We start from the raw sequence: 72089 nt of genomic DNA, 5'->3' as shown, positions 1-72089 counted from the left end.
CTTCACTTTGATGTTCTGCCTGGTAGAAGATTGCCTTCATTGAGTGCCTGCTCCAAAAAGTGTTTTCGGCTTGTCCGCTCCCCGAGTGTGGTGAGTTATCAATTTCTACTTGCAGACCCTAAACTACTTATTCATTATAACTAGGAAAAACACACACAGTTTGCAATAAAACAAATATAAACTTTATGTAAAACTGTATACAATTATTGTAAATGCAAATCACACAATATCACTTTACTCTGGGGAACCTGTGTGGATTCCAGCTCCTGGCAGTCTCTCAATGCCACAGTCCCACACTCAACTCCTGGTGGATAATGTAGAATAAATCCAGTCAGTTCAATGTCTCTTCCCCTTATGTCCCTGGGTAGCGCTACCTGCCCCAAGGTCAGTGGTGGAGCAGGGGGTGCAACTGGTCCAGGGCCCGCACCCCCTCAGTGTGCCCTCCCCGCAATAGCCGATTTCAGGGCAGATAATCTGGTACAGAGGGGGGCAGGGCCTGGCTGCACGCCCTGCACCAAGGCCCGCCCCCCTCCAGTTACGTTACCGCCCAAGGTACTTTTCCCTTTGGAGTTAGAAGTCGCTCCCATGTGGCAGGTAAACAAGCAAGACCTGTCCTCACCCTGGAGAATCACACAGTGGCCAAAGTGTATACAGGCAGTAGATAGAAACTGGAGATAGTTTCTCAAAGTAGAGCAAAACCCAGCCTTTCCTTTTCCTTCTACCTGGAAAATCCTTTCAAGCAACACTGTCACATTCCACAGATCTGGATCTCTCTGGCTGCTGCAGCAGGAATCCCTTTATAAGTTCTGTCAGAAACCACATTTGGCTCCAAAGTCAGGCACTCCCCCCTCTCCCAAGTATGCACTGGGGCCCACAGCCAATCGGATGGCTCTCCAGCCTGTAACTGTGCCGGATGATGTCACAGAAAGAAAAACAGGGGAAGGATTTTTCTGATCCCCTACATATTCAAAGGAAATGGAAATGGAGTCACTTAAAAATGAAAATAACTTACATTTCCAATTCACCATCTCTCTATATTCACACTAAAGTAAATATGAAAATCCTTGGTATGTCATTTTAAATTATGAAGGACCTATACTGGGGTTGGTTCCACAAGGCTAGCATGATCTTAATAGCATGTAAAGTTGATTTAATGCTGGTATTTAAAAGGGGAATAGAATGACTAAATGAAATCATCGACCATAAGTCATACAGCAGTAGAAGAACTCCGTTTTTGAGGAAACATATTCAGAAATACATTTTAGAGAGTAAATCAAATATAGGGAGTCAGCATGGTTTTATGACAGATCACTCATGTCAAATAAAGTTTTCTGTGAAAAGGAAAATAGTGCACTGCAGCAAGTCAAGGCTACAGAAATGCTATAAACATTTGTTTTCCCAGATCTTTTAATGTTCTCTTGTATATCACCCATGCATGAAACAATGACATAAAATGACAACCGTTCAGAGAAGAACTGATATATGTTTATGCTCTAAATGACAATGATAAAAAATTTGAGAATTAGGACACGTATCACTTAATCGTTTATAAGTTTCTAGGGCTCATTTACAAATGTAACATTGTATCATTTATAGGGATGTCACATACCAATTTAAACTAATATAATTTCTTCTAACTCAATGCGAAATACACTGAAACCCAATTTCAATCAAATACTGCAAAAATAATTTTAAAAAAAACTAAAATAATGTGTTGAACCAAAGTTTTAATGGACCTAACAGTAATTAAGTAAAATGATTTATCTGTTGCATAAGTTTTTACAACCACATAGATAACTGAAAAGCTGCCAATATACTGTATCTAAATATTTCACGTTGACTTGTTCTTAGAGGACTATGACATGAAATATGACAGGGTGTCACTATAAATAACAAGCCAAAGGCCTTGTGTTGCCAGAGAAATTAGTAAATTACTTTCCAGAAGTTTTTCTTTCTTTTTTTCCTTTTGCTGCAGTCGTTGAAACACCCAAGTGGTTAAACTCTGATAAAAGTTTTCCAATCCAAGCAAGTAAACTACTGCAAAACGAGCATCACATCATCGTTGTCAGCTCCTAAAACAGCACAGTTTTATTAACTCATTAACAATAAATTGTGTGTCACGGCAATACAGATCAGATGGGCTCTTTAGAGTCAGACACTACATCACTGCTTTATTGTAGAGATAGCTTTCACCAAAACATAAGTGCTTTTTCCACCTTGCCTGACCCCATATGAAACATGTCTCATGGATACCATGAGGTATTCAATTTAAAGATTCAGTTCTACTTAGTAAGATTTAAGAGAGATGCTGATAACAGTTCCCTATTTAACAACTTCACTACAACTTTCTATAGATCCTTTTCTCCACTGCTCAAGATAAGCAATGCTTCACTTTCAGCAGTCCAAGATCAAACTGTAATAGGTTTCTCTTGCTACAAAGTATTGGGAATATCAGACATTCCAAAGCTGCTGTGGAGTTTGTGGACGAGCATTAAAACATTAATGGGGCAAATCACATTATACAGACATTTTCCCAAAATAGAAATTGATTAAAACTTTTTCAGAAAATGATTCAATATGTTCTATAATGGATTTCATGGGTTATCAGATCAAGAAAAAAATGAAATAGTTAGTAAAGTGGTTAGTAAAATTGAAATAGATTCTTTAATAATTAATCACCAAGTATCAAGAATTTAATAATCTGTTGGCAGAGACCAAATTACATCAAATTATAGGAATTTCCATTTCTGTTTTTCTTTAGTTCTAATTAGTAATACAAGAAGATGGGACAAGAACCATACATTATTATTATAAGGTAATATAGTATCTTGTTTTACAGTTGACATTCTATATCCAAGATAAATAAAACATGGTATCATATTTATCCATCAGTGTTTTGCTCAACTTGTCAGATAAAACCTCTATAGCACAATTATCTAGGTGTAAATTGGTTTAGGTGATGCAGGTATCCGTTATCCAGAAACTCATTATCTAGAAAGCCTTGAATTATGGAAAGGCTGTCTCCGATACACTCCATTTTATCCAAATAATTTCCATTTTTAAAAATGATTTCCTTTTTCTCTGTAGTAATAAAACAGTAGCTTGTACTTGATCCCAACTAAGATATAATTTATCCTTAATGGAGGCAAAACCAGTCTATTGGGTTTATTTAATGTTTACATTATATTTTAGTAGAATTAAGGTATGAAGATCCAAATTAAAGGGATACTGTCATGGGAAAAAAATTTTTTTTCAAAATGAATCAGTTAATAGTGCTGCTCCAGCAGAATTCTGCACTGAAATCCATTTCTCAAAAGAGCAAACAGATGTTTTTATATTAAATTTTGAAATCTGACATGGGGCTAGACATATTGTCAATTTCCCAGCTGCCCCAAGTCATGTAACTTGTGCTCTGATAAACTTCAATCACTCTTTACTGCTGTACTTCAAGTTAGAGTGATATCACCCCCCTCCCTTTTCCCCCCAGCAGCCAAACAAAAGAACAATGGGAAGGTAACCAGATAGCAGCTCCCTAACACAAGATAACAGCTGCCTGGTAGATCTAAGAACAACACTCAATAGTAAAAACCCATGTCTCACTGAGACACATTCAGTTACATTGAGAAGGAAAAACAGCAGCCTGCCAGAAAGCATCAAGTGATTCTAAATCTACATTATGACATAGCAGGTAACATCCAGGGAATGCCTTACAGTATCGGAGTTAAATTTGGGGAATATAAGAAGCTGTAAAGTAACAAAAGATGACACCCTTAAATGGTGCCCTTGTTATTGCAGAGATCCCAGCAACTGAATCATTACTTTGACACTCCATAACCTGTACAATAAATGTTTCTTTTATTTATAACAGCTATAGGAAAGTTGAAAATGACTGTAAGTTTCAATGAATGTTGCATCTGCAAATTATGATATACATAACTAAATATGTTGCAATACCTGCCAATATTGTGCTTTTATTCTGCTTTCTCACTCAGGAAACCTAGTTTTGTTTTTGAGACCCCTAGGGCTCCCTGTGCCTTAAGTCACAATATTATATTATAAGCTCTACTAAACAGAGACTCACTGCAGATGAAAACTACATGTACAAGGAGATTTTAAGTATGTCATGCTCTAAGTACTGTAAATACACTGTATTTAAAAAAATAACAAGAATGTCAAATAAGTTTGCGTACCAAATGAAAGATGAAATGTTATTCTTGGATCTAGCTTTTCAACCTTAAACAGTAGCTGAGTGTCGCAGTCCTTTTAGGTAACATGAAAGACCCACCTAACAATAAAGCATTTACTTTACCTGCGTTATGATGATAAATTATTATAGAATGACTGCTTGACAATCTAAGATATAATAATAATTGCACTCTTTTTATCCAATTTTTTATTTGAAAGTTGTTTTTGGTCGTGGCATTTTAACCACTTGAAAGTCATCTTTTCAATTATTTTGCCTGCACTTTGGAGTTTATCGATTATCTGTCCAAGCAGCAACATAATTATGTTATCTATCTTGGAACTGTAATTTGTTTTTAATGTATGTGGGAACAGCATCATTTGTTTCCACCTTCATAATTCATCTTTAAACCTTGCCATGAAGGAACATGTTTTCGTGAACTGCAATTACATCACTCACTGGTTACATTAAGAGGGGAAAGAAATTAAGTCTGTCAAGCCCTGAGGAAGACTCTTTATTCTAATTGTTTATAGCAGTAGATTGCATGATATCTAGACACTTTATTACATTGGGTTTTCCTGGTAGCTGCTGTCCTGTTTCCTGATTGCTTCAGTGTAAGAAAGGCCTCTAACTAGTTTCAAATACAGAGAAGCTTTTCATGTCATTGCACTTTTTGTCCAGTGAAATTTTTCCTGCAGCATTATAAAAAATTACACTTGCACCAAATATATGGAGACTTTCACTTGCTTCATCTGAAATTTTAAATGGATTCCAAGTAATAAATGAGTTTGTTGCACAAAATGTTAGACCACAGAGATTATCCGGATGCCTATTATTTGCAGAATGACCTTGATAAATGAGGTTAGTAGCGCAGTAGCGCCTACAAACAAATAATGTACTAATGAATAAACATAGCAAGGACTGTAATGGCAGATACAAAATATTGGCATGCATAATACTTCAAGTGATTTATTTTTATAAGAAAAATTTTGTGAGTGACTAGAATTAATATAAATTTGCTAATCTATGTATAATGTGTCCATGTATTGTGGAACTATTTTTATGCGGAAAACTACATATTTAGCTGGATAAGAATTATTATTGCTTCTGTCACATTCGGCACCCTAAATAAAGAACCAATGCTAGGCTTCCTGCTTCTGCCTTTAACAGCCGCCTTTCACCTTGGAGGAGCCCTCGGCTAATTGGATGCTTGCAGATCTTACTAAGAGAGGAGCAGAGCTAAAGGTTCTGGACGAGCAAAGGGGCACAATCGTTCTGGAATGGAAGACAACTCAACTTGGAAGACAGGCCAGATAACACAGCATGGAACAGGCAGGCCGGGCCAGCACAAGCAGAATTAAGATAAGTCAGAAAGGCCGGGTCAGTGCAGGCAGAGTTATACGGAATGGTCAAACAGGCTAGGATCAGGATTGGAGAGCATAGAATAGGCAGGCAAGGTTCAGCTTGGAGAGGTCAGAATAATCAGGCAGTCAATAGTCAGATTGGAGAGTACAGAATAAACAGGCAGGCAAGGGTCTGGATACAGAGTTCAGAATAGTCAGGCAAGGCAAGGGTCAAACCAGTAGATCAGTAGGATACACGTAGAAATAGGCACTAGGAACTAGCTAATAAAACCTAACAACGGGCAATGAGTTCTATTTAAAGGCCCCTGTAAATACTTTGAATTTCACGCCATTGCTCAATGACGTCATCACGTCGGCGCATAAACCCAGAAGCGCATGGCCATGAAGAAGAAAGAAGAAGAAACAGGCGCAGAGGAGGAAGGATGCATGCAGCGGTTATCCCAGCCAGCCACTAGACCACCAGGGAGAGCCACTGGACCACCAGGGTAAACTATCGTCATTACAGTTTCAGAGGAAAAATAATTCTTAACACATAAGCGGTTTTCTTAAAATAAAGTCACACTCTAGTTATGTCAAGGTTTACAACCAGATTCCATACTGCTGATTGGATTTTAATCAACACCCAACTGCCACACGTCTTTTCATTTCTGGCACCTTCTTCTTATGATGCCACAGATTCATTAAAGGCTGTTGCTGCATTTAGACAGTAATATATTTACTTTTAGGAAGAGGCAAAGCATATTCTGCCTGCAAATTTAAAACTTCAGCTAACAGCAGATGCCAAAGAGAGAATAAGTGACAGAGATCTTTTACGAAATGAGATGTGTTCCAAGCAATCAGAAAGCTGTCAGGAAATCTGCAGTGTTTAAGTAGCCGTCCTAGCACAGTTGGCCACCCGACTTGGCAGCAGGAACCTTGGCACAAAGGAGCTGCAGTTTTCACTTTCTTTGTTTATGTGTCATCATAAAAACATCAATTCAATACCAAATTGATTTTAGTCTAAATGCTAAGCTCCCTGTAAGAAGTTTCTCTGACCTGTGTGATTTTTTTCCCTACAGTAGTGATATACTCCATATTGATTCTGCTTTACAGGCTTGACTATTAATGCAATGTTGCCAGCAAGCTTATGTGGCGTATGCACCTCCATACTGATAGTATCATATTAAATCTTTCTTCTTCACATAGATTAATACACAATAGTTTATAGGGATATTACAAATATTATTATCCTTATTAGCTACCTGTTAACAAGCAATAAATTATCATACTGCGAACCAGAATAGTTCTTCTCAATACATCTTTCTCTTGTGGTTCAAGAACATAATAGGGCTCATTTACAAATGCTGATGAACCATTTTATTGAGCCACTACCATCTCAACGTCTGTGGGGGGTCATTAGGATACATCGGGCCAGATTCAGTTCCAGTTTTTTCCCATAGACTTCAATATAGTTTTCACATGCTAAACAGAGAGATGTTTTTCTGAATTGAATTGCATCTCAAATTGAATCTTGTTCATGAGTTTTCACGTGATAAACTTTTTTCTCACTGAAAGATTAACATTGGATTTAAAAGTACAAAACCCCAATCCCTGTCCTTCACAGATCAGAGGCTAACACCAAAATGGAACACAAATAATCTAAACAAGGAACTTTGAATGCGTTTGAATGATAGTTGAAGTAATTCATTTTTCAGATGTCCACTAATAAGTCTCCATTCAATCAAGCATTAATCGAGTTGGGGTCATTTATAAATGTTGTGCAGTTGCATATGGCTGTTTTGTGCACATTTTTTGTCCCAAAATGCTTAATTATTGCATTGCTTTTCCAATCATTGCTTTTCTTGCACATTGCACACAAATATTCAAATGAAAGGCTTGCAAATAAAATGGGTGTTTGCCTGAGCATTGTTCTTGTGCATGTTGAAAGTAATTTTGCAACTGTATATAAACATTGTTGTACAGCATTGTGGAATATATTGGCGCTTTACAGTATACAGTATGTACAGTATATATGTATTTTTTTATTGTGACAGAAAGGCTGATTGCATAGGTATTCACTAAACCCAATTTTGGCTGCCTTTACAGCTACTATTTTCTGGGTCCTTTTGTCCATGTTGTTCAGGTTAATTTAGTTTTAATTCAGGTTTCAACACTACAAACTCTAGGAAGGTCCACAGGTGTATACTTACACAAGAAACTGTATATACTGTGCACGCTAACACATTTATAAATATAATATTATTACTCATCCTAAAGCAGAATGTAGAATGTTCCATTCCACAGTTAGAAGAAAGCAACTCATCTTGTATACGTCGGGCTATAGGTATTAACAGAGAGGTACAGTATGGCTCCAGGAAGAGGAACTCGATTAAAATCATATTGATTACCAACTGGCACAACATGCAGAAAGAGATGAAGAGCCTTTAGCAACTCTAGACCTGTGTTTTCCAACTGGGTACATGAGCAGATGAAACACCATTAAAAAACTTCAGTGGCCTGCAGGGAGTGACACAAAACTTGTTTATAATTCACAAATAAATAAATAATATTAGACTTTACCTGAAATGTGCATAGACCTGAAAGTATAACTCTTTGGGGCACATTTACCTAGGGTCGAATATTAACCCTCGATATTCGGCCGTCAAAGTGAAATCCTTCGACTTTGAATATCGAAGTCGAAGGATTTACAACTATTCCTACGATCGAACGATCGAAGGAATAATCGTTCGATCGAACGATTAAATCCTTCAAATCAAACGATTGAAAATTGTTAGGCTAACATTGGCCTCCTATGAGTAAGTGCCCCAATAGGCACGGAACGCGTTAGGTATCATGTCCTAATAAATTTTCTACTTTTTACATTTGTTTTTGCATTTTTTGGAGATCCTCACATTCCGTTTGGACACAGTAATTTTAACATTGGCCTCGGTAGGTTTTGGGTGGCGAACTAGGGGGTCGAAGAATTTTTTAAAGAGACAGTACTTCGACTATCGAATGGTCGAATAGTCGAATGATTTTTAGTTTGAATCGTTCGATTCGAAGTCGAAGGTCGTAGTCGAAGTAGCCCATTCGATGGTCGAAGTAGCCATATTCAACCATTCGAAATTCAAACTATTTTTCCTATATTCCTTCATTCGAGCTAAGTAAATGGGCCCCTATGTGTGCAAGACAAAATTAGTTGTGGATAAAACTTATGCTGACTGTATTAAAGAGATAAAACAACACGTTTTTGAAGATCTGACTGAAAGATTTTGGACCCTCTGAGACATCTTGCTCATGTTAAAGAAAAAAGAGAGAAGTGGTTTTAGGGCATAGTGCAGCATGATTCAAATTGCCTCATTACACTGAGATCGGCACAAAACAAACATTGACTTGATTTTTCAGCCAATCATTGCCACTGGCTGTATAACAGAATATTCTATCACCCTCACAGTGACATAAAGGATATCGTTTCTCTCTATTTACGGATAGAAGCTTAACAGCATGGCTCTTGTTAGATTAGTTAAATTAGCACTATGCAGTATTTCATTTGCAGATAGAAAATGTAACATTTCTCAAAGAGAATTACTTATATAAGCACATATAACTGAAAACAGCAAAGGAAATCACCATACCTACAGTGTATGCCTACAGTTCTCTACCTCTTGGCAATCATTTAAGGAGTTATTTATCAAAATGCAAATTTTTCTGATGTTTTAATAAAAAAAAGTCAGACCAAACTAGAATCCACGATTTACCCTTTTTTTAATCATTAAATCAAAATATTTCAGATTTGATGCTTGAAACGTTTGAATTTCTCATGTACAAAACCCAGCGCACATCTTCATATGCAAATAGGACCTCTACCATTGACTTCGACAGGTTGAAGTTGGCGTATTTTCAGATTTGGACTTTTTGCTTTCTTGGTGTATACTAATGCTCAAAAAAATTCTAGGTTTTTTTTCCACTAAAAATTTTGATTCTATAGTAAAATAGAAAAAGTTTTTGGCATTCAGACTTTAAAAATAACCAGTTTAGTTTTAGTTACATTTCAAAAAAGCACCTGTAGGTGAAAGTGAGTGGACAAACATGTACAGGTATCAAGCTATTCGAATCCAAACATTGACACGTAGATTAGAATCACTAGAAATATAGTTTATGTTGTAATCTTTTTGAAAGTAAATATTAGTAAGCCAAAAAAGTATACGGTAAATCATAAATTCTCAATGATGAAAGCTTTTCAACATAGATAGATTTTTCTTACATAAATTATATACATTAAGGGGTCGGTTTATTTTTTCCCGAAAAAATGTGGGGAAAAAGCATGACTTTTATGGGATTTATTATGCGATAAAAACTGAGATAATTCTGAATATGAAAATACTCAGCTGAAATCATGTTACAGTTTTTGAGGTTTTTGATGTTTTTTGTGCGAATATGAAAAAGTTTTAGTTATCATGCGACAAGTTGAAAACATTCTTGTGCTTTTTCTGTGGCTTTTTTACCACTCATGCTTTTCTAGTTTGGATTTTTTGATGAATGACTTTCATGGAATTAGTTTATTTGTGGTTTCAAAAAACCTCAAAAATATAAGAATTTCGAAGTATTTTTTTGGGTACTTCGACCATCAAATTGGTCAAATTCGATTGAATCGAATGATGCGATTGATTCAAAGTAAAAATCGTTCGACTATTCGAAAATTCGATAATCAAAGTACTGTCTCTTTAAAAAAAACGTCATACTTCGCCACATTAAGGCTACCGAAGTGCAATGTTAGCCTATGGGGACCTTCCAGAGCACTTTTCTAAGGTTTTTTTGATCGAATAAAAATCATTCCATCGATTGCTTAAAATTTCTTCGAATGATTTTATCGTTCGATCAAATGATTTTTATTTGATCTTTCGATCGAACCTTTTGCGCTAAAATCCTTTGAATTCTAAGAATTTTACTTCAAGGGTTTTTTAAGGGTTTCTTTAAGGGTTTTTTAACGCTCAAAATTCGACCCTTGATAAATCTGCCCCTAAGGGGCAGATTTATCAAGGGTTGAATTTCGAGGGTTTTTTTTAACTCCCATAACTTCGAAATACGAATAAAAAAAGACAAACCAAAATTTATTTATAAAAAACAACGTTTTTTTGCCGTTGAATAGGCTGTATTCGATCGTTCGAATCGAAGTAAGATTGTATTCGATCGAATTCAATTTGAAGTATTTTAAAAAAAAAACATTAACTCATCAGTGCGTACATGCGTCAATACTCACGTCACCGCACATCTCAATGCGTAATCTTTTTGAGCAAACATAACAACCTTTTCAGGAAGAAGTTTTATTACATTCACCGCGCACTGGCGCAAACTATACAATTCGCAAATCTTCTTCCACTGTCGGAAGTGGTTGCTAAACAGTTTAGCTATATTAAATTCGCAAATTTATTCACAAAGAGGCATAACTTTTCGCATTGCGAATATTTTTTCCGTTACTGACTTTTATTACAGTCCCCCAAAAGTATTTATACATCTCAGCCCCAGGCACAACAGAACCATGCGATGGCGTTTTCTGCAGCGTAACTTTATTGCCGTTATAAAACAGTATGCTTTTCTATCCCTTGGTAAGCTTGAAAAAATAAATTGTGTCACTGTGATCTGCATGTAAGCAGCTCCATCAGCATTTGTCTTTTACTTGGGAATAAATTGATACTATTTGTTGTGGTTTGTTGTAGAAGGGATCCATTGAACCAATGAAGGTCATTTTGTCAGAATGACACCCTGGTGGCTCATGCTGTTCCTTTTATTATAATTATGCAGACAGAATCTTTGTTTAAGTTGCTCACATTCTAGGAGGACGGAATGGCTAATGCATATTTTGTTCTGTGTAGGACTTTTGAAAGAATTTGAAATAAAAAGTTTTTTTACTGATTGCCAAAATTAAAAACAACAATAATAATGCAAAAAACTGTAATAATACACAGTGATTCATATGCATTATATTTAAAAATATATAATGGAATCATTTAAGGTAAATTTATGTGTAGCAATAAAACTGCTTTTTTTCCAGGAACATTTCAGATCACAAGCATTTATTTATGAATAGTTTCTCATTGCTCCTTTGTGAATTTATAACAATTAAACTCTTTATATAGCTTACAATTTGCAAATTACAATACACGTGTATTCACATAATGTAGCATATTTTCGCAAAATTCCAGCACCACATGCTTTCCAGGGTGGAGTTTTGCCTGACAGTTGTGTCTGGTCAAAATTAAGGAAATTGCACTCACACTTTGACATAAATTAGAAGCAATGTGCTGAAAGGTTTTCAATGCATCATTTCCAGTGTTCAACATGAAACTAACATGCGCAAGTAATTCTTTAGTGCACTGCAACAATTGATGCAGGGTCCATAGGTGGCAGTAGTTCCAGGGTTCAATAGGAGAGGGAGAAAGGCAGTGGTTTCAAGCACAACTATATAGAATGCAAGGAACGCATTTTCAAATTGTTCAGTAAAAAAAATAAAAACTGGGTAAATAGATAGACTATGCGAAATAAAAAAAATCAGTCTAGTTGTTGGCCAAAAATTTTATTTATAAAGGTTGGAGTGACTGGATGTCTAACATAATAACCTGAACCCAGCTTCCTGCTTTGCAGCTCTCTGATTAGTTAACAAGATGTAACCAATCAGTGACTTGAGGTGGGTCCATATGAACATAAACTTTTGCCATTCAATCTGAGCTGCATGCTAAGGATCAAAAGAAAACTAACTGAACAGTTATGCCCCATGTGCCCCCCTTAAAGTTGCTGACTAACTAAGAGTTAGAGAGCGGAAAAGCAGGAAGTTGGATTCTGGCTATTATGTTAGACATCCATTCTCTACAGCCTTTATACTGTAGATTACATTTTTGGCTAACTAACTATATTAGAAACATTTATTTTATTTTGCACAGTCTATCTATTTGTCCACTTTTTATTTTTACACTGAACTGTTCCTTTAAGGAATGGAGTTTAACATGCAACTAACTGCAGGGGAATTTGCATAAACACAACTGTGCTTGTGGTCATAAATGACCCCTTTATTCTCTTCAAAAAGTGATATAATATATATAGCACTCTTCTGCTGCTGCATGAGATCTATTATGCATTTACTTGCGTGTGGCGCCATAGGGAGAGCAGGTACTTATAAAATGGCGTGTCTCCAAACAGGGTCAGGAAAGACTGAACTGTAATACCCCTCCCTGGGAAACTACTTTCTGAACCGTAATCACACACAAACAGGTATATTGTTGAAAGGTTTATTTGTAAAACACTGTGGGGGTCATTTATAAACACTGGGCAAATTTGCACCTGGGCAATAACCCAATAACCCATGGCAACCAATCAGATGTTTGATTTCACTGTTCAACCTGCAGCTGGCTGAAAACAGCTAATCACTGATTGGTCGCTATGGGTTACTGCCCAGGTGCAAATTCGCTCAGTGTTTATAAATGAGCCCCTGTAACTTTAAATACATGCACTCTTTCCTTAAAGGTGCTGCTTGTAGCCACAAAAATGATCAGCAAGTGCTTCCCACAATGATCATCGTGTATATACTCACAACTCATACTACATGATGTGTGGTCACTGGTCACATCACTCTAGAGGTAGTATTGCCTGCCTGGTGCACAATCCCCACTGAAGGCACTTCTCACAGGGGTCCACGCTCCAAGGATCTCTCTGTCCCTGAGCCTAACCACTTGAGTCCCTAAGCTGACAGCCTTGTCACCGCAGGGTACTAACCCTCCTGGTCTCCTCGTTGGAGCCTCTGGCTGCTTTCTAAATAACTCCTGACCCTGTCTTTCACTCCTACAGTGACTATAACAGATCTGCCCTTGCATTTCACATATTCTGGAACCTTCCTTTGTTCCAGGCTCTATGCAGCACCACTGTCCTTTCTCTAGCAAGTGTGCAGTGCAAAAGAGACTGAGCACATGTGGGCATACCTTTTGATAAAAAAAGGTAACAGCTTTCCTTCTAGAACTGAGGACCCAATCTAGCTGACTAATTTATGCCCAGGGAACCAAAGGACCTGAAGGTTGGAAAAACTGTAAGCCTTCTACATACTGTATATTATGTCTTAACATTTTTAATCTAATACTAAGCAACATCAACTAATCTTTTAGATTATCCTTTTAACAATTTCTTTTAGAATCTAGGAGTTTGCTGTAATAGTGTGTAGCAAAGACTGGTGCTAGACATTACAACAATTGTTTTGTGATTAAACATGCAATTCCTCTAGATCTCTAAGTGAAGTCCAACCACATTTCAGCCAAAGCAGCATGGTGTCAATTGGGATTTGTCAAGTGAATAAGGGCTAAAAGCTACTTGTTTATATTTTGGCAATAGCTACATGAAACATGTATTGGGGCATTGAGCTGAGTGTCATTATATTACTAGTAGATTTAAGTAAGATTTCATAAAGTAGAGAAAATGTATCATGTCATACTGTTTTCAAGCCATTCTTCTAACAAGCAAACCAATGGTCCAAATGACAGTTATTATCCAGGGAATGTGTAGTGCGAAAGGTCCTTTACAGATATATCTCTATCAAAGGCATACACTGCCAATATTACTGAGATGAAGTACAGATTACGAATGCACAAAAAAGTTAGGTAAAAAAAATCATCATGCTTAAACAGAACTGGACTGTTACAAATATAAGATTAATCTACATTAGAAAGTGCATAAATTTTTCTAAAATTATAAAACTGCCAGACATTTGTCTACGTTATACAAAACAATAAGCAGAAAGGCACCATTATTTATACATCTAATGATTAGTCGTGATTAATGTTGCATCTGAACACCCACCCCATCCCCCATTTCATTTGGTAAGGTGATGGAATGCCAATATTTCAATTATAATCGCAACATGGCAATCACAGCCTTTAAGTTTGGTGTCTGTGTTGAGCAAGTTGTTTGAAGATCTGTTAAGGATCACATACAAAGTTAAGTTCTGAAGAATGGCATTATAAGTAGGAATCAGCATGGCTTTACGAAGGACAGATCATGTCAAACAAATGCAGTTGTTTTTATGATGAGGTAAGTAGGAAGCTGGACAGTGGGGGAGCAGTAGATGTGATTTGCCAAAGCAACTGATACATTGAAATACAAATGACTGCTTTCTAAACTTATGTCTGTTGGTCTTAACAATGTTGCTTGTACATTGATAAAAAACTAGCTACAGAGGGTGGTTGTTAATGGTACATTCTCTACTTAAGTAAGTAAGGTTCTTAATGGTGTCCTACAGGGTTCTCTTTTGTTTAATTTGTTTTTGGCAGGACTATTGGGGATTTAATCCCTGGTCTGCATGTTAACTGGACAGTGCACTCTTCTGCTGAGCCACTGGAGCCATTTGGAGCTCACACTTCGGACTGTCCATATAGACTGTTGCTATTCTGGATCATTAACCTATATTGTGTTCCTGATTAGCCCTGTTTTTGATTTGCCCTGTTCCTGCTTGTTCCTCAGTCCTGTTAAGACCTTGTCCCTGCTCCCATACTTGATCTGATATCCTGGTTTTGACCCTTCACTTGTTTTATGGACTTGTGCTGCCTGCCGCCCGCGAAAGACCTCCTTGCCTGTTACTTAGGCTTGTGTTGCCTGTCGCCCGTCTAGGGCCTCTTTCCTGTGTACACGGACTTGCATCAGCCTGCAGCCTGCCCCCGACCTCTCGTTTGTTATATTGATTTATCTTTCAGATTATACTGTTTCTCATTTGCCCTCTCTCTCACCAGCACCAGTAGTTGCAAGTTACCCATTAAACATCGTTCTGAGCACATTTCCCGTATTCTGGTTCTTCTAACACCAAACATGGTGTTACCATGCATTTCGGCTCCCACCTGTCAACCACACACCTTTGGTCCATCCTGACAGTTTGTTAATGACTTGGGTTTGGGAATAGTAATAGATCTGTGTTTGCAAATGACAAAACAGATCATCAAGTGTTTTGTTCCAACCTAAATTTTTCCGTAAACAAATCTGTAGTATGTTTGAATACATGCTTTCTATTTCGAAAATAATATTATTTTTGTTTATATGCCCTTTGGTTTTTGGACAACTAAAGCAACAATTGCAGTATTTTTCTCACTTTCCTATATGCCCATGATAATGTAACTTACAATGCAGAGAGAATTTTGAGTCTTCTGAATGTTATGGTGTTTAATTTTTGTTGAGACTTTTCTGATTTTTTTTGTGTTTATGCCATCTATTGTGTGTGGAAAGTAGGCTTATAAGTAATTATAAGAATAAATCAGTTTTAGAGTGACTCTATGCAGGATGGGATTAATGGAAGATCAGTGGCGTTGGATGGAGGCATTTTAAGTAATAGTGAACTACATCGCAAATACTTATCAACCTTATAACGGTAGGAAGAAGTTGAAGTCTGTACTGTATCATCTCAACTCAATGTATAATCAGTCTATACATTTGCAAGCAAACACAGTATCAGTCTTTTTAAGCGTGGGGAAGACTCACATTGACATCTGCCTTGTAGTGGGGAGGAATTTAAAGTATTGTTTGTCTTTTAATGGATAGGAATGAGTAAATATGCCATCAGATTAAGTGGGATGAAATAAAGTAACATTTTATACTGATTAAAATAAGAGTAGGCTGAAAAAATTAAATCATTCTGTCCTTGAGCAGATGAACGCATTTTAAAAATAATTTGTATTTGTTTTCCAGTGGGATTGTTTACTTTAATTCTGTTAGAAAAAACAAGCTGAACTTCCTTATTTGTGCAGGTGCTAAACTACAGCTGCATGCACCAAATCATCCAGATCTTTTGACAAATCATTTCTACAGCAGACTGAAACATCTAATGAAATGTTTGGGCCTGATCGGATGGACCCACACCTAACATGCGACCCTAACTCCCAGATCAGCAAAATATGGACCCCTAACCAACTTGCTTCGGATGCCACCTTAAGAGGAAAGAATATCAGCTGCCTAATTAACTCTTGGTGCAGAAACATTTGTGCTCAGCCTAAAGGAGCGGCTCTATGCTAAAGGCATAGAAGTGGGGCAGGCAAGATATGATATCTAAAATAGCTAACCCCCTTTATAACAGGTATGAATGTTTTCATGAAAACATTATTTTGGGTTTCATGTTTAATTTGCAAAGTACTTTCATTATACAGTTTTTATGTGTGACAGGTTCGCTTTAAAGGAACAGTTCAGTGTAAAAATAAAAACTGAGTAAATAATAGATCATTAAAGGCTGGAGTGATTAGATGTCTAACATAATAGCCAGCATCCGACTTTCTGCTTTTACAGCTCTCTAACTCCTAGTCAGGGGCTTGAAGGGGACCCACATGGGACATAACTGCTCAGTGAGTTTCCTTAGCATGCAGCTCAGATTCAAAAGCAGACAGTTCCAATCAGTGGAAACCAACAGAGCTGCAGAGCAGCAGAGTAAGTAGTGTTCTGGCTATTATGTGAGACATCCAGTCACTCCAGCTTTTAGGGCTGAACCACACGATGTGTCTTCTTGAGAACCGACGCACTGAGAGGAAGCCCAAGTGAGGAGATGGAGTCGGACCATGTCATTGCGTGCGACATGACACTGTTGGATGAAGACGCAACGTGCAGCGGTCGCATCCAACAGTCGTGTTGCATCAGATGCAAGGTCCGACATTTCTACTACTTACCTTATATTCACCACATTCGTCTCCTTGCATCCGCTTCATCTCATCATGTTGGATCTGATGAAGATGCACCGTGGAGTTCCAGCCTTATAGATTACATTTTTGGCTAACTAACATTTTTCATTTTCCACAGCCTAACTATTTTTATATTTTTATTTTTCATACTAAACAATTCCTTTAATGGTTGAGTGGTATGTGTAGACAGAAAAAAAATCTTGGGGCTCATTTATAAAAACGGGGCAAATTCAAAGATGGGCAGAAACTCATGGCAACCAATCAATTGTTTGCTTTTATTGTTCAACCTGCAGGTAGCGGAAGAAAGCCAGTCACTGATTCGTTATTATGGGTTATTGCCCAGGTGCAAATGTGCCCATTGTTGCAGTATTGGAGATAAGCACAAGCAGGCAAAAGGGTTTTCTGTGTAATTTCCAGCTACCCTCCTATGACTTTCATGGAAGGTCCGGACTGAGAATTAAAATAGGCCCTGGCATTTCAGGTACACAGAGACCCAAACAACCCACATAGAGGCCCAAGCAGCCCCCACCAGCCCACTAAATACCCACTTTCTATGGGACCTTATAGCAGCCCTTCTGGCATTTGCCAGAACCCACAGATTGCCAGTCCGGGCCTCCTGCCTTGCCTTTAATTAGTAAAATTCTTTGCACATTTCTGTTGTAAATGAGTGCTAATACCTTATGAAGATGTTGAAGATGATGAGGTTAAGATTTCAACAGTATTTTTATTATTAATAAGTTCAAATCTACCAGTAGTTAAGGTGCAAGTGCTAGAATGCTAAGGGGCAAAAAATGCACTTAGAGCCTATACCTTGTCTTGGCTTGGCTTGTACCTTATATCGACCCTGAATGACATGCAAGCTAAGGCTGTGCCAGAAGACACCCACATACTTACCATTTAGTATACCTGTATGAGAAAAACTCATTGGGCTGTGGCTTCTTTTGCTGTATTAGTAAACTAATACAAAGGGAATAGTTCATATATTTCCATGTATGCAATTAAAAACATTTGACCATTGTCCATTGTTTCTTCCTGCCTTGCAAACTTGCATGCCACACAGTGAGTTAACAGTCTTTCTACTAAGGACCTTTTATCTGAATAAACATAAAAGATTGTTGTCTGGCTCTACTGATAAATTGTCCTGGCCCATATACAATGATGTGACTTGAATTTCTTTGGTGCTGTGATCCTATTTATGCCCAGAAGATGTTCCCTGTACAGCCTCTGATTACTAGTGACAGCTGAGAATAATAGCAGCACCAAAACCCAGCATTTAGTTATTGTACAAAAATCTGCAATATCACACATTATATAGAACTCCATTCAAATGTATTTCCATAGAAACTGCATAGAATAAGAGATTTCTAAGCCCAGCAAAATATATTTAATTGCTCTGCAAACACAACAATTTCAGATGTTTGTGAATTCCCATGAGATTCCAGAGTATAATTTGAAGGCAGAGAACATTTCTATATCTGTAGTAAAATAAAGCCTCTATCAGGCCATGACTGTCTTTAAACAGATTGACAAAACCATGGAATATTTTATTAGGGATAATTAGTTAAATAGCAAAGTTTGTATATTTTATGAGACAGTTCATTTCACACCACAAGCAGTTACTGCACATTAACTGCAATAACCTGCATTTAGGGCCATGTGTCTGATAAGTCCATTTTTTTGCAGGACCTTTCATCTTATGTTTATTTTAAATGGATGGTTCATCTTTATATTAACCTTCAATATGTTATAGAATTCCCCCTTCCTAGAAACTTTGCCATTGGTTTGCATTATTTTTTTTATAGTTTTTAAATTATTTACCTTCTTCTTTTGACTCTTTCCAACTTTCAAATTAAACGAATAAAAGCTAAATAACTGAAAAACCCCAACTATAGGCCCTTTAGTCTGACATCAGTGGTAGGAAAGATTTTCGAAGGGGTACAGAGTCATTATATACTTGACTTCATTGCTTATCATAATACTATGAGTGTATGCCTGCATGGTTTTATGCATAACTGATTATGCCAAACAAATTGAATTGCCTTTCATGAGGAGGTGAGCAGGAACCTCGACTTTGCAATGGCAGTGGATGTAATCTGCCATTGAATAATAATGGGCTGGAAAGAGTTCAAAGACATGCAAATAAACTGGTTAAGGGGATGAAAGATTTAAATTATGAGGGTAGATTGTCTAGGTTGGGGTTGTTTTCTCTGGACACTTTCTAGGGGAAGATGAGTATTCTTTACAAGTACATTAGATGCCAGTATAGACAGATAGCAGGAGATCTATTTTTCCATAAATTTAATCATTGGACCAGAGACCACCTCTTTAGACTAGAGTAAAATAACTTTTATTTGCAGCAACATAGGTGGTTCTTCACAGTGAGGGCAGTGAGGTTATGGAATTCACTGCCAGATTATGTTGCAAGGGCTGATTCTGTTAGCACCTTTAAGAGGGGCGTGGATGATTTCTTGGCCAAGCATAATATCCAAGTCTATAATGATACTTAAATCTACAATTAATATAGATACTTGTATATATAGTTTTGGTGGCTGTGTGTAGGTATGTATGCTGGGTTTTATTTGGAGGGGTTGAACTTGGTGGGTCTTTTTTCAACCCATCTTAACTATGCAACTATGTAAGTGAAGTAATTTAGTGAGGAGCAGAGGAATGAAGGGCTTTGAATGTTAACTGAAGGATTTTTGTATGCTATCCTTTGCATATCAGGCAGCCGTGCTAGGGATTTTAATTGGGGTTGAACAGGTTCCCTCTTAAGATAGAGCAGGAGGATCCTGGTAGCAGAGTTTACATTTGATTGGAGGAAAGATGGATGTGAGTCAAGAATACTAGGTTAGTAGTAGATAGCAATAGTCTAAATGGGATAGGATAAGGGCATAGATTAGGGTTTTGGCTGTTGTTTGTGAAAGAAAGAGATGTGTTTTGGCCATACTGCGGAGGAAAAAGCAACACATTTTGCCAGTATTATTAATATCATTAGAGAAGGAGAGGGAAGTGTCAGAGATCACCCCCAAGCAGCATGCTGAGTTAACAGAGTTAATATTTATGCCATCAGTAGAAATAATGAAAAGAAGAGAGATGGGCTAGGTTTGGGTGGAAAGACCATAGCTCAGTTGAACTTGAGTTGTCATTGGTTCATCCAAGAGGAGATAGCTATTAAGCAATCTGTGATCTGGGTCTGAGCCAGGATGCAGTTTGATCCCAGATACCAATTGAACAAAGAATGTGCATTAGAATAGAAAGGTCAACAGTATCAAAAGCAGAATATAAATCCAGGAGAATGAGAATAGAATAATGTCATTTGGCCTTAGAAGTCTGAAGATTGTTTGCAACTCTACATAAGGCAGTCTCAGTGGAGTGTGCAGGTAGAAAGCCAGACTGCATAGGGTCAAGCAGATTATTAGTCCAGAGAAAGTAAGTAATACGGGAAAAGATGAGGCATCCTGAAGTTTAGAACCTAGCAGTAAGAGAGAGACAGGCTGGTATTTAGACAAACAGGATCACATAATGAACACTGTAGAAGATGATGCCAGATGGGCTTCCTTGCAAAGAAAATAAATCACAAATCAGATCTGTCAGCCTTTTTAATGGTTTATATTCATCAGAAAAGTAAAAATTTGACCAAGCAGTATCCTAATATTCACTGGATTGCTTACACATTGTCCAGCTTTGGCATCTCCAAACTGGCTTTTACAATGTCTGCAGTCAGTATATGCCTCATGTATGGTGCTACTGAAATTCAACTTGAAATTCAGCTTTCTAGCTCAAATTCCAATCAAAATTTTTGCCATTGTCTGCTGTGGCTTTCTATGCTGTGTCTCCACAATCATACACTAAGATGTCATCAGCAATAACATCCACTCCTGGCAGACCTTTTACTGCTTCATGTGGTCTATGATGATATTCCTCTGGAGCAGTGGCAATCCCAAAAGTCTTGTGTAGCCACCATAATGGCCCGAAATGGGTTTTATTAACCTTTAAGTATTATTCTCCTGGTTAACATCCTTAAGTCATTGAAAGAGATCTTTTTAGTCACTTGTATTTGTATGATTTAACTTTTTGACTGTTAGCATGCACTGTTGTTAACACATTATGACCTACTGTGATTTACTGTGAGTGGTGCCATTATTTTGCAGAAATGTGCTGAAAGAAGTGACTTGTGAGTACCTTTGCCAATCTGAAAAAGATGACTTTGCCTTTACATGTGCATCTTTTTTATACATTTTGTATGTCATAAGAATGTCATAAGATTATATGTGGCTGCATAATTGAGTTTTCAAAATATTCGTCTTTCTGTTCACTTACTTGTACCAAGTTTTAGTGACACAACCACTTTGGCCCTTGAGTACTCACATATCCTATTGATTGTATAACAGTACTGATTCATTTGAGCTGTTGTTTCCTGTCTGTGTAGGGAGAAGAACTTTGTTATTTGTCCCCTACATACAAACCCCTTTTCCTCATCACCATTGAGTAAATTCAGCGCAAAAATGACCCTGTTCCCTTTGCAGATGGTCTCTGCCTGAGTTACAGAAGGGCCCCACCATTGCACCCTAGACATGTGCCCTTCTGTCTAGCACTAGTTCCAGCTCTGCTCTTTCCATACCTCTGTGTAACCTAACCAAGGGTCTTGACACACACTTCTACTCACATCAGCAATGTCTAAGAGAAGTATCTACATTCCTCAATCATTCTTGGAGGTGTCACATAAACCTGTATGACACATGAAATACCTGTTTTTGCCTGGAACTTCATCACTACTTCTAGCACAAAACCTTTGGAAACCTATTTATAATTGCACTAAACAAAGCTTCTATCATCAGCTGAAAAGAAAATATGTGGAACTTTTCAGTACACATTATATTGTGAAACAAAAATTGAATTAATCAAGATTTGTCTAAAAATCCAACATACTGGGACTCAGTGAACTAAGCTGCAGCGAGTTCTGGGTCTGTGATCACTGCAAGTGATGGGCGAATCTAAACAGTTTTCCAAAAATTCACGAAACGTGGAAAAGTCGCCAAAATGCATGGGCATCAATGCATTTTGGTGACAATCTTAAAGAATGCAACCTCAATGCCTGCTCCACTGTTCCCCACTATGATTATGGTGTGAATTTTTACCTTTGTTGCCATTCAGTGTCAGACTGGCCTACCAGGATCCCAGGAGAACTCCAGGTGGTATCAGGTATCAGCACCAGGCCCTACTGCTCTATTGTGACTTGAATGCATTTATCTTGGTCATTCCTCTTGTCTGTATGACAGTAAAGAGAAGCAATGGATAAAAGGCTAGATGATAGTATTGAGGAGTATGATAAAGAGAAGAGACTAAGAGAATAAACATGCTGAGTGAGAAGGGAAATAATAACATAGAGACTGGGGCTTGGTCTAAGGTTTTCTGGCAGGCCCCAGGCATCCCAGTCTACCACTGTTGCCATATTTGGTTTTACCCCCAAATTACTTTGTTTATATTTAGACATTGTTTAGCATTGTTTTCAATGATTTAACTTCTACTGTAAGAAGCCAAAGTTACTGGCAAAATATAGCAAATGGTACACTACTGATTGATTTGCATGCTAATCATAGGGGCTTGTTATGTTTTGTGCAGACCTTTTACCCCTTAATTGTTGTAATTTCATGTATAATACTGCAAGCAACACAATTATTTTACTGTAAAGTTCATACCTTTAGTATAATTATGTGTGCAAGGAAGAACCTTGAAGAGGTTCACTGGAGAGCATTTTTAAGTGGTAACATACAAGGAAAGGCATTCGAATAATTCATTGATAATTAGTGGTAAGCAGCTAAAAAATCAGTTGTTGTATCCCACAGTGAACATACACCCAGCTGTTAACTGAATGCAGTAATCCAAAAAGAAAATATAATCTATTTAAATGTACTTCTAACTGTACTTACAGTATGTATGTGCTAAAAAAGATACTTACTATCCTCAAGTGAATCAAAGTTATGTATTTCAATTATGGAAAGAGTTAATTCTAGTGATGGGCGAATTTGCGGCATTTCGCTTCGCCGGAAAATTCGCGAATTTCGTGCAAAAAGTCTTGTTTTTGACGCAGGCGCCCGTTTTTTACGCCGGCGAATTTTTTCGCCACAAATTCGCGCCTGGCGAATAAATTCGCCCATCACTAGTTAATTGCAATGAGCTCATCAGCATTTTTTACCCTAGACAAATAGATAAATGGCCCAGCATAGAAGAGATAATGTTTTAGTAGAAGAATCAGAATCTGTCTACATTTAAAGGAAAATACACTTATTTTAGGATAACAGTGGTCATATTTTAGACTGAAAAGACAGATGATTTGAAAGAGAGGTGGAGGAGACCATTAATGTCAGACTGTGGGTAACATACATGGCTCTTTACTAACTTTATGCTGGTGGTTTCAGAACAATTCATACTTCCAGTCATGTAAATTTAAAAATGAACATCTGCCTAAATGTAACATAATGACTAGATTATACCTTCATATATAGGTATATATATATATATATATATATATATATATATATATATATGTGTATATATATATATATATATATATATATATATATATATATATATATATATATATATATATATATATATATATAGGTATATATATATATATATATATATATATATATATATATATATATATATATAGGTATATATATAGGTATATATATATATATATATATATATATATATATATATATATATATATATATATATATATATATATACACACATACATACACACATACACACAGTATATAATCACATAATCTAACCCAAATATGCCTTCAGGCTCTGATCACAGACACTGCTCATTGCTGGCCTGCTAAATGTGCATATTGTTACATATTGTAACACAAAATAAGGGGAAAAAAACACTGGACAGAGTTGCTGACTTAATTGTTGTCTTGATCAGCCATGTTTGTTTTGTAGAATTGACACTGACAGGAGTGTTCAAGTCTTATCTTCGTAGGTTCGATGAAATAAGTATATAGGTAGAATAGTCAACACGACTTCTTAAACCTTTCCTTCTTACGTTGTGGTGCAGGTTCCCCAGTGGCCACTTTTCACCGGTCAAGCTTGATAAAAGGCGATTTGAGGTCTGAAACGTTGCTGTGATGCCCAGAAGTCTGCCACAAAGGCATTTTTATTTTACTAAGATTGAGTGGTGCTGTTTAATTACAATTTCCCCTAGATGAAATATCTATACACACATTCACAGAAGATATCCAGCACACTTCATACACTTAGCGGCAGATTTATCAAGGGTCGAAGTGAATTCGAGGGAATTTTCAAAGTAAAAAAATTTGAAATTCAAAGTAATTTTTTGGATACTTCAACGATCGAATAGGATACTACGACTTCGATTTCGAATTAGTTTCGAAGTAAAATTGTTTGAATATTCGACCATTCGATAATCGACCTACTGTCTCTTTAAAAAAACTTCGACTTCAATACTTCACCAAATTAAACCTGCCGAAGTGCTATGTTAGCCTATGGGGACCTTCTAGAGCAATTTTCTAAGTTTTTTGAAGTAGAAGAAAAATCGTTCGATCAATGGATGAAATCCTTCGAATCGTTCGATACGAAGGATTTCATTGTTCGATCGAATGTTTTTACTTTGACTGCAAATGGTCAAATTCGGTGAAAAAAACTTTTACTTCGGTATTCGAAGTCAAAGTAAAGCCATTCGATGGTCGAATTTCAAAGTATTTATCACTTCGAAAATTCGACCCTTGATAAATCTGCCCCATTGTTCACCTTCACATACCTCCAATTCAGATGTAGATATAGATCGCACCACTCCAGGTTTTTTCATTAAAACCACTTTTATTCCAAATATAGCATAGCAATGTTTCGGACACAAAAGATCTTTTTCTGGTTCCTTCTTTACTTTAAAGAAAATTAAGAATTGTATGTTTAAATACTATGGTATATTGCAGCATTTCAGATCATTCCAGATAATAGATCCCATACATGGATATTATAATCTACATATAAATAGAATACACAGTACAAGTTTAGGTCATAAGACACTCAAGCACTAAAATAGAAAGGGCAGATACATGTAGTAAACCTACCCTATCACCAAAAAAAACGATTCTTTTTCCAACTCGAATGTATTCAATTAAAAATACTTATTTCTTTCACGATTCATTGTTTTGACAATTATTTTTTTCACAGTTGTCCAGAATCTCGTGAAAGCCATTAGAGGTCTGGACTGCAATATTGGTATATCAATGATGGCTAATATTATTTGGAAATTCTGCTGTGAGCCATATGTTGGTTAGTACAAATATTAGACACATGAGTGACTGACAAGAAGGTGAAACTATGCAGTGATTGGTCTTTAGGAGACAAAGGCTGACAACCTGTGGTAATGACCGCCTCTTAAATAGCATGCTAAACTTTTTTTATCAACTATTAAACTGGCCACTATTTTTGGTTTGTAAGTTTAAATTATCCTTAAGAAAATGCATATTGAAAAAAAAAATGCATGCACATTCTGTAATTTAAAATTTCAGGTGCATAATGTACCAATCATCTCAAAATACAAAAAAAATAAAATAAATACAAAATGGGATGCTCTTTCTAAACTATTAAATGCTTTTTTTATGTTCATGAAAACTAGTTTTCAATAAATCAACTTGATACATTTTCATACATACAGATTTGGAATAATTAAGACAATGGCATTGTATCATTTGGGGGCACATTTACTTAGCTCGAGTGAAGGAAAAATACTTCGAATTTCGAAGTATTTTTTTGGCAACTTCGACCATCGAATTGGCTACTTCGACCTTCAACTACGATTCGAACTAAAAATCGTTCGACTATTCGACCATTCGATAGTCGAAGTACTGTCTCTTTAAAAAAAACTTTGACCACCTACTTTGCCACCTAAAACCTACCTAACACCAATGTTATCCTATGGGGAAGGTCCCCATAGGCTTTGCTAGCAATTTCTGATCAAAGGAAAATCGTTAGATCGATGGATTAAAATCCTTCGAATTGTTCGATTATCCTACGGGGAAGGTCCCCATAGGCTTTGCTAGCAATTTCTGATCAAAGGAAAATCGTTAGATCGATGGATTAAAATCCTTCGAATTGTTCGATTCAAAGGATTTAATCTTTTGATCGAACGAATTTCCTTCGATTGTTCGATCGAACAAGTTTTCCTTCGATCGTTTGATCGAACGAATTGCGGTAAATCCTTCGACTTCGATATTCAAAGTCAAAGGATTTAACTTCGATGGTCGAATATCGAGGGTTAATTAACCCTCGATATTCGACCCATAGTAAATGTGCCCCTATATGTATTTGGTGCCTATGTTGCAATTTAAATAAAAAGATACTTATTAAGAGTATAGCAAAAGCAATACATATCCTTGCAATCAAGGTTCAAGAATTGATTTTTCTAGAAAAAAATGAGTGGTGAAAAAAAAATCTAATTTTCAACAGTTATTATCTGAACAAAGAGAAACTTTAAACATTTCGTTGGAAAGCATGAAAGTCAAAAAAACAATTGGAAACCTCACATATTAAATACCCCTGGGTCATGATATCCTATTAACAGAATTTTATAAAATATTAAAACAAGAGATAACTCAACTGTACTTTTAACTAGATTTTGAAAAATAAAAGAAATGCCCTTAATTTAAGATGGGAATGAACCTGTTATTAACCAGAAATTCTAACTTTGTATTATACCGAGAAATAATATATCAGGAACTAGAAATTGACCTACCAAATCATTATAATAAAAGGATTATATGCCACTAAAGCATTTTATAAATGTGTTTATTTAAGTATATCAAGAAAAAAGAAAATTAAAGAACTGGCCCATATGACTGCATCTGCCCATTCAGAAACTCATATGAAGTGTTGGAATTAAAACATAACCTTTATTAAGTCATTAAAATAAATGTCCAAACTGCAACATTAAAAAACCAGTTAGAAGCAGGGGACTGATTGACCAGGTAAAGGGAGGGTCACAGAGAAAAATTGCTAAGCACCAATGTAACCAGTGGTCATTTGTTGGTCATAGCAGGTGTTGGGTATTTTGACCACAACCTAAATGCGCTATCCACTCGGAGAATACCCATCACAATCAACCCCTTCACCCACTCCGAGATCCCTCCCATAATGTGAGAAGCTGGCCACGTTGAGAAACTAAGTAGCAATAAGCCAAAGGCCTTATCTTAGTAATATGTGGAAAAAGAAAAAGATGTGTGCCTCCAGCACAATAAACTAGCAAGTGGCTGCCAAGCCAGGCTATCAAGTCCTCGTGGTAGTGTCGGTTGGAATACAGTGTGGCTCAGGCACTTAATTATAGTGAATAGCTTAGAGTTCTAACCCACGGATCATACAGCCAATTCATATGGGCCGATTCATAAGGGCCAGTTCTTTCATTTTCTTTTTTCTTGATAAACATATTACTATCTGACCCTGCACACCATACACTGTATTGGATGGTTGGTGCTCCCCAACACCCTACTGCTTTGTGTTTATTTAAGTCTGTAGTGTTGGTTTTCTTACTTTTTTAAGAAGAAAGAAATGAGGATGTTTTTGATCTATGGAAAGTTTATTTCCACAACCCAAATCTCAATTTCTTATAATAAGGAAACAACACTTTTTATACTTCAGTTTTATTATGTTTATTTTTCATATTATTAAGTAATATTTAGTAAATACAGGAAATAAAACAAATCTGTGTATGTTTTTGGCATATACTCTATATGAGGATTTCAAATAAAGACCTGATATCAGGTATAGATCATATAATTGAATAATATTTAATAACTGTATGCAAAGTGCAATTTACAAAAACCAGTGCATTGAACATGCCACATAATTTTGCAGCTAATACAAGGTGTACTGTTCACGTTATCGGGAATCTTGCACAGTGATGGGTACCTTCAGATGCACAGGTGGACCCTATGGGGCAAATTCACTAAGATCCGAAGTTGCGCACAGGGGTAGCGTAAGGTTGCGGAGTTGCGCTACCGTTGTTTCGCTATATAAAGCGAAGTTGCGCTAGCGAAGGCTAATTTTCATACGGCGCGAAATTCAAATTTCAATGGAGGAACACGTATCTGCACTACAAATGCCTAGAAAACCTTCAAATCTGCAAATAAAAATTTTATTTTGCCCTACACATGTGCCCACTGTCTAGGTAAGTTGCCATGAGTCAGGAAATGTAGGGGGGAGGAAGGGGAGCCCCAAAAAATTTTCAAACTTTTTCAGCCTATCAGCCATCATGTAGAAAACACGCCAGTGTTTTTTGGGACTTAGAAAAAAAATTGACTTTTTTTTAAACAATCCCTATCTACTGTATTGCGCTTCACCAGGTCTGAGGTGGCGAAGGAAGTCTAGCGTAAAAGGTAGCGTTCACTGCACTGCGCAAGTTAGTGAATTTGCGTAGTTTCGTTGCTAGCGAAGATTCGCCTGGTGTAAGGTTGCGAAGTAACACTAGCGAAACTACGCCAGCGTTCGTTAGTGAATTTGCGCAGTAGCGAAAATGCCAAACGCTAGCGAATTAATGCTAGCGTTCGGTGCTTCGCGCCTTAGTGAATTTGCCCCTATGAATCCCGGTGTTCACCGACGCCCTTTTGGGGCCCCGGGGAAAGGGGCTAGAGGCACAATCCTCATTTACTTTGTTCACTATATGATCACTCTTTGATTTGTTAATCTGTATCTGAAAAGTTTCAGGGGAATAAATTTCTACTAACAAAGAGGTAAACCGGTGGACACACCGATATGAAGGACATAAAATGTAAAAATGTAGAAGCAAAGCTTTTCATAAAGTTTGCCACCAAGACATTCATAACTATGTCATTTAATAAAGGGAAATGGAAGAGTAATATCTCTGGGCTTTGTTCAGGAACTAATTTTGAACATATATATCTTCAAATCATTTTTGATCATTGATTAGGTAATAAATTACAAAATGAAGTGAAGTAGAATTCTACTTATAGCTTTCCTTTTTCTGTCTTGCCTTTTAATTTAGTATCTCCATGAGAAGGATTACAAAGATCCTCCAGTTATTTCTCATTATCTGACTCCAATATCCACTGTGATTCTTTAAAGAAAAATATAGGCCTCGGTCAAGAGAACATGTTGAGAGAATGGTGTCAATTTATTTAATTGCACATAATATAGAATTAAATGTTCTGTAGAGAAGGATGAACCATTATAAAACTAATTTTATACAGCACTTAATGGTAATTGTTAACAATTTATTTGAAATTGAAAAAACTCAGCCAATCAATCTGTCGAAGTTTTAGACTACCTTCTGATATGACCAGTTAGGTCATATCAAACCATAAATTGCAATGTTTACTCTCTAAAAGTTTTCTTCCCTTTTCCAGGAGAATGGACTGCTATAGAATTGCAAATATAGATTTGAAAAAGGCAACTATAAGGGCTTTTCTTTTTTTGTAATTTGTAGCTAGACTGTTCAAAATGAAATGTTAATGTATTGCTTATAGTAACAAAACTTTAGCAGCTATGTTTGGAAATCAGTCCCAATGTCCACAATGGGATTATGAAAACCTCAGGTATCACCAAAGTGTTCCGTGCATCATTATTTGCCCCAAATGAAAAGCTGGGGCACAATGGAATGTCTACTTGTTCATAACCACTAATTAATGAAAACAATAATTCCAATAAATGTATTTTTCAGAATTTTCTAGTCGAGTTATTAAGGGGACAAAAGAAAAGCCCCTTGCTGGACGAGTACAGAAAAATAATTTTTACTTCTCAGATTTAAAAGTAACCAATTCTATAATTCATATCTATACTTCAAGTATGAATGACTCACTTAGCATGAACAATGTATTTTTCATTAGTGATGGTCAAATATGACCCATTTCACTTCACTGGAAATTCACAAAATGGCAACAATGGGCGACAACATTTTTTGACGAACAAACTTGGTGAAAAATTTCACTCAACAAACTACTTACTGCATCCATTTGGAACTGATATAACTGGCTGGTCTGATAACCTCAGGTTTGGATTCAGTAGTTCTAGCTGTAAGTGTTTCACTAGGCCTGTACCATATTAGACGGCATATAATAAATAGTGTGAAACTGAATATTGTTAGAAATGTCAGTCTAATATATGTTACAGGTTGTCTTGACAAAACATTCCTCATAGACTTCAGCAGAAATCTCAGTTCATTGGTTAGTAAAGATGGAGTTGTTGAACTGTAGGGAAACATTGTTTTATGCAAGCAATGAGCCATGTGCTTTGACTTTATAGTCTGTTACTGGTCAAGTTAATGGAGGCTACATTTCTCATAGAAATACAGAATTGTTCTCTTCAATTATATTAAAACATTGCATGCTGCTGCATAGAAAGTAGATGGCTGTATCTTGCAAACAGAAGTTAATTCACTCGATCCTGCATGCTGCTCCATAAAATATTTCTAAATTGCAATTATTGTTTGTTCGAAGGTATTTGTTGCTTGCAAGAATAATGGTATTTGTATGATGTAATTTAAATTCAGCTACTTATTATGACTTGAGGCTGCTTTAAATTACCATTCTTTTTAATATTATAATACTTTATATGAATATGAAACATTCCATGGTTCATTATTTCTATTCATGTAAAAATAAGTATTAAGACTATTGTAGTATTGTAGGAGGCTAAGATTTGCATCCCATATTTTCTCTGTAGAAGACCAACATTTGTTGGCATGAATTATTTGTTGGAATGAATCATGTTCCCAAGAACCTCAACAATAAGTTGTTAGGGGCATTATTATATCAATTATGACATTTGTATTCCACAGTGCTTTAGGGGATTATCCAGACAATGGAACAAAAGGAAACACACCATTTCCAAGCAATTTAACAAGCATGAAATAGGGCCAGAGGATCATTGTGAACCTTTTTCCTGTAATCACTACACAGCAGCATATTTCAGTATTCTGCATCATCTCTTTTTCATAAACTTTCCTGCACCAGAAATCAGTCCACATCAGTGATCATTTGCCAATACATCAAGTTATGAGTGTGAAGTTTTCTGGTTAAATACATGCTCCTGATAATGCATGTAGTTGGATTTCTGTAACAAGAGTACACTCTGTAAGTCATAGAATGTGATTAGCATTAATTTATGAAACACCATTTCCATACATTTAGTTAGATAATAATCATGTTTCTCTTTAGTGTGTGTCTGATTGCATTTACTATTTATATTTGATTTTGAATGTGAATAGATATGTCTTTGGCTAGGGCCAGATGATTGTGGATCTTGACCCGTGGAGGCTGGGAATCCGCTCCCCCGCTGCTCCTGCTCTACATACAGAGCCATTGTCTCCACTTGGGTGCAGGCAGACGTGGAGGATTTCAGCATTAAAATGCATTTCTTCCCAAAATCGGACCTTCCTGCAGAAGAGAAGGGGAGCACAGGCCAGCAGATTCTCTATCTGTGGACAATCCATATTGTCTGGCCCTAGCCTTAGTCTCTAGGTGATGTTTGTAAAACCCACTACCCTCTCTCTGTTAAATACAGATGAAGCCACTTGGATTTGTGAGTTAAATACGACATGACTCGGGATTAATTGAAGAAACTGTGTTATCTAAAGTCATCTTAACTCATTCAATGCATTTAAACTTTTCATTAGCATATCAAAGCACCATTGTTCACAATGGTGAATACTTTAATTAGATGGGATGCTATGACGCAATTTTCTGTGTTAAATGGGAAAAGTGGGATATCTGTGTTTAGTTATTCTGTGTCAAACACACAAACCAGTGTGGCTGCATATCTACAATATTTCCCTGAATTCTGTAAAATATAAATGCATTTGCATAATGCTAGAGGATTTACTTCATATGCCCTGTGATGGAGGTCACAATTACATGAGAAATTACTACCAAAACCTTACCAATATAGTTGTTTTCAATGAAGGAACTACAGATGCAGCCACTTTGGTTTGTCTGTTTGACACAGAATAACTAAACACAGATATCCCATTTATCTCATTTAACACAGAAAACTGCGTCACAACATCCCATCTAATTAAAGCATTCACCATTGTTCACAATGGTGCTTTGGTATGCTAATGGAAAGGTTAAATGCATTAAATGAGTTAAGATGACTTTAGATAACGCAGTTTCTTCAATTAACCCTGAGTCATGACGCATTTATCTCACAAATCCAAGTGGCTTCATCTGTAGTTAAGCATCTAAATGATGAGAGAACATTGTCTATCTTACTAACCAGTCATTTTCAGGTCTATGGATCGCTGAAGAGCCATATAAATATGGATAAAGGGAGGGATGTCAGAATTTAGAACACACCATGATGGATTATAATGGCTTCGTCCTGCCACTTAACTTTCAAGGGGGCAAGAGTTGTTCCAACGTGGTATTAAGGAGATAGAAGATAGAAGATGATAGCAGAGTTTTGATGATAGACACATGACTTTGGTAGCTCATGTAACTCCAAATTAATCACAGACAGCCACATATAACAGAGGCATATTAGAGCAAAGCAGAGCAGTTGAGTCAAGGGGAATTAAAAGAAACCCAAATCTCTGCGAGGTTAGACCAAATAGGAATAGCAGTTAAAAACCAATTAACTAGCCATCAAGAACCAAGAATTCAGTGACTGGATACTCTGGTTGAATTATTAAATTGGCTTAATTTTTTACCCACAAGAAATATGTACTTCAGCTTTCAATTCAAATGAGAGGTTTGGGAATTCTACTGTTTACACTGTAAGTACACAGTAGTACAAATAATAAATATCCACAAAGCAAGAAAAAAGTTCCTGGAAATGCTGCAGTATTGATCAAAATGTGTGATGCCCAATTATACATTAAAAACCATGAAAGAAGATTATATATAATATTAATTACTCTTTAAAAGCCCAAGTCAGAATTAAATTAATCCCAGAGCTTTACTGTTGGAGTGGAGATAGCATAATGATTATTTCCATGATCAGCAGAGTTAAATTTAAGGAAAAATGTAAAACTTCAGCTAGTTATAATAAAGGTGAAAGGGAATGTTGAAATTCTTCTCAGAATGGGCTTTAAAATCAATACATTTTTGTTGAAACCTATTGAAGGACCAGAGATTATGCGATTCACTAACCATTACTACCCACACACAACCCCTTTATTTGGAAATAATGTCCTTGTGAAATTAGTGACATTTTATACATTCAGATAAATTCATTGTTGTTAGGGTAGATAAGAGAACTTTAAACACTCTTTCCAAGTCCTGCCACTGCTTGTGTCATATGTGCCTTAGTATTCAGCAAACAAAACTCTTATGAGCATGAGTGCAGGGGAAGTAAGCAGGTAGGGTAACACCAGGTCTCCTGCCTAATATGACAAAGTCCGAAAAAGCATCTTTTAACTTGCTTCTAGAGTTTCTCCTTTTAGTTCTTTCTAGTGGGTCATTTTTGGAAGGTTTGCAATCTTTCCTACTGTTTGCATTCAGACTATTTCTCATGGCAAATTGAGTGTTTATATGTTTTTATTATTTCACTCTAGCAATTTGCTTATCAGTTTTCTTTTCACAGTTATGGGTATATTATTAAATTCTGAATCTGACTCATCTAATTCAAGAAATCTAAATAACTGCTTCACACTCCTTATTACCGCTCCTACCTTTTTATTTAGCCTCAGTAGCTTTGATGTATTTCTTCCACATTTGCTGCTGAGTGGTATATGTTTACAAATGTAATTATTGAGCTGCGTTTATTGTACAGCCATCACTGGTTCATGAATACTAGAAATGTATTTTTTAACACTCCAATGCAAGTGCAGTTTATTTAATGGTGCACAAACGTTGTAAAAGTAAAAAGGCACATTTAGTTAGATCTTTTATAAATATTTCAAAACGTTTTCCTAGCAATAATACGTGCAGTTTAAGGTAATGTTCTGGTATATGTGTGTTTATATATATATATATATATATATATATATATATATATTTTTTTTTTTTTTTTTTTAAACTAAACAAGCTGAAATGCTGCTCCTCACCTTTCTTATTGGGTGCATGTGGGCAAGGCTTAATTTACATACTAAACAAGTTAGCCCCAGTACTCTCAACATATAACCCCCTAAAAAAATATTTTTGCACAACTGAACTGTAACTTACTTTTCTATATATATATATGTGTGTGTGTGTGTGTGTGTGTCCATACCGTATATGGATATGGGGCATAAAATAACCATTTTCTACTAAATTCTTAAACAAAACATCCAAATTAGGCCTTTCCTTCGACTTTAACACCAAGGGGCAAATTCACTAAAGGGCAAATTTTCACCAGCGTCGGCTTCACCACACATTCACACCACTTTGCCGGGCACAAATTCGTTACCACTACATTATTCATTACATTTGCTTCTCTTTGCTAGCGTTAATTAGTCAGCGCGAGAATTTCATCGCAAACTTTCACTAACTTTCACTAACATTCATTTCACTTTGTAAGTACACATGGGGGCAGATTTACTAAGGGTCGAATTTCGAAGTTAAAAAAACTTTGAAATTCGACCCTCAAATTGAAATCCTTCGACTTCGAATATCGAAGTCGAAGGATTTTCAGCGTATTCGAACGATCAAATGATCGAATAGAAAGTTTTCTATTCGATGTGCAAAGACTTAGAAAAGTGCTGTGGAAGGTCCCCATAGGATAACATTGCACTTCGGTAGCTTTAATTTGGTGAAGTATTTAGTCAAAGTTTTTTTTTAAAGAGACAGTACTTCGATTATCGAATGGTCGAATATTCAAATGATTTTTACTTTGAATCGAAGTTGAAGTAAATTCGAAGTCGTAGTATCCTATTCGATGGTCGAAGTTTCCAAAAAATCACTTCGAAATTCAAACTTTTTTAACTTCGAAAATTCACTCGAGCTTAGTAAATCTGCCCCTTAAGCTAAGGTCAATTTGAATAGGGTGTGTTGATATGGGTCTTATATATGACTTTATGTTGGTGTTGGTGTGACTTTTTGTTGATGTTGGTGCAAATGCTTGAAGTGGCCACTTATTATTTAGAATGTTCAAGAGAGTAAAATAAAGGCAAAAGATATCCTCTAATGCCCTAGACATGAGCCCACCCTAAAACATATGTGGCATGCCCCTCAAATGGTAAACAAGTTAAAACAAAATGTTTTAATAGTTTCAACTTTTAAAGATAATCCTGCTTTAAAATATGAAAAAACCTAACATTTTTATGACTTTTTGGCATACAGGATATGATGACTGACATGAGATTGAGGAGGATGTAGCTTCATTTTATAAGTTCGCCAGGTCTAAGCTGGCGAAATAAACTCTGGCGAAAGAGGTAACATTCTATAAAATTCGAACTTGTGAATTTGCAGAATCATGATGGTTCACCTGAGCAAAAATGCACCTGGCGAAAAGGGAGAGAAACTGTGTCAGCGATGGTCTCTTTAGCTAGCGAGTTGTCCTCTGCACCTGTTAGTAAATTGCCGATGTCCCTGCGAATGGTGTTTCTGGCGAATTTTAACTAATGATGGCCACTTTGCCCTTTAGTAAATCTGCCCTCAAGTCTGTAGTAGGGAAATGATCCAGTACTGTGCTAGCATTTTAAAGAATTTATTCTACTGTAAGCCAGAAAGGAACGGGTAATATTTCTTCCACACCAGTTTAAAGTTATCAATGCCTAGCATCATAAAGTGAAAACAATGTCATTGCTGAGAGTATATACCATTTATATGGTACTTATCAATTGCTAGCATTAATCAATAAATCTTTAGGCAATATATAAAGCAACAATAAACAACAATAAGACAACATAAAAACAATAAATGCTTTCATTTTATCTCTTTTCCAGGTTCCTACACTTACTTCCTATTTTAAAGGAGGAGTACCCTTGCTTTTAACTGGCTGGAACACCATCGAGGCAAAGGAGGGCTCACTAAGATCATAAGACCATGTGATACATTGGTTTCTGACATGTGTCTCAACCCTTTAATTATTCTTGCAAAACTTTTTTCATCTACACATTTTCAAAATTCCACAGAGCTTATACTTCTACAAAAAATGTATACAGTGTTCCCTGCCATGAAATGTTTACAATCTGAAGGGCTTATTTTTAAAGCACAACCACGGCAACCCAAAAGTGGGTTGCGTGTGCCCTACAGTCTGTTTAGATGAAGTGTGCCTTGAAGGTGGTGGTAGCTCCAGCGTTCCCACAACTACCCAAGTTAATAGATGCAACACACTTGTGTCTAAATAATCACATAGAGATTTTATTTTGACAGCGAAATAACAACATCCCAATAGTGATGGGCGAATTTTTCACGCCGGCGCCCGTTTTTGACGCCGGGGGTCCGTTTTTCGGAAAAATTTTTTTGGCGACGGCGAATTTTTGCAGCCAATTTTCTCAGGCGTTTCGCAAATTTATCCGCTGGCGGCGAATGCGCAAATTCGCCGCGAATTTGCACCTGGCGAATAAATTCGCCCATCACTACATCCCAACAGTGATTATTTTCAGTGCAATTTGAGTGGAAATACTGTATCTTATTGCTTCGGACACAATGGCAATGGAATTCCGGATATTGTTCTCACATTGGGCCAGATTTAATTCAATGAGAACAAGTTATCTTGTGGTTTATCATGTGAAAACTCATGGATAAGATTCAATTAAATTAGAGGAGAAAAACTTTTCTCCAAATTCAGTCCAGTTTTTCCCATAAACTTCAATATAATGTTCTCGTGATAACAAGATTCCTAGCATTTTTGTAGCTAAAAAAGTTTGATCTAACATCTCCTTTTCATCCCATCATTTGCACAGAATGTGTGTCAGGTATCTTATAACTGCAACAATAGAATTGAGTCAATTGCACCCAAGGGCACATCCACTCTGTGCATTTCAATAAAATAATACTGAGATTATTATGTACGGATGATGTGTTATGCTTGCGTAGCTGTTTTTATTGATTTGTTTACACCTCATTTACTTGAAAATGGTCTAAAAACACAGGGAATGGTTTATAACTCTTTTTAATGCCCCTCTTGTTTTTCATTTAATGCTGTTGTTTAAAATACATTGAAATTGGTTTGGATACATTTCAGATACAAACTGGTTTTGACATATACTGTACAAGCTCTTTACAAAGTAAAATGTCCTTATTTTAGCGTTGAAACAAACCACTGTAGCCAAAATGGTTGGACAAATACCCCAATCTACAAAGAGGCATGTTCAGGCCATTGTGTATGCAATTATTATCTGAGATTTCAGGAATAAATGACTACATGATACATTATTAATACTTATACTATGTTTTTTAGTAAACCTTTATGTTTAAACTATACCTGAGAAATCAATGCCACAAAATCTTTTTTTTTTTGCTGCAAAAATCACAAATGCACGTTCGAGTTACAGAAACTCACATTTTCAAGATTTATTATGCTGACAAGACAAAAACCGACAAGCTGACAAGTTCATGAAGAAGTCAATGGGAGCTGGATTAATAAAATCCAAGCTATTTTTCAATTCAAGTTTTTGAGAATAATTTGAAATGTAGCACGTGATTTCAATGTGTTTGAGCTTTTTTAAAAGTTTCTACATATTTTTTAGTTTTTGAATAAATAAGGACACATTCCGGATTTTCCAGTTTTTGAGTTTTTCAGAATATTAAAAAACCTTAAAAATTAAAAATCGACTTCAATGAGCTAAAATTCTAATTTTTAAAACCACCACAGACATAAAATCAACACCAAATCATGTGATACACCAGTGGGGCAACATTTCTGCAGTCTTCAGGACATGCAAGTCTTAATTCTAAAATGGAACTTTAAAACTGAATGGGAAAGGAAGATTTATGAATTAAATTGTATGGAGTTATTTAACACATTAAGACAGGGCCTTAATTTACGGTCAGGTTTTATGTCACGCTATGTGACCTGACTGAATCCAGACTCCTGGACTATTTCCAATCCAACCTAATTCATTGTATTATCTCTAAGATTGATCTCTGTTTATCTGTAACTTCCTAATTGATTGCCCATGAATACCTTTCACTGATATAACAGTATATATGCTGTGACTTTCTAGCTTTCATTTGTATTTTAACAATACTCCAAAGGTAATCAGATGGCACTCACACAGCAAAATGTGCTTATACTTTGTGGTTTATTCTGATCTCTGCAGAGAAAACCACAAAGTATAAGCACATTTTGCTGTGTGAGTGCCATCTGATTACCTTTGGAGTATTGTTATGTATATGGAACTGTTGAGCAGCAAAGTTCCCAGATAGAGCACCACAGAACGACATCCACAGAGTTTGGATTTTATTAAAGGATATTGTTCATTTGTATTTTGCCTGACGAAGGGGCCTTGGTGCTCCGAAAGCTTGCTGTCACGTTCGGCACCCAATATCCAGAACCCAAGCTAAGCTCCCTGCTCTTGGCTCTCACTTCTGCCTATAACTGCCACCTTTCAGCTCGGGAGGAGCCCTCGGCTAATCGGATGCCGCCAGGTCTTATTTGAGAGAGGAGCAAAGCTAACGGTTCTGGACAAGCAAAGGGGCATGATCGTCTCACCAGGATACTGGAAGGAAGAACACCACCAGGAGCAAGCAGGCCGGGCCAGCACAAGCCGAGAATCGTCAGACAGGCCGGAATCAGGATAGGAGAGCGTAGAATAGTCCGTGGACAGGCAAAGGTCGATTGGAGAGGTCAGAGTAGTCACAAGCAGGCAGGATCAGGATTGGAGAGGTCAGAGTAGTAAAGCAGGCAGGCAAGAGTCAATACACAGAAGATAAAAGAGATTCACTAAGAGTAACACACCCAGGAACTTTGCAAATAGAACCTAACAACGGTCAATCTCTATTACACTGAATTCGACTTTTATACCTTTTGAATTTTGCACCGTTATGCTTGACATCATCACGCCGTAGCAAACACCCGGAAGTGTGCCGGCGCATGCACCATAGGGGAACCAGACACGGAAGGGAACAGACGCATGCGGCAGGCGTCCCCGCCAGAGGCATGGGTGCCAAAAGTTAGGCACCCCCAAGTGCCCCAAGTGAGGTGTATACTTACCTCACACCCCGTGCAGGTGCTCCTATCAGGACAAAACTGCACCAGTCTGGGGGGTTCATCCAGTGAGCACCATGGAGCGATCAGCTTCCTTCTTCTTCTTTCTTCAAATTTCAGACGGCAGACACATGCGCAGTAGAACGAAATATCTGACTTTGTCAAAGTTCAGCATTTCACGCTACTGTGCATGTGCATCGTGAGAAGAAGATGGAAGCCGATCGATCTATGGTGCTCGCTGGAAGAACCCTGGCAGGTTCAGTTTTCTGCTGATAGGAGCAACAGCCCGGGGTGTGAGGTAAATATATACAATCAGGGTCAGACCAGATCCGTTCCTGCGCTCCCTCGTTTCATTTCCCTCAGCATCGGAAAAATGTACGCTTGTATGCTCGTGGCATAGAGGTGTTTGCAGCTGGGGGCCCAGGGGATGGTATGGGGCATGAGTCTGTAGGCCCGGTGGGCACTGTATACAATCACTTGGGGGTGCCTAACTTTTGGCACTTCCAAGTAAATAGAGCCTTTCCTTCTCCTTTAAGAAGAGGCACTGTTATGAATTATATTCTGGGCATGAGCTACTGCTAATTGAAGCCAAGCATAGGTCCATTGTCCATCTAACTCTGATTGGGTGGGGGCGAGATAAGGCCAAAATGATTAAATTATAATGTCTGGGTGTTTTTTGATTACCATTGGTCATTGTGGCAAAGTACCTTATTATGAGAATTCTCAGAATAGCATTGGCACAGTTAGGGTGAGGCTGGTTTGACTGAGCTGGTAGCTTATTAATATTCTGCAATACAGCCAGTTCCCACTCACACAGCCCTGAGATTGATAGCCACAAGCTAAATGGGTTCTTTAATTAAATTTCCCCTGAAAAATCATCTGAGCTATTACAACTTTGTTAATGTCAGCTTCCATGGGACTCAAGGAACATAACTCAGTGGAAAGGTTTAGGTTTTATAGCAAGAAAAACATCTTAGAGAGTGCTTAGATATCCAACAAAGCATTTCACACCTGTCTGTATTATTGCCTGCAGATTGTTTTCTTACCTTAAGTTTATATTTTATTTATAAACTTGAGATGGCCCTGGTTGAAACCCAGTTTCATGGCATTTACACTGCTTGGTGTTGTGAGCGCTACAGTGGCATAATCTTTCACAGAAAAGAAACATGAAATCAATATGGATTGTGTATTATAAGTAGATTTATCAGTTGCACTCAAATGTATTGATATCAATTTGATTTTGAGCAATGATTAATTTGACTATGAATAAAACATGAGAATAATGTTTAATGAAACGAGCAAATATCTAACCTCACCAGTATCAGACAGCTATCTTTATGGCCTTAACTTGTAGTATTAAGAAAGATGACTAGTACTGAATATATTGGTATATGGAAACTATTCACTCAGTCTTCATTATAACTTGTGCCTCATTTTATATTATGTACTGTAACTGGATTAGGCATCAGAAAAAGAGAGCCTTTGGGGTAAAACCTGCAGTTGGCAAGAACACTGTTGTAAGCCAACTGGCCCCAGGTGGAAAGAATATATTCTATTGTATATTATGTATGCCTGGCAGTCAGAGTTCGGTTTGCCACGGAAGAAAGTTATTATGTACCTCTGAATGCTTCAGGCAATGCCGGATAATGTTATACTGAGACTTACTCCCTGTGCAGTACATGGAAAGTAATGTCACCTGAATATATCCACATTATAGTATAAAAAATGCTCAAATTGCAGAACCCTAGGAGTATTCTTCATTATATCACCAAAAGCATAGCCTATGTTTTCCTGGACATATTTCAAGTCTTGGTAAAAATATTCAGTTAGCTGGTACAGTAAAAAAGTATATGTGTGTATTTATATGATAGGTTTTATTGGTGCATTGCACATTGAATGCACAAGCATACAAGGGATCATTTAAGAAATAGAAAGAGCAGTTTATTAGGGTTGCCTCTTATCATGAATGGCACACAATTATACCTATTGACCCTGAGGAAGCTTGGTGCTGCCACCACCCTGGATTTGGTAGTGGCTCCAAGATTCACTGTGGGTTGCTTCAATATGTGCACCAATTTTGAACGTGCCCTCCAGAAGTGATTCAACTTCCACTCTGAAAATGCTATTGTAGAAATCTGCATGGAAATGCAAATGCAGTTGTGTCAAATTTGATACACAGAGAACAATTTCATATCTCTTCATTTGACCATATTATATGCCGGCATTATGAAAAATTATCATTATGGTTAAAAAAACATGGTGATTTGGTTCTGAAATCGCACTTTGCACACTGCACTTCCATTTGTAAATGACCGCTACAGATGCACAGTACAAGCAGATGTTAAGATGGCTATGGATAAGAAAACACATTCCCTTAATTGTATACAGAGTGATGCCCATACAACCATTAAACCAAGAATTTCAATTTGCTAGTTACATAGTTACATAGTTACATAGTTACATAGTTACATTGTTAAACTGGGTTGAAAAAAGACAAAGTCCATCAAGTTCAACCCCTCCAAATGAAAACCCAATTATATATACCTATACTAACTATAGAGCTTAGTATCACAATAGCATTTTCCCCCTTTTATATGCTTTCTTGATGATTAATTACTTAAAGGATAGATTCTCCATAGTGGGTGTACAGATTCAGCACACCAATTGCCTTGACTGGACAACACTTCCGGGCACATTTACTAAGGGTCGAATATCGAGGGTTAATAGACCCTCGAATTCGACCCTCGAAGTAAAATCCTTCGAATTCGAAGGGCCCCTTGGGCCCTGGCCTCTTCCTCCTCACTGCTGGGTACCCTCAGTGCCCTGGGGGGGACACTTCGTGCCCTGGGTGACACACTTCATGCCTTGGGGGACATGCTGCGTGCCCTTGGGGACACCCTCCCTGCCCTGGGGTACTCCCTCCCTGCCCCGTGGGACACCCTCCCTGCCCTCCTCCCCCCTGCTGTGGGACCTCCTATCTCCCCTGCGGGACCCCCTATCTCCCCTGCCCTCCTCCTCCCTGCTATGGGACCCCCTATTTACTCTGCCCTCCCCCCTGCTCCACGACCCCTATCTCCCCTGCCCTCCTCCCCCTGCTATTGGACTTGCTATCTCCCCTGCTCTTCCCCTGCTCCGGGACCCCCTATCTCTCCTGCCCTCCTCCCCCCTGCTATGGGACCCCCTATCTCCCCTGCCCTCCCGCCTGCTACGGGAACCCTCTCCTTAGTGTGCCCTCCCCCTCCTCTTCCTTCCCCCAGGAACCCCTCCCAGTGACACCCCAGCCTAAGTCCCTCTCTCTCTCCCCCCCCCCCGTCCTGTGGCTGATAAGATCCTACATAGTGTAGGGCTGGAAAGGCATTCCCCCTCCTCCTCCTTGCCTTCTGGTTGAAGCTATAAATGAGCAAAAATCAGCCTGATATTTGAAACACCTCCTCCACCTAGCTAGTCCAAATCAGCAAAAAATGCACCTAAAATGGCTGCTACAGGACTTCATGTGTGAAAAAAATGTCAGAAAAGAAAATTGATTTAAAAAACTTGAATATGTTGATTCGAGTTTAAATGGGGCAACTGCAAACTTGAACATATTCGTCAAAAACTCTAATTTGATTAGTAGTTAATTGAATACAAGCTATTCCATCGAATGGGGAAATTCAAGTTTTTGTCATCTCTCCCTGGAAGGTTTAATAACACCTCATAGCTCCAATCATGCAATCAACACCTTACCTTCATGAGATCCCTTATGATTATGATAAACAGATTATGCTGATTGGAGCAACATTCCAGTGCATCTTTGTTACAAGTAATTCTGAATCGAGAAAAGCTAGTCGGCTGACTGGTGAAATGTCTTCAAGAAAAACACAGCAAGTCCAGTTGGTTTGACTTAATACAACAGATATAACAAAAAGTCTGTGCAGATTTGGTCAGAGTAGTTTTCATAAAATAGCGAGAACGTTTCGGATTTTGACAAATAACCCCTTAAGTATCTGACATACAGTGCGTATGAAAAAATAACATAAAGAAAACACAGTGAAGGCTTTACAAAATCATTTGATGTATCAATCCAATTGTTTTTCATTATGTCGCTTTCAGAAGCATTCAGTGGAAATCCCTGGTGATACAGAGAATAGGATTAAATGACGTTTGTGTCAAAAATAGGACCTCTTCTTGCTGACTTGTATTTTATAAATGTTAGAAATTCTTCCGAAAAAAAGAAGCTGGTTTAATTTGTGAGGCAGGAAACAGCTCTGCAGGTTTCATGGATAACCAAGAAGCAAAATATAAATGGCTTTATTTAACCCCAACTTTATGAACTTTTCTACATGATTTTTGTTTTAATTCATGTTCATGGATGCACCTTTCCTCTTGTTTTTCTACAGCAGCACCGAACAGCTCACTTAGGGGGTGGATTGGTTACATACTTCTATTCGCTCTGGCTCGTTTGAAAGGTACTTGGCATGCCACTAATGGAAATTTAGCACAGTAGAAAAAAGCAATGCAGAAAAAAAATCATTTCTATGACAAGTCACAATCCTTCACTTAACAAAAATCAATGTTAAGTTCATTACATTTTATGAGCTCTCAGTATCTCCTATGATTTTTCTCCTTTGTGAAAAATTGTAACAAGTATACAGTTTGAAAAGAAGCAAGTAAGGAAAGGTAACGAATTGAGAAATAGAAGGAAAAGCAGCATGGCCAAGTAACCAGTTACAGAATTGTTCAGTTACGTCCATATTCTTTCATTTTTATATGAAATGTAGTGGAAATATTTGCTATAAGTGTACTTTAATAACTTTCATAATATAAAGTAAAACAAAAGAATAAGGATGGTATACCTGCTAGCATGACATGCATTAACATATGGGTCCAGTTATTGCAAGCAGATAACAAATCACAAAAGAAGTTTCAGAACAAATATGGGGCAACTGTGCTCATAACAAAACCGAAGTGCTTGTGCTTCATGAATGCTAAAGGAGGCCATTTTAAAAAAATATTTCATTCAAATACATTTTTTCTGCTGATTTGCTGGAACAATACATCTGCTGTTTTCTATGACAGAAAAGAAGCAAAGACAGACACAGTGTTTGACACAATTATTGATGGTTTTTATGGAAATCAGTGCCAGGCTTTGGACTAGAAAGAACTATGTGGGTCTATGATTAGATGTGAACAGGTGCCTGAAGACACAGAATACATTTGGGGGTGGTTAAAGGAGAGCTGAGTGCAGTTATTTGGAAAGGCTGCCTGTCATTATTAGAGCTGAAAGGAATCAGGACAGTGAGGGAGGACTGTGTATAGAACATTAGGCTGCTATTATTGGCAAAATGATGGATATGCACTGTTCAAAATAGGGGTGTGGAAGCACTCTAAAGGCTAAGTAATAGTATATTTAAGTATAATGGAAGTGCTAGTTTTAATGCACATTCCCTGGTCCCCTGTCTCACAAGTTTACAAAACAGGGGTTTTTAGTTACAAAGTTATGATCATACAGTTGAAAAGCCACCATACCACATCAAGGTAAACCCCATATGGCGGTCCCTAACTTATTTGCCTTTCGGCCATAGTATAAAAAGTCTTACTGCATAGTAGCATTCTGTGTAATCAGTGTCTGTTGAACCTAAAAACCCCTGTTTTTAGGGAATGTTCCTTAAAACTAGCACTTCCATTATACTTAAATATACTATTACTTAGCCTTTAGAGTGCTTCCACACCCCTATTTTGTACATTGAGATGCACTGTTCCATAATTGTTTGCCCATGTACAGACACCAGTAACAGCCACTTCAACCTCTGAGATGCCAAGAAGCAGTGACAGGACGGCAGTCCCCAATAAAGCCCACCCTCATGCCTTCCTATGAGTGTGACTACAGCTCCCAGAATCCCCCACACCCGGAGCTGAAGTTGCTGTCCAGCAGCCAGGGGCTGGAGTGTTATGGAGCCATCCTCACTACAGAGAATGGCGGGCTCCTCGCATTGTGCTAATAAAAATGCAGCAGGAGCACCTGTGCCATTGTTTGTGTCTAACTATGTCCCTGCCATTGTTTGTGTCTAACCATGCTGCGTGTCTTGTAACATGAATGAATAGAGTTTTTCTATTTTAAAGTAGCCCGTGGGCGGAACTCCATCTTCTTCTCTTCTATTCTGTGTGGCGTGGGACACCAATGGAATCAAGTCAAGTCAAGTCAAGTGGATTTTATTGTCATTTCAGCCATATACAGTAAATAAAGTATACATAGTAGAAACGAAATGACGTTCCTCCAGAACCCCCCGGTGCTATACAACAACTCTAGTACACGGTCATGCTGGGCAAAGTGGACATTTCAGTTCCTTCCTGCACTCGGTTATGCATTTATGGGCTGCCTGATTTACACTTTGAGATTTCGGTGCATCGGTGCGGTTGTTTCTACCTGCCAGCAGCAAAGAGTGACTGAAGTTTATCAGAGCAGTCACGTGACTGGGGGCACCCCATGTCAGATTTCAAAATGAAATATAAAGAAATCCATTTGATCTTTTGAAAAACAGATTTCAGTGCAGAAGTGTGCTGGCGCAGCACTATTAACTATTTCATTAAAACATGTTTTCTCATGACACTATTCTTTTAACAAACCACCTCCATGCACTGGGAGTTTGGTACAGCAAAAAGGTTATGTAGGGATATGGCAAAATAGTATATCCCTAACATTAATTAGCAAGTGGCGTAATATATAGATTTTATCAAAAGAACACAGTAGTAAAATATCTATTGTCTTAAAAGTTGATAAAAACTACTAACTAAAAGTTGGTGTTTTTTTTTGGATTGAGCACTCCAATGCTGTGTAGGAGCACGAGACTTTACTGTTTTGGAGTGGGATTTGTATTGTTAGTTCCTAATAAATGGTTGAAGAGTTTTGGTATTATTTGTATCTTCTAATGCAGTGATCCCCAACCAGTAGCTCGTGAGCAACATTTTGCTCTCCAATCCCTGTTTCTAATGTGTATATTTTATAATGAATTAAGCAAACACCAGATTGTGTGTGTTCTGTAAAGAGCCTGTGGCAGCTTGACTTAATAACTGCAGATTTTATACATTGGGCCAGATACGATTCAGTGAGCAGAAAGGTTTATCATGTGAAAAATCAATCAATTTGAGATGCAATTCAATTCAGAAAAATGTATCTCCCTGTTTAACAGTGAAAACTCCATTGAAGTCTATGGAAAAAACTGATACTGAATTCGGAGAAAGCTTTGCCTCCTCGAATTGAATCTAGTCCATGAATCTTGACATGATAAACCTTGTGATAACTTTTTTTTTCACTAAAATGAGTCTGGCCCAATGTATTGCCCAACTGCAACTGGTAGCCCACTATTTTTTGTGCATGATTTGACTGTAAAACCCATTTCATTGCAGTGTTTTCACAATGCAGTAATGAATAGCATAAACCAGGACTACTACATAAGCCAATACAAAATGATAAATGATAGCAGTAGGTGTAGAAAGGCAAAACCAATGAACAGTTGAGAAAATGCAAATTCTTGTGTCCAGTAATGGTCAGTTTCAATGAGCACAGATACTGTACTCTACTGATGGGTGAATATGTCCCGTTTCGCTTCGCCACGAATTTGCAAAACTGTTGAAAAATTAGCGAAACGTGATTTTGAGGATTTTGAAGGCAACAATTCGCCTATGTCAAAATGGGCGCCGGCGTCAAAGTTTTTTTGACCCCAGCGACGGTTCCAATGCCGGCACCAATTCGCAAATTTATTTGCCGGCGGTGAAACGGGCAAATTCACGGCGAATTCGGGACTGTCTAATAAATTCACCCATCACTAATACTGTACATTAATAGAAGCTTTAATAGTCCAATGTAATTTTTATTCACATAACAACTTATACTCGGGAGGCAGATTTTAGAATTTTTAACATCTTTATTAAGGTTCATTGGGTGGTTTATACTCATTCACCAGCATACTTATAAAAAAAATGAAAACAGGAAAAATTTAAGTCACAAAAAATAACTTGATCACAACAAAAGTCACATTGTTTCACTCATCGTTACAAACTCAACTTAAAAAAACATTAAAAAAATGAAAGATCATATGATATCTTACGATTTTCTGTGACTGCACTCATGCAATAACATGTTGATTTTTTTTTCATTGGAAAATCAACAAAAACATTTCAGTTTAAAAAAAAAAAAATGAAAGATAAATAAAGATAAAAAAGCTACATAAAATAAATTAGCTTGAATGATGAAAAAAAGGTCTCCAATCGATTGAAGCTTGCCAGGTTTTAATTGTTAAATATTTTCATTTTAATTTTTGAGATTTCTTCAATTGATCAATCTCTAAAATTCATGTCCGTAAACTCGGATTAGAAGAAATTGAAGATCACAATTTATTGCCATAATTTAATGCAGTTGTCTGAAATGGAATGGTTTGATATTGTTAAAATCTTTTAGTTGAGCATGTTATGTATTGTTGGATGCCCTGGTAGTTTAAACTACTACACTTGTGTCTTCATTGTTCAGCACAGGATACAATCTGGCCATTAATGGCCTATGAGTCAAGATCATATACTTATATCAGCTAAGTTTAAATAAGAAACCATTATAGAGTCCCTTAGATTTAAGTTATAAGGCTTTGGTTTCAATGCTTTAAAACATGCAAACGGTTAAGTTTTTGTTGTTCATGTTCAAGTACAAAGTTTTGTTTTCAAGGCAAATAAACATCTCAACACGGTCTCCATCAATCAGCAGAATTACAGCATCTGACACAGCATCACCCTGTTCCCGGCATACTGAGTTCCATATCTAAGAAAAACCCTGTACAACTTGGGAAGTGTCATCTTGTCAGTCACTGTCACTCATGCTCTTGAGATATGACAAATCATCTGGTTGGATTGTCATGTCCTAAAGCCATAAGATGGAAAACACATTATTATTATTTGACTTTGCTTCAGCATCAGAGTGAAAATAGAAGTTAACACTTTGTTTGCTGGCACAGAGGCATATAATCTGAGCATCTAATTTATTTTTAGTATAAATTGCATGGAATTTTGTAATAATTGAGTTCATGATCTCATTATTATCAGGTGAAGCAGCCTGTATTTTTTCCCCTAAAAGTGTCCATGGGATCATTGCAGAATTGCACAGGGAAGAAAAATTGTTGTTTCGCATAATCAAAAAATACCTTTTCACTTCAGTTGAAAAGGTATTTTTATATAATTCTTCCATTCTCGGCACTCTCGATTAAATAATTCACAGTGCCTGGGTGCATACCACAGTCACATTCACGTACATCTCATTATAGAAGATGCACTCACAGGACTTACGGTTACGAAGATAATTTTATTTACAAATAAACAACGTACTGGATGTTTCAGCTGTTACCCCAGCCTTTATCAAAGTTTCGAACTTCATGGGATTTCTGAAATTGACTTCTACATGAACTTAGGTGGAGAAAAGTCGAATTAGAACTGTTTCCAGGGTCGAGGTGTGATAAAACGCACATTCTAATTTGAATTCGAGTTGGTGGTTTTAAATTTGAATTTGTGAGTTTGACCAAAAAAAAAAAAAAAAAGTTGAAAATTCTAATTTGAATTTACCATTCGAAACTTAGTAAATCTGCCCCATAATATTTACACAACCTTTTATGCATTTGAAAAAGCCAGCTAAAGACCTTAAAAAGTGTCCAACTTTATCCCTTCCCAGTTTACGCACATGTTTTGTGGCACAAACAAAATCCACTTTGATGCTGCTCCTCTATGCCTCTTCCAACTGAAATACACTAAGGGCACAGTTACTTAGCTCGAGTGAAGGATTAGAATAAAAAATACTTTGAATTTCGAAGTATTTTTTTGGCTACTTCGACCATCGAATTGGCTACTTCGACCTTCGACTATGACTTCGAATCGAACGATTCATACTAAAAATCGTTCGACTATTCGACCATTCGATAGTCGAAGTACTGTCTCTTTAAAAAAAACTTGACCACCTACTTCGCCACCTAAAGCCTACCGAGCACCAATGTTAGCCTATAGGGAAGGTATAAGCTTTCCTAGCTTTTTTGATCAAAGGAAAATCGTTCGATCGATGGATTAAAATCCTTCAAATTGTTCGATTCGAAGGATTTATTCATTCGATCAAACGATTATTTCGACTTCGATTTGCGCTAAATCCTTCGACTTCGATATTCAAAGTCGAAGGATTTAACTTCGAGGGTCGAATATCGAGGGTTAATTAACCCTCGATATTCGACCAATAGTAAATGTGCCCCTTATAATTACTTACCAGCCCTGTGCATATGTAATGAGAAACTAAGTTTGCTAAGGAGCAGTAACCCATAGCAACAAATAAGATGTTTAAAAGTGACCATATACAGGATATGATGTCATTGACAGAATAATGTTGAGTATGTAGCTTCATCTTACTAATTCATCAGTCACAACCTGGCAAAATTGACTTTGGCGAAAAGGGTAACGAATATAAACTTTCATATTTCGATGAATATGCAGATTAATGATCGCTCACCAGAATGAAAATTTGCCTGCTGAAATGGCACGAAAGTTCTCTAGCGTTGAGGTTTTTCACAAATGAGTGTGTTAATTGACCTATGAGTAAATTGGAGATGTCCCTGTGAATTGTCATTTTGGCGAATTTTCACTGAAAATTACAAAATTCTTTAGTAAATCTGCCCCAGTGAAATCTTAAGCTTTATCCATAAGTCCTTCATGAAACAGTCCCATTCTGAGCGTTCTTCAATTATTAATGTAATTTCTTAAAAACGAGCAGAGTTATGTAATATTTGCAAAATTTTTGTATGCTCAAATTTTTCATAAGTAACCAATGCATGATGGGTCATTAATTGCTTTGCATGTCCTTGTTTACCAACCTTACATAAAAAAAGCCTGATTGATATAAATAATGATCAGATTTTGATGATCCATGTACTGTATATCGAAGGACCCCCACAATCCCTTTTCTGTTCATTTTTTAGAACTGAATCAACTGCTTTGAGCAATTTCATTAACTCCATCTGATTCTTAAGGGTGTTCACCAGCAGCTAGTCTTGGCAACAAAAACACTGCCAAAAATATCTTCCTATAATATTTTATGGTCATCACCATGAAAACATTTTTATGGAATAACTCTATATACTAAAAATAAGTCTATATAATACACAAAAGCCATGAATATCCTGTAAATTATATCCTTATAAACGGTGAGTAGTGATGTCATCAGTTATAAACGGTGAGTAGTGATGTCATTTCTGTCACATGACTCACTAAAATTTGTGTATTATAATAAATAAAGTACCCCCAGTTGTAAAATATGAGGATATTAGAAGTTACCTCGGAGTTCCATGACCCGTATAAAAACACTCGGCCTTCGGCCTCGTGTTTTTATATGGTCATGAAAATCCTCGGTAACTAATAATATCCTTATATTTTACAAGAGGGGGTACTTTATTCACTATATATTGTACAAGCCGGGTGGGATTTATAGTGGATGGCAGATATGTATGCCCGGTTTTTAGGTTCTGAGCCATCCTTTTAAGAATGTTCCCTTTAAGAAACACCAGAGGGTTAAGCAGCCAGAAGGTGGGCTGGACAGCCAAGGGGTGTTTAAGGGAGTCAGCAGCAGGTGTGTGAGAGAAGGAGCTGCACAGGAGGGCTGGGCTGTTGGGTTGGAACGGCTGTATTTTCAGAGACCTGTGAGGCCTGATAGCCAGGGGGATATTTTCCTGGTGTTTTTCCCACAGACCAAGCCTGGATAGTACCTTGGGGAACTGAAAACTTAAAAACACTGAAGTAAGCTATTTTGTTTATTGCTGGACTTTATGTTGCTGAATGAAGCTGTTTTCCTTCTGTTACATTTTTGACTGCTGCTGGAAGCTCTATGTGTTCAAAATAAACGGACTGTTTTTCTTTTCACATTGGAGTGGCCTGCATTTATGCTAACAATCCTGCTGTGATCCCCCACAAACTTCACAATATAATAACCTATAGATGGCCACCACATACCCAAGGAAGGATAGCAGTGTCATGAAAGATAAAATGGAAAACTGAATCCTTAAACATAATCGGGGTTTAATGTAATAATATTTCCAGTATACTGTTTTACATATTGTCCTACATATTTTAGGATTATCCCAATCTAAAAGCATTAAAACTATATTATGAATATATAAGCGGAGAAAAGTCAAAACAATTTCTCCATAAAAATGTTCCGGCCAGCCACCCTCCCCACCCCTGGGTGTGAGTACCCAACAACGATGAATGGGAGAGCAATGGAGGGGAGAGGAGTGTGGCAGGAGGGGGGAAGAGCAACGGAGGGGAGGGTGACAGGAGGAAAGGGAGATCGAGGGAGGGGAGGGTGACAGGAGGGAAGGGAGAGAGAGAGGGAGGGCAGAGCAATGGAGGGGAAGGGAAGAGTGAACGACCCAGGGGTGGGTGACAGAGGGAATGAAGGGCTGTAAGACTGAGGAGTAGGCATGTACTAGGGGGTGGGCAGAAGACAATTTTAGAGGTAGCTGCCCAGCACCCCCCTATCATTGCAATATGAAAAGGGTTCAAAAACACTCACAATACATTGCAAAAACTTGTCAGCTTTCTTCCAATCACGTGACCCAGCATCAATGTGCCCTAGGCAGCTGTCACTTCTGCCTACCCATAGTTCTGACCCTGGAGAAGCCTAAGTCTAAAGTCTAATAGACTCTGGTGCAAGGCCCAGAAAACACATGCTTCTCAGGCTTTTTTAAATTAATTTAAAATACACAAGGTTTCAGGGAGGTTCAAGATCAAGTGTGATACTGAACTCATGATACCCACCTAGCTACAGATTGAGGGAAGCTGGAGGCCTTGATATGGTTTCAGTGCAGGTTACTGAATATCTCGTGGGAGGAATGGTGAACATATCGCTTTAGCAGGATGTTGTGTCATAGTTTTCTTTGCTTTTTTTGTTACACAGTGTTATTTAAGTTATTGAAACCATGTTTTTATGGGGCTGCTATAATTTTCACCTTAAATCAGACCTCCAGCATTTATTGAGTTAGGAATTATAAAAGAAATGTGCATGGGTATTGAGTGTTGGGCTGTGAAAGATAAGTGTTCTGGTTTCAGTCTTGCTTATGTAGTTTTAACAGGCCTGTAACAATGGACATATGTGCCAGATTTCAGTGCAGTAAGGGAATTAAAACATACCTCTATTTTATTACTTTATTATTAATTTCCTATTGAAAAGTATTGACATTTGTTGAGCAATTAAGAAGACAGACCATAATAAAACAAAGCCACATCAATTAAAAAAACAACAATGGAAATGTACAGTTTTTTTCCCCTTTCTTCTCTTTTTTAAAATAAACAGCCCTGCAGCAGAACAATGCATTTTTATTATTTAAGACAAATCAACTGTAAATAAGATGATAAAATATAATAATAGTTCAGCTTTAATGACTGAATTTGGTCCAGTTTAATCATTCATTTATGCCATAAATTAGCATTTTCCCATTATGATTACTAAAAGAATTAGTTGGGATAAATAAACAGCTTTCAGTTCGTAATTGAATATTTGAGCCATTTATATTTGTGATCAAAAGAAGAGAACTGTAATTATTTAAGTTAAGAACAGCTGGTAGCTGACACCATTAATTCCTCTCTCCCTTAATTTATACTGCCAGCAATATGGCTGATTTCAAAAACATTAAATTAGAATGCAGACAATTGCATCATGCATTAATGGTACTATAGTAAGGTATAAAAGAAAAGGTTGTGAAGAAATAATTGCTATGACATAGCAGCAGCCCTAGAAAATAGACATTAATTACAACCCTCCATTAAGATGCATTGTTTTGCTATCCATTTAAAAACAGCATTGCCCTATTTCCTTTTGTATTTGCTTACCAGCAACATTAATGTGCTCTAACATCTCTTATTAATCACAATTCAGTCTTCCAACCTGCAGTGGTGTTCTCCACTGATACATTGACTGTGCCAAATAGTTCTTCAGAAAACCACTAGTAGGAGGATGGGACATATTGTATATATCTGATGTTATAGTTGAGTGTATGTATTGAGAAAAATTGGAGTAAGTGGAGTGATTAGAGGATGTTTATTGAAACCATAATGTGCAAATTGGTTTAAATGGATCCCAGCAGGTTTAAGACCACACGGCTTTCTCCTAAATACTGATATTGTAAATCAACTGCCTTTTGTTTGGCCAGCATATTGGATGTAACCCTTTTTCTGAAACAATCAATATATTGGTCCATTTTCTGATATAGTCTTGGTTGTGGGGTCAACTTGCTATTCTGTTTTGCTTTGTTTGAATGATTCTCTGTATTTTGCTCTGGTGTTACATTTGGCCTGTCATGGAAGAACTCTGAGCCATAATTTATTTAATGTCTAACCTTTAACCAATTCCACCCATTATCAACCTTTCCCTCTAACCATTTGATTCACACATCAACTTCCTGGATACTAACATCTATATCAAAAATGGAACCATACAAACATCCCTATACCAAAATCCAACAGGCCATCCTACATATCTTAGGTGGGACAGTTTTCATCCTCATTACATAAAAAAAATTTTTTTTTGTATTTGCTCACACCTTAATGAAAGAGATAAATATCTCAATTCCTTACGTAAAACTTTTCTTAATCAGGGATACCATCCACAGATTATTGATGATCAAATCTACAAAGCAACTCAAATACCCAGAGACATACTCTTGCAATACAAAGAAAATACAGAAAACAACAGGGTATATCTTGTTGTTACTTACATCTACAACTGAATGTTGTTAGAAAAATAGCCAGAGACTTGCAACCCATGCTCCATACAAATACCAGACTAAAGGAAATATTCCCAGAACTACCTCTCCTTTCTTATAGACAACCTCCTAATCTGAGGAGCAGGTTCATTCCCCTGCAACAGCAAAATATGTGAAACTTGCAAGTACCTCCTGTGCAAAGATCAAGTTTCAATATCAAATACACAAGAAGTCTACACTATTCGGGACTACTATTCGTGTGCTTAAAGGAGCAGTAACGTCAAAAAATAAAAGTGTTTTATGAAAATATAATTCAGTGTTGCCCTGCACTGGTAAAACTGCTGTGTTTGCTTAAGAAACACTACTATTGTTTATATAAATAAGCTGCTGTGTAGCAATGGGGGCAGCCATTCAAAGGAGAAAAGGCTCAGGTTACACAGCAGATAGCAGATAAGCTCTGTCTGTCTAATGGTGTTATCTGTTATCCATTAGTTAACCTGTGCCATATAGCCGTTTTTCAATTTCCGCCATTGCTCCACAGCAGCTTGTTTATATGAACTATAGTAGTGTTTCTGAAGCAAACAGATCAATTTTACCAGTGCAGGGCAACAGTACATTATATTTTCATTACTAACTAACTAGAACTAACTAATAACTAAAAATTTTTGGTGTTACTGTTCCTTTAATGCAATGTGGTATACACAATTACATGTACTGTACTAAGTGCTCTACAGGAGGCAGATACATTGGAGAAACAGGACAAAAACTACACACAAAGATGAACCATCACCGACATCAAGACCAAATCATGTGATACACCAGTAGGGCAACACTTCTGCAATCAAAGTCACAGGCTTCAGGACATGAAGGTCTTAATTCTAAAAAAGGAATTTAAAAACTGAAGGAATATCTATGAATTCAAATGTATGGAGTTATTCAATACATAAAAGGGGAGGTTTACCTACAGAACATAGTCTAAATTTGAATAGCCCCAGTCAGAAGAAACATTTTTATACTTTAACTTTATTATTTTAAATGGATAGTTTTGAAACTACAAGCCATATAAGCTGTGGATCGCTGCTAAAAGGCTCTCTTCTGGGCTCTCTGCCGTCTCTCTGCTAGGGAGTTCCATTCTGCCCATACAGGAAGCTGAAACTGATCTGGTTACTGCGCATGCCTCGGCTCTCCTGCTTCATTTGCATTTCACTAATCCTATTGGCTAAATCTTGCCAGCCAATCAAATCCCATCAAAGATATGGCAGAGTGAAGTATGGGCAAAGCCAGTTTAGTGTGATTTTGTTTTTGTTTGGCTGCCTGCCAAGTCCCAGGCTGGGAAATCCGCTACAGAGAGAGCTGAGAGCACAGATGAGAGAACTAGTTTATCAGGTCTGTAGCTTCAAAACAGAACATTTAAAATAATAAAGATGATTTGCAAAAGTTTTTTTTCTCACAAATGTAGAATATGATCTAAGGTGAACATCCCCTTTAAGACAGGGCTTTAATTCAGGGTCAGGTTTACTGTCATATGAAGTGACCTGACTGAATATAGACCCCTGGACTATTTACAACCCACCCTAATTTATTTTATTATCATTACAACTTATGTCTATCTATTTGTAATCCCTAATTTATTGCCCATGAATACCTTTCAGTTATCTAACAATATTAAGTGAAATTAAGTGAAATTAAGTGAAATTAAGTGAAAAAAAATGTTAATGAGAAAATAGTCAGCATCACCTTTAGTTTATAGTTCTGGCACGTCAGTACGTCTATTGACACCTTCAGCCCTAAATTATCCCGTGAGGATCTGACCCTGGTTGAACTAGGAAGTGGATGGGAAGACGCCGAGACTGTGGGACACGAGGCAACTAGTGCGTCCAGGAGCGAGATTGCAAAGATAGTGAGCGCAACATACCGTGAAGAGAGCAGCAACACCGCTTGGAGGAACGGGTTGAGCCTTGCCACACTGCGGATCGGTTTCTATCTGTAGCCGTGTCTGGGAAATCCTGTGAGTACTAACTAAGCAGGGCCCTGATACCGGCTCTTACGATATTTCACATTGCTGCGTTTTGTCTCTTCTTTTATTTAAAGACAAGAAGCGATCGCCAGTTGTGAACGCAATATCGGGACAAATCTTTTGGCTCTGGATTCCTGTAGAATACAGGGAACTTTTGAGACATTTGGGGGACACAAAAGTTGGTGTACTTTATTCTATAAACGGAAGCGCATATCAAAACAATTGTTTTAATCTTTTAGGGACGGAATCCCTTTGTACTTTGCGCATCCGGTGTTTTATTTTATTTTTGCGCAAGATCTATACTACTGAATAATTAGCATGGCTTTATGAAGGATAGGTCATGTCAGACAAATTTGATTGCTTTTTATGATGAGGTAAGTAAAATGCTGGACAGAAGGAGAGCAGTAGTTGTGATTTATTTGGATTTTGTTAGATTGTTTTGATACAGTGCCCCACACATGACTGCTTTCTAAACTAAGGGCTGTTGGGCTTAATGAAGAAATTGCACATGGACAGGAAACTTGTATGAATTGTTTTTTTTTTTATTTTTTTTTGTTCTGTGTTATGAGCTTTAATTTGACACTCACTACAATGTATTGTATATACTGGTATCAGAAGTCATGTTAAAAACTTAGAGGAATTACTGTATGTGGGATCATCATTATGAGGCAATCAGTGTGGGATCAGTAAGGCTCCAGAAACCAGTGACTCAGACATATAATACATAGAATGCATTTAATTTAGTACAGATAAGCATTCATCTCTAAAACGTATCCTCACCACAGTGCAGTACTTGAAATATATTAATCTCTGTCCTAACATGCTTTAGTTAGCTTTTTATTGTCTACTTTATTGTCACCTGGTGCTGCAACAAGACTACATTTAATATTGTTACATGTGCTACAACTGCCAAAAAAGTTTAAATTGGCTTGTATGTGTTGTTACTTCTGCCACTGACTGAATATTAATATTTGTTGTTTGAGTGAGCCATTTGCCTCAAAGTAAAATGATTCCAAGCTGTCATTAATAAGCAGATAAACAAAAGCAGAAGCACCATGTAGGAAACATAACACAAACATTGTGCACTGACTGATGAGTCTTTGGCACTACTTGAAATTCTCTGTGTCAAGTCTTTGAGCTTGCAAAAGATTTCTGTTCCATTCTGGAAGCTCTAATTTTGCAGTCAGCTCATTTTTATCCTGCTATGCACCCATGCTTCATCTCTTCCCTCATGCAGATTAGTCCATTATTGTGCCTGAGAGCATGGCAGTCCCAAGTCTCTGCTTTGACAGCTACTTATTAAGCTTTTCAAACCTTCCCATAAACCATTGCATGCAGCCTCTGCCTGTAACTTTACAGGTATGTCAGCACCTCATGCACAGCCTTCAAAAGCCTTCTATTAACAGGTAACAATATTTCTCTATCTGCCTATTTTTCTACATTTTCCTGTGGCATTGGCAGGAAGATAATGGCATTGAAGACGGAACAAGTCAGTTGTAGATATCCTAAACCGAGTCATGCCACAGCTAGTGATGGGCGAATTTATTCGCCACACGAAAATTCGCTGACGAAAATTCGCCGGTGTCAAAAAAATTGTCGCCGGCGTAGAAAAAAACGGCACCGTTTCGCGAATTTTTCGCACAAATTTGCCCATCACTAGCCACAGCCCAGGAAAAGCTCTACAATACAAAACACATAGAAATGTTATGGATTTTATGGATTTTATGGATATGCAATTTTATGGATGTATATTAGACTATAGCAAACTTGCAAGTTCTTATATGGACAAAAGTATTTTAAAATTCATTTTACAAACATATCAACATTACTGTAGTTTTTTTGCTGACCAGCAAGTGACTGCTGCTAACCATCAAATGCCATTTATGCATGTGTGTAGCTGCAAAGTCTGTGTCTCTAGGTTTCCATAAACAACTATTTTTGTTCTGCCTCAGTTGCTGTCTCAGTGCCAATAATTCTGTAATTAGAGTCTATACAAGCCTGTCTTGCCTTGAGTTGTGAGTTCTTGGCTGCGACCTGTTCTTCCTGTGATTCTCGATCAGCCTATTTTTTATCTTCTCTTGCCTGCCCTCTACCTTGCTTGTTTCCTGCTGGCTGTCTTTTGATTCTCCATATCAGCTTAAATTCAGCCTGTCTTAACTTACAACCGATGAAGGGTCCTCAGTGATTTGAAACGTGTTGTGCCCAAGTTTTGAGGTCTCCAGAGGATTTGGTGAGAATATATCATGGAACAGGGAGAAGGATACTCCTACCATTGAAGGTTAAGGCCCTAGTAAATAAATGAATCTGTATAAGATATCAATGAACTGGATGGGTTCTTTGAATTCCCATAGACAATTCACACCCTCATTGCACCCCCGCCTAATGATTTTAAAAACTAGTGGTGAGCACAACTTTTCCTTGTTTCCTTGTTTCTTTGAATTCCCCCCTTGCCCCGGTCCTATATTGCATTGTATGGTATTTAAGCGGGTGCTTTCATTTGGGGAAGGGCAGTGTTTGGGTGGGATCCATTCATAGTGACCCCAGTACTATCTATAAATCCTGTATTGATTTGAAATATTATATATTATTATAATTATATAATGTTGTAAATAGGCATGCTCTGCAGGCAATAATTGTAGGAAAGCATGGGTTCATAATAGCAATATCATTACCCCCCATGTGCTGATTCCAGGGGTAGGTAGCAAGTATAAAACAAATCTATTATCTATACTGCAATATATATTCTTTGCATTACACATTAAAGAAAATGTTAGTATTTTTAGCATTATATGATTTGTAAAACAAGCCCTATTTTTTTTTAACTTATGTTGAATGTGTATATGACAACAGCTGAACATGTTTGTGTATATTTTATCCCGTTTTTATTATTTTCTTTTGTGTAAATAATGTGTAATTTGCTTGTTTCATTTTTTGCTTTAAAGAAGGAATGGTACAGTCACTGGGTTGCAAAATGTTAGCCACCCCCCCATTGATTCTAATCACTTACCTGATACCCCAGAACAGTGCTTCTATTAGGAGAAAACTACCCTAGCCTGGGGTAACTGAGAACGATCTTCTTCCTCACAGCCAGCATACACACAATAGAGTAAAAAGGGCATTTACTGTATTGGTTAAAGTTTGGCTTTTCACATTACTACACATGCACAAGCAGCATGAAGACAGAAGCATGAAGAGGATCACTTGCAGGTAGCCCAGACTGGTGCAGTATTCTGCTAACAGGAACACTGGCCCAGGGTATTAGGTAAGTGATTATCTATAGTGATGGGCGAATTTGTCCCGTTTCGCCGAAAAATTCGCGAATTTCCAGCAAAATTCGCGAAACGGTGAAAAATTTGTGAAAAATCGTGAAATTGGAAAGTTCCCAAAAAAAACTTGAAATTCGAACGCTTTCACTCAAAAACGTGAAATTTTAATGTTTTCACAAAAACATGGAAGGATTTCACTCAAAAATCGTGAAATTTGAAGGTTTGCACTAAAAAATTGTTACATTTTAAGTATTTCACTAAAAAATCTTGAAATTTAAAGGTTTTCACTAATAAAATCGTGAAATTTTCACCAGTGAATTTTCGCAGGAGATTCTCGTACTTATTCGTTTGCGGCGAAACGTGTGAAATCGCAGCGAATTTGTGCCAGGCGAATTTATTCGCTCATCACTTATTGTCTACCCTTTTGGCACTCCCCAGTGATTTTACCATTCCTTCTTCTTTAAGGCTGATTAGTATATATTGGCTGTTTATAACTAAGGTAGGATAATACTAATCTTACCTGTTTGCCAGATTATTGTTTAATTAGGCCAGGAGTATCCTTCAGAAAAAGCTGTGTACTGCACTCTGGAAGGGGCCATCAAATAAGCTAAAATATTTGGAGACGGGTTAGAGCTTTTATTTCATCTACCAAACAGATGCCTGCAGATGCCTAAAATACATTGTATTTTTGTTTTTTTTGAATGTGCACTGCTGAACATAACGTTTAAACAATATGGGCATAAACATATGCACCAGACAATTCCAGCACAACGTTTTGCTTTGTTTAGTAAATCATGCATTATTGTGCAGCCTCAAAGCAGGTGAGTAGTGAACATGATATGGACATATATGTTCACACCCATCACATATGTGTTTTTTTGTAGGTGCAAAGAAAAAAGGTAGATCTGCACTTTACACCTTGTTAGTTTCATGTGTAAAGTATATGCGAATATGTAAGGATAGGCTGACACAAACCGGACCACACTCCATTAATAGATGTAGTTAAAAAGTTTTTATTTAATCAAATACTTTTTAACTGTATCTATTAATGGAATGTGGTCCAGTTTTTGCCAGCCTATCTTTACATATTTGCATGGTGTTTATCCTTAAATAATTACTTTTTAACTGTATCAATTAACAGAGTGTGGTCCGGTTTTATGCCAGCCTATCTTTACATATTTGCATGGTCTTTGCCTCCCTGAGCTGAAGATCTGGGGCTTGAGCACCTGGACCCCCATCACATTTGGTAAGTTAACCCTCATTTTTAACATGCTCAACATTGAATATTTTCCTAGAAATTGTACGCGCCCTTGTATGTCTATGCACTGTAGTTTGAATCTGGGGTCTCCTATTTATTGGACAGCCGATGCTCTGCAACAAAGCCCAAGGAAATTTGGGTGCAATCACTCTGTCTATGACATATGAATGCAAGCTGGCTTATGCACCTCATTGCATCCAGCAATTGTGCTTGCTAATATAAAGTACTATATCATATTTCCTGGCTTTCAACTGTTCCATATAGGTGTGCAATGAACAGAGACAAATACAAAATACACTGCAAAACACAAGGATTCACAAGCAATTTCTAATGGCTAAATATGGTTATAAACCCAGAGGTAAAGTAATATCAGACAGTAACTGTGAGGGGTATGGGGATACCTGTGAGGCGGGGATGCCCGCCACGCCATCAGCGGGGACGCCCACCACATAGTCCTTGAGCCGGCGCCGTCATCTTGGGTTATAGGGCACCCTTATTTTGTGTATTATACTACGGGGCACATTTACTAAGGGTCGAATATCGAGGGTTAATAAATCCTCGAATTCGACCCTCGAAGTAAAATAATTCGAATATCGCAAGTACTACGATCGATCGATCAAAGTTAAAATCGAAGGATTTTAATCGATAATACTTCGAAATTCGAATTTTTCTTACTTCGAATCCTTCACTCGAGCTTAGTAAATGTGCCCCTATATGTTCGTGATTTTATACTTTGATTATGAGAATTGTTCAGTATAGTAGAGAAATATAGCACAAATATAAGAAGACTTTTTAAACTGAAACAACAAATGCTCCTTGGCTGTAACTCCCCATTAAATATATTAGATTAAATTCATATATATCTATTTAAGTGGGCTACATTGTGCCATGACCCAGATCTCATCCCCTTCACTAGCTTCAATCATAAGTACAGATTTTTACTGAAAGTCTGCTATATTTAAAATGATTTATTAAAGGATTTCACCCCTCTCACTTTCTCTTTTCTATTTTTTTCTCTTTGTGCTTTGACAGTAGACAAAAATAAGAACTGACACTGAACCTGCGTTATCCATTATTTCTACAGGCTGATGCCCAGATGAAGTAATCGGATCAACTTATTGTTAGCCTGAAAGATTTTTATACCAAATGTAACTTGTCACGGGTATTTGGCCTTTTTTTTAAAGTAAAATAATTGCCATATAGAGGACGTGCTGAGGCCTTGCAAGGCACCTGGTTGGATTTTATGGATTCTAGTCAGGTAAAACCAAAAATCCTGAGCAAATGTCACACAGTATAGAGCTTAGTCCACAAGCTTGCTTTCTTTTACATGTTTGTTTCAGTAATCCCAGCAGAAGAATTCTACTGGGTCAACTAAATGGCTTTTCCTTCTGTATGTTTTAGCGGATGGTTTAAAGTAATTCTCTTTATTATTTGAAATAATAAGATCAGGAAGTCATTATTCAGCTATTTGGAAGAATTGCAATTCTCCATGCAGTTTCATGCCTTGCAACTATCCCGTTTTGTGCGTGACCATCGCAATTTTGACAGCGCAGCCTGCAGTTCTGGTTTCTTACTGAAATGGCCCAAGTGTCTCTTTGATCTCCTGCACTGACGCCAGAACAAGATACATAGGGGCAAATTCACTAAACGGCGAAAATACGCTAGCGACGCCTTCGCCGCACTTCGCCAGACGAATTTTCGCCAGGGCCCCGCTAATTCACTAAAATCCGAAGTTGCGCTCATGGAGGCGAATGGTAGCGAATTTGCGCAAGTGTTAATTCGTCAAGCAAAGCGTAGTTATGCTAGCGATGCCTAATTTGCATACGACACCAAGTTAAAGTACAATGGACGTATATGTAGCAGCAAATACATTACACTACACAAGCCTGGGAAAGCTTCATAAAATAAAATAGAGTTGTTATTTGCCCTATACATGTGCCCACTGTATAGTTTAGGTGCCATATGTTAGTAAATGTAGGTGGGAAGGAGGGTACCCCCAAAAAAATTTACGATCTTTTTCAGCCTATCACCCTTAAAAAAGGAAAAAACGCCAGCGTTTTTTTGGGACTTAGAAAAAATGTCAACTATTTTTGAATCAATCCCTATCTACTCTATTGCACTTCGCCTGGTCTGAGGTGGTGAAGGCAAGTCTGGTGCAAGAGGTAACGTTCAGTAAAATGCGCAAGTTAGTGAATTAGCGTAGTTACGTCCCATTCGCCATAGCGCAACTTCGCCTGGCGTAAGGGTGCGAAGTAGTGCTAGAGTAGGTCTACTTCACTAGAAAATTTACGCCAGCGCCCGTTAGTGAATTGGCGAAGTTACAAAATGACGTCACGCTGGCGAATTTGCGCCAGCGTTAGTCACTTCGCCCTTTAGTGAATCTGCCCCATAGTTTCTGAAACTTAATTACAATTAGAGGTTTGTTGCAGAGAGCCCAGAACACTGAGTCACTGCTCTTTGAAACATTTGTAACAATTTAAGATAAGCAAAGAAACAATTGTAACTATTTTGTGTGGGGAAACTGACCCTTACGGAATTTCAGGTTCATTATCAAAACTGTTGTAATACATAAAATATTGCCCGAATACTCTTAGAAATGTCACATTTGGTAAAATGGACATGGTAAGGGGGGCATTGGCCATGGTCAACAAAATTCAATAAAATTGCCATGCTACAATCAGCTGATGTTTTTGCCCCTCTTTACATTTTAGTTTGGCATGATACTTCCAAATGGTTTCCTATTTGACCTCCTGTTTTCTCCCAAACAGTAGTTCACTTAATTGCACCAATTGAGACAATTTGCAGAACCAGGACTTAGAACCAGTTAGATTTAAGGTCCAACTGTTATAGCAATTGAGCTATGCTGTAGCAGGGACCAGGAACTGCATGAGTTCTTGTACTGCTAGCATGAAAAGGAACGCAGGTCAAAATGTATGACTGCCTTGCTAAGGAAGCTTCCTAGCACAGCAGGCCTGCGTATTTATCTAAACGCTGTAGCAAAACTATTAAATTAGATATACAGCTTAACAGCTTAATAAAATAAGGCATTTGTGTAGGTTGCTAGCCATAAAAGTGAATTTTAAGGGAAGAGAATATAAATTGTTTAAAAAAAACAGCTGAAACTAAATTCACTCCATTGTAGTTGTATTTCAGATAAAGTACATCTTGAACTATAAGAAAAGACATTCCGCAGCAGCTGCTAAATTTACTGCCCAGCTATTCTATTACAGATTTTATGTTGATCAAGATTGCAAGAGCACTCCTGCAGGATCTTTTCTCTCTCACTTCACTACACAGCCAATAGAAAAAGTATAATGAGATGCATTGCATTCATATAGCAAGTCTCTAAAATTAATTCTGATCATCTTAATGGTTCTTTATTACAACATACAACTTACTGCAGGAGGCATGATTGCTATAAGCTTGTGCTCGCTGTTCAGTGTAAACCCAAAGGAGCTTTGTTTCATGTACAACAGAACCATTTTCCTGGTGTTTATGATAAGGGCAGACAAGTAATCAGAAAATTCAGCACCAACGAAGCACTACCAGAGACAGCTGGGAAGATTTTCATATGAGTAGGCTAACGTTTATTGTTTGTGTAGACAATCACACATGGTAGAAAAAGCAAATGTACAATATGCTAGTTAGTTGTTATGACACTTGTGCGGGATCTCATTAAATGTCAATGGAAGCACTGGAACAAAGAGAAAAAAATATACTGTAACAGTTTGCAAATTGCTAGGTTTCTACCTCAAGCCAACTGTTTTAGTCCATCTATAGCACAACTGCAACTTTATAGCAAAGTAACAAATTAGCCATACAGGAAAGGATTCATCAGATGCAAAAATGGCCTGACCCTGAACCTCATGGCAGCTCCTTGGCATCGGTATGTTGAGAAAAATGTTCAACTGCTAATGTCTACACTGGGAAATTACGTATCATATCATTTCTGTAAATGAAACTAAGGTTTTAGTCATCCTTTAGTGAACGGATACAAGAAATGTGATTACAATTAAAGATGATCTTGTGCTAAAAAAGAGGGATTTTTCCAACACCCTATGGCTGTTTATCAGAGGCACGGAGCTTAAATGTAGGCAATTGCCCCACTTTTGCACATTGCAGTATTTGTTCCCGTTATTCCTTTTTTGCAGCACTTGTAGTTCACATAATTCTTTTTTATGCACCCAAGGCTTATCGTAAGGTTAAGAAGTCTATTTTTTAGCTGTTCACTTCAATGTTCTAACCTTTTGTGCATTACAATGACTTGTACAGCTACTATCATTATTTTTATACTTTTAAATAATATGCATTGCTTTCCATTTTTACAGTAATAATTCCAAAAAAGGGAGAAAACTGAAAAAAATAAAAATAACTAGTCGGGTAATAAATAAATATATTCCTGACGGCTTGAGTTTATAAGCCGAAACGTTGAAATAAATCTACCATCTTTTTTTTCATTTATCAAGATCTATGTGTGCGGAAATTTTTTTTGCTTTATAGATATGAATTTTTGTTCCAGCACCTAGGCATCACCATGGCTATCTGAGTGCACCTATCTAGATATATATATATATATATATAACTTTTGACACTTACCCCCACTTAGGAGCAAATTTACTAAAGGGTGAAGTGACTAATGCTGGCGTGACGTCATTTCGGTACTTCGCCGATTTTCTGTACAAAGGGTCACTGGCATAACTTTGCTAGCGAAGGCGATAGACTCGAGCACTACTTCGCACTCTTATGCCAGGCGTAGTTTCGCTCTAGCAAAAGAGTGTTACATCGCAAATTCACTAAGATGCAGATTTTAATGAACTCTTGTGCCAGACTTGTCTTCACCACCTCAGACCAGGCGAAGTGCAATAGAGTTCATAGGACTTCCTCAAAAAAAATTTCTAAGTCCCAAAAAATGTTGGCAAGTTTTAATTTTTCAGGGTGATAGGCTGCAAAAGATCGTTGATTTTTTCTGGGGTACCCGGCCCCTACGTTTCCTAATCCTAACATATGGCACATAAACTATACACTAGTCTCATGTATAGGGCAATATATCAACTCTATTTTATTTAACAAGGAAATGTACTCTATTTTATTTAATAAGGAAATGTATTTGCTGCAGCATATACGTCCATTCAACTTTAACTTCCCGCCGTATAGAAATTAGCCAACGTTAGCGCAACTTTGCTTTGCTTGACACAATAAGGCTAGCGCAACTTCGTCAGTGTTGCAATGTGAGTGAAGCCGTCACTGGCAACATTTTGGAGGTTAGTGAATTTGCCCCTTAGGGGCAGATTTATCAAGGGTCGAAGTGAATTCGAGAGAATTTTCTAAGTAAAAAAATGTGAAAATTCTAAGTAATTTTTTGGATACTTCGACCATCGAATAGGATACTATGACTTCGAATTTACTTTGACTTAGATTCGAAGTAAAAATCGTTCGACTATTCGACCATTCGCTAATCGAAGTACTGTCTCTTTAAAAAAACTTTGATTTCAATACTTCGCCAACTTAAACCTGCCGAAGTGCTATGTTAGCCTATGGGGTCCTGCCAGAGCATATTTCTAAGTTTCTGGGTTTTGAAGGAAAACATATGATCCTACTACGATCGGAATATGATCGTACGATGAATAAAATCCTTCAACTTCGAATGTCGGAGGATTCTATTCGTTGGTCAAATTTCGAAGTATTTTCCACTTCGAAATTCGACCCTTGATAGTGTCATCCGTGTAAGAAAGAAAGTATTTACTAAAACTCTGCTTACAATAAACATTCCCCTTAAACTCTTTAGGCCATCCATACCCTTGTAGTATAGTTTGCAATAAACAGGAATTTTAAAAACTTCTATTAGAATTTTACAGAGGATGTTATATGTAGATGGTCCGCATACAATATGCTTTGAGATAATCTATTCCCTAAGGAAAGCTAGAATTTGACTTTGAAATCTAGCACCCTCCTCTCCCTAAACTGTTAAAATTCAGTGACCTTCTCATAACGTTTCCGCTCATTTTGGCAAATACTGCAACCAGCAACTTACTGTCCATGCGGATCACAAATCTTTATTTGGAATTTACTGAAGCAGAGTCCTGCTGCTTTATGTTCTTCTAGTGTTGCTGAGTATGAATATACCCAGGAGCACAAAAATCAGATCAAATTAACTTCCCAACTATGGAGTACTTTTCTTTTATTGTTAAATTAGATAAATTAGATCAGTGTTCTCCACATAAACTCCTCAGGACACATAAACATTTCATTACTATTATTACAATTTCAATTACTGTGACATCTGGCTTATTTGACTCACTGGTCCCAACTTCAGTATTAGAGGATGAAATCTCATATTTTATTTTATTTTTTTTTTTTTAATGGCTATGCCCAAACCAACAGCCAGGCCATTTTCATGCAGCCGGCTTTTCAACCCAAAAATATTGATTGTTTTTTTTTAAACCTAATGAAGTCTAATAAAACACAAGGAGGAATCTGATTAATATTATTGTGTAAGTGAAGAAATCAACTTGACAGCACGCATACAGAAATTTCATTATTCAATGAACATTAGAATAATTAAGTCTACTGATATGGTTGAGATGATTGGTGCATTTACAGTATGTTAGCACAGAAATTACTTTATTACTATTTAATCACTATTTATTTTTATCACAAAATTAGGGCCGGGCAGGATATGCAACTGCCTAGGCCGCAAAATATAAATGACTTGTATGGTCAAGTTAATGCACATGGATAATTAATAGCTAATAAAATAGGCCATTTAATCCAGCCAGTTACTGAATGGATGTTTGTTGAGTGATCATTTGACTACAACTTTGTTTATGTTTATATACGAACATCTTTTTAATTTAAAGGCAATGTATAATACTCCCATATACTCGGATTGGGCCAGTGGGATAATGGCAGAAAACCCGGTGGGCCCCGGCCCAGACCTGCTCCCCGATCTGCAGGCCCAGCGGCGTCTGGATGGATCTGGCGACCTATGCGAGTTTGCGCAAGAGTGCGATGCATCTTCCGCATATTTGGGCATGCGGACGACGCGTTTCTTCATGAAGAGAGTCTTTAGGGGAAGGGAGGTCGGCAGGGTTCCTCTGGTAACTGCCAGGAGGGCCCTTCACTTTGCAGTCCCAGTGAGCCCCCAATGCGCCAGTCTGACCCTGGTTATTGCATGTGTTATTTTTCAGTCATGGAGCAGCCACAGTTTTGATTAAAACAGTTTGCTTCCAAAGCACACTCTCCAAGAAAGTATTGTCAGAAATGTCTTAACATCTGTATATTTAAAATACAAAGGAATATTGCTCCCCCTGCTGCTTTTATGTAGCATATACTAATTCAAATTTTCTAATCAATAATTACATATACATTACATTTCTGTAAATAAAAAACTCTCTTTCATTAAATATTTAAAAAATAATACACAATGTTTCCATAAATATATACCAATCCTAATGTAGAGTGGATTTTACAGAGCAATGTTTTTTCAGGCTAAGTCATAGGAAGAATCAGAATAGAAAGCTGTTTGCATAACAACTTGCGTGTCACAAACCGAGCTTTAGCTGAGGAACTGTCAGTCAGGCACAAAACAGACCAGGTCAGTGAAGTATAAATCTCAGAGAGAATAGTGACATCTCCAATCTGCATAGTCTGGTCCCTTAAGCCAATGCCACTTATGAGGGAATAGCCAAGAAACAGTCAAGACAGATGAAGGGTTATGACAGCAGCTTTCCTGAGAGTAAGGTGTCATCTTCCTGAAGTTGTACTGTTTCCTCTGATGGATCACTGCCTTCACTCAAACAGTTTCCCCAATCTGTTTTTTCTTTAGTGATATTTTGTCTCTTAAGTGCCATCATATTCTAGTAATGGCACAAACACAGAAGACAGCTTTGCTTAAAAAACACAAGAAAATGCTTTCTTATCAGCACCATGCCTCTACAATTACAGTTGTTTTTTTACTAGCTTTTCTGTTCTTTTCTGTTACCACAAGAGCTCCTGAGGTTTAATGAAAATGAAATACCAAGTAAGATTTTGGATGGATCTCAATTTCTTTTTGAAGCAGATCAATTTACCCAATCCCTCTTCCATAATGACTGCTCAAGCGTAAAATTATAGATAATTATATCTGTTTCCACTGCATCAATATTTCCCTCCACTCTGGAGAGTATTTTAAGGTGTAAATAATGAAATCCTTCAGTAGAGAAGACTACAATTCTATAGCTGAGAATTAGTGATGGGTGAATAAATTCCCCAGACACAAAATTGCGGCTCCAATTTGCCAAAGAAAAATCTGCCGCATCAAAAAAATGTTGTGCGTCAAAATTGGTACGTGCATAAAAGTTTCTGCGGGTCAAAATTATTTGGACACCCATTGGGGCAAATTCACTAAGCAGCGAAAATGCGCTAGCGACGCCTTTGCCGCACTTCGCCAGGCGAAGTTTCGCCAGGGCGCCGCTAATTCACTAAAATCCGAACCAGTGTGGTAAGTACATCCGTGGCACATTTTTACCAGACACAGTCCCACACTCCATTTCAGGAGAATAAAGACAATCACAGTTCAGTCCTACAAGACTCCAACAAGAGCTCTTATACTATCCCCAGGTAGTGCTACCTGCCCCAAATACCTTTTCGGTTGGACAGAGGTAGTTGTTCTTTTTTTTTAAAGATTAAGTATTTAAAGGGATACTTTCATGGTAAAACATGTTTTTGTTGTTTTTTTAAAGATTTCTGCACTGAAATACGTTTTTCAAATAAGTAAACATATTTTTTTTATATTTAATTTTGAAATCTGACATGGGGCTAGACATATTGTCAGTTCCCCAGGTGCCCCCGGTCATGTGCTCTCCCCCTCCCCCCTGCAGCCCATCAGCAGAACAATGGGAAGGTAACCAGATAACAGCTCCCTGGTAGATATAAGAATAGCACTCAGTAGTAATAATCCATGTGAAACAAACATGCAGAACGCCATTACGGGTAGGCAGACATGACTTCCGGTTGTCGAAGAAAAAAGCCGGTCTGAAGCGGCAATGAGCGAATCTCACAGGGTGCTAGCAAGCAGGTGGCAACCGGGAAGCAATTCATTCAAGGTGGAACCAAAATGTAAATTAAAACTTCATCTTTATTGATCCGAATAAAACCAATTATACACGAGGGCAGGGAGAGTAGCTTGACGCGTTTCGTGACCAATACGTCACTTCATCAGAAGCTCAAGCACCTCCCTTCAAAGAGCACATTTTATAACCACCACCAATAAAGGAATGAACTCACCAATTAAAAGGTCACAGTAATTGCGTGTTAGCCAGATCTGACTATACTTGTATTAGCATAAAGAAATTCAAATCGATTAAATAAGGTTAAATATAGAAGGGTATTTCGAGCAAAAAATAACATGATATAAAACATGAACTGATATAATAACATTTAAACGATACAAAAAATGCTTCCTAAAAAAAGGAGAGAATATCTCATATGATACATAGTATATCAATATTAAAGTTGCAATTGATTAGAGTAGCAAATTGTAAATGTATCAAATAAGTATAACCATATAAATATCACTCTATGTATCAGTGCAGAGAAGACAAGCACTAGCATATAAAGTATGTAAAACAGAATCTAAATATCAAATATTATTAATAAATCTAAATACAACCGGGTATTAATAGTTCAGAATAAACAGTTATTATCATGACGGTGGGAAAGACAGAAGTTTCACTCCACATAACAGTTAAGTTCCCACTCTCTGTTTAGTCCCCTGGGTACAACCGTGCCTAACTTATAAATCCAAAAAGTAGTGAGGTCTCAATGTCACCCTTGCGAACCCCAACAACAACCCTGTCTATGATCTGAAACGAAAGACACAACTCACCGTTGTGGTGTTCCAATACATGTTTAGCCACTGCGGAGCTAAGGTCATGTCGAGCCACACAATTCATATGTTCTGATATCCGTTTCCTAATAGGTCTTATCGTCTTGCCTACATATTGTAAACCACACTGGCAGGTAATTAAGTAAATGACATTCTTAGTCCCACAATTGGCATAAAAATCGATCTTGAAACGTCTAGGACCATTTCTACCACCAAACTCCTTAGAAATATTCATGAACTTACAAGCACCACAGCGAGAGACGCCACATCTGTAACAACCTTTAACATCCAGCCAATGTGTAGGCTTACGGGGCTTGGAATCAGTAAATAAACTAGGGGATATGATAGAGCCTAAACTGGACCCTCTTTTATACGTGAAACTAGGTTGAGGAGGTAATATGCCTTTAAGATTGGGATCCTGAGCCAAGATTTTCCAATACTTAGAAACTGTAGTACGAACAAAATGACTATCACGAGAATAAGTAGTAATAATGCGAGGGAAATCACTGGTCATATGTTTCCTGCCTGCTTTATTGGAGCTCTTGGCTCTCAAAAGATCAGCACGGTTGGTACCCACGGCTCTATCATAAGCCCTCTTAATATCCCAAAAGGGGTACCCCCTCTCAAGGAACCGATCCCATAATAGCATGGCTTGGTGATTGAAGGAGTCCCATGAGGTACAAATCCTACGTAATCGCAAAAATTGGCCTACTGGAACACCACGTAAAACAGAAGATGGGTGACAGCTGTCAGCATGTAATAGAGAATTACGAGTGATAGATTTACGATAAAGATCCGTAGTCACCACATTCCGTTCTGCTGTAAATACAATATCTAAAAATGATATGTGTTCAGGATGGTATTCACTCGTGAAGGAAATGGCACAGTCAGTCTGATTACAATATCGTACAAAGGCATCAACCGATGAGTCGTCCCCGTCCCAGATTAAGATTAAATCGCCTATATAGCGAAAATATTTCACAATATGTCCACGGAACGGGTTATTGTCGCAATAAATGAACATACGCTCCCACCATCCCATGAAGAGATTAGCGTACAAGGGAGCAAATCGTGCACCCATCGCCGCTCCTCTCCTCTGGAGATAGTAGGAGCCATTGAACATGAAATAATTGGTGTTCAGTAAGTAGTCAAGGGCACGCAATATGAAATTACTTTGGACCCCCGTGTATAGACCAGAATGACCTAGCCAAAACTCAATGGCCAGAGCTCCTCGTACATGGTCAATTGAGGAATATAGTGCAGCCACGTCCATGGTAACCCACAGGAATGATGATTTCCAAGAAACGTCACTAATTTTATTAATACAATCCATGATATCCCTAAGATAACTATGTAAATTCAGGACTATCGGAAGCAAAAGATGATCAACATATTCAGATAAATGCTTATTGAGGCCGATGCCGGAAACAATGGGTCTACCCTGCACATTATTTGTATTCTTGTGAACTTTTGGTAGCCAATGAAAAATAGGGATACGAGGAGTGGAGCAGTTCAAATATATATATTCTTTCTCAGTAAGTATCGCTTCATTTTTGGCCCAATCTAAAAGGTCTGATAGTAATAAACTAAACCTCCCCGTAGGGTCACTATCCAAGGACACATGTATCAACATCCTGTAATTGTCTCATGGCCTCAAGTAC

Source organism: Xenopus laevis, chromosome 8S (genome assembly GCF_017654675.1).
Source record: "Xenopus laevis strain J_2021 chromosome 8S, Xenopus_laevis_v10.1, whole genome shotgun sequence".
Taxonomy (NCBI): Eukaryota; Metazoa; Chordata; class Amphibia; order Anura; family Pipidae; genus Xenopus; species Xenopus laevis.
This window is presented reverse-complemented; position numbering follows the sequence as displayed.